Source organism: Salvia miltiorrhiza, chromosome 3 (genome assembly GCF_028751815.1).
Source record: "Salvia miltiorrhiza cultivar Shanhuang (shh) chromosome 3, IMPLAD_Smil_shh, whole genome shotgun sequence".
Lineage (NCBI taxonomy): Eukaryota > Viridiplantae > Streptophyta > Magnoliopsida > Lamiales > Lamiaceae > Salvia > Salvia miltiorrhiza.
Genome location: NC_080389.1, coordinates 28,453,292 through 28,525,380, shown reverse-complemented (window position 1 = coordinate 28,525,380; position 72,089 = coordinate 28,453,292). Strand labels below are relative to the sequence as shown.

Sequence of the window (72,089 nt, the reverse complement as noted above, 5' to 3'; positions counted from 1 at the left end):
ATTATTGTTATTATATAAACTAACGAACACAGGTCTAACTGAAGAGACTTGCTAACAAATGAGTACAAAGAGTCAATCAGCCTTGACCCAAGTACAGAGCTGCTCAGCCAGACCAGAGCAGCGCGGACCAGAACAGCGCAGCATAGCTGCGCAGCCGGAGCACGGCACCGCGGCACGGCACCGCAACACGGCACCGTAGCACGGCACCGCAGCACAGCACCGCAGCACAGGAGCACGGCACCGCAGCACGGGAGCGCAGCACAGCATCGCAGCACAACAGCGTAGAACAGCAGCACAGCCAGAGCGCAGAGCTGGTCTTACTGGAGCCGGAGTTACCCGCTTCACCAACAAAGGACAGTGTAGATGGGTCAAATCAAGATCATTAAAGGGCCTAAATCCAACTATTAGAGTTCATGGGCCTAAGGCCTTTAGGGTTCATTCTCACAACTATAAATAGGAGCTTTAGCATTAGCATGGGGGATCAACTCTTTTCCAGCAACACACTTGTAAAATGTAAACTTTCTTAAGCTATAGTGGAAACCAACGAAGAACTCCCGTGGATGTAGGTCTAAACGACCGAACCACGTAAATCCGTGTGTCGTTTACTGCTTTTTAGTTTTTAGTTTAGGTGTTGGTGATTCAGTGCTTCACCACCTTCGATCAGAACAGCCTCTAGGGCGATTTTCCATTATTTTCCATTGTTTTTTAGAGTTCTAAACTTTTACTTTCGCTTTTGGATTCATCGGATCGCTTGTGATTCCAACTATCATTTCATCGGATTATTTTTCATCGGATTGCTACGTTGTGTAAGAACTCATTTATTTTTCTCAGTAATTTGAATCCTTTGGTTTATTTGAATTCCTTAGTTTACGCTTTGATGAATGTGATAATGATGAATGTGATGTTTTAAGATTGTTGACATTGATCTTAATGAATTGTGTGAATCGTTGGATTGTTATTGTTGCTTTCGGATTTATCTTATTGGTGAATGTTTTAATAATCTCTTTAATAGTCTTTGAAGTTTTCTCGAGTTGAATTGATGTTTAATTAGTTTCATGCCTAGGTAATTATTAATCATTGTTGGTTCATAAGTTGGTGATCGTTTGGTTGGAGTGCTCGATTGAAACCCTATGTTGATAGTCTTCATGTTTAATACTTGTGTTCTTAGTTGTTCATGTCTCCTGCATTAGTTAATGTTTTAGTGCTTTTTCTGTTTATGTTGTGGTGATTAGAGTGCGAGATAGTGTCAGACCCAATTACCCGATTAGAGTGTTTAGGTTTTATTTCTGTACTTGTGAGTAGCACAATTGAAGCCCTGCTAAGTCTTCCTTGAGAGACGACTTGAGTCACCTTACCACCCTAGGACGACCTCGTATAAATTCGAGTCCATCCGTTAGGTGTTTTTGGATGAGTCAGTGGCCGATAAGGTGTAGTGGATTTGTGTAGTTTGGCCTCTTTTCCTTCTTCCATCACTCTGTCATTTGGCTAATCTTCCTTCTCTCCTTCCTTTTTATTCTGTTCTGGTCCTTCTTCTTCATAAGGGCTCGTCAGAGTGGAACTTGGCAGAACTGAACCTTGTGTGGCGGAATTCTGCAGAGCTGACTTCGCCAGAGGTGACTTCGGCATCTCTGGACTCGGCAGAGCTGGCTTCGCCAGAGGTGACTTCGGCATCTCTGGAATCGGCAGAGCTGGCATCTCCAGAGGTGACTTCGGCAGCTCTGAATTTCTGGTTTACTCCGGATCCTTCACGTTGTTGTCCACCATTTTGCCGCTGCGAAGAACAGTGACAGCTTGAGCCTGGTGAGTTTGCAGGGGTTGGCCATGAAACTTCCCGGGCTGCTGCTGCTGTTGAATTTGGTTCAAAGTGCCCGACAATTGCCCCACGGTAGTCTCAAGTCTTTTTATTGTGGCGGATTGAGACTCAAAATTTTGCTTAGTCATCTCCATGTTCTGCTTGCTAATCTCCATGAAGGCTTGCAAGGTATCTTCGAGAGATGTTTTCTGTTGTGGCATGGGCTGTGCACTCTGCTGCGGGGCTGCTTGTTGGTGTTGAAATGTCGGTCTATACGGTTGAGAAGAACCTTGTTGCTGAGGGAAGTATTGTGGTTGCTGTTGGTAGCCCACTTGGGGTGGTCGACGGTATTGATTCCCCCCAAAGTTTTGATTTCCCCATCCAGCATTCGGCTGATTTCTCCATCCTCCAATGACATTTTGTTGGGCTTGATTCATGTTCTGCCCCATAGGGCCTGCTTGGCCCTTGATTGTAGCCTTGAAATCTTTGTGCTGCATAAACGTCAGCTTGTCCTTCCGGAGTAAATTCTCCCATTCTATGGCATTCATTGGCTCCATGGCTGAAATCTCCACAGATGCCACAAGGTTCAACGTTCTGCAGAGCTGGGTTCGGCGGAGCTGACATTGGCAGCGCTAGATTCTGCACCGGAGCTGAAGTTTCCATCTTACCCATCTTAAGATGCTCCACCTGTCTCACAAGATCGGCTACTTGTTTCTGCAGCTCAAACTGATTTGTCACCGCGCTGGCTTCAACTCTTCTTCCACGGACGGACTTCTGTTGGGAGCTTTCGGCCAAGGTCTTGAAGATCTCTTTCAGATCTGCCGCAGTCTTCCGAGCTATGTTTCCTCCTGCCGTGCTGTCCACCATAAATTGGGCAGTTTGCACTAACCCATCATAGAAGAACTGCATCAACATAACATTAGTGAATTGATGTTGAGGGCATTGACGGAGGAGTTCTTCATATCTCTCCCAAGCTTCATGCAAAGGCTCATCCGCTCCTTGAGTGAATTCCATTATTTTTGTTCTTAGCTCCTGTGTCTTGTGACTTGGGTAGTATTTCAGCATGAATTTTTCACAAGCATCTCCCCACGTAGTGATAGAGTTGGGCGGCAGAGAGAGCATCCACGTCCTCGCCCGGTCTTTAAGTGCATAGGGGAAGCACTTGAGCTTGAGTTGGTCCTCTGTGAGAGTAAGCAAGGGAATCGTTTGCACTTGAGTGCAAAAATATCGGATGAATTGCAGAGCATCCTCGCTTGGCATCCCGTGGAACACCGGTAGCAAATTCGAGTCATTGGGTTTGAGATTGTAGTTTCTCACAACAGCAGGGAGCACGATTGCCGACGTGTTGGTATCTCCAATCACCGGCCTAGTATAGTCTCCCATGTATTCCATGTTATGTGCCATCTCCTTCTTTTCCTCGTTTAAATTCTGCTTAATGTAAAAATTGGCGGAGCTGGCCTCTTCCTCCTTAGTGTGTTCTGCCGTGGCTGTGGTCTGCTCTGTATCGGTAGAGCTGGTGTCCTCCTTAGTCACATTATGCTCAGTACGGAAATCGACAGAGCTGACCTTTTCCTCCTTTGTCTCTATGGTGTGCTCTGGAATTTCAGAGTCAGATTCAGAACCAGAGTAGAAATCGTCAGTTCTGTCACGTGCGTCTTCGTCCGAGCTGGAGTTAGAACCGTCTGCTCCATCGTCACCGAACACTCCCTTGCAACTATTCTTCCTGAAAATCCCTTCGCTCGTACTATGCAAATGAGACACCAATTTGCCTTTAAGACTACGGCGTCCCTGCATGCACAACACTAAACAAACGGATTAAACGACTCCTCTGACTATCGACTCCTCTGACTAGCGATTTCTCTGGCGCATCGATTTCTCTGGCATAGTGATTGCTCTGACTCCAGAGAAATGGTGATTTCTTTGGCATAGCGATTCCTCTAGCGCGACTTCTCTGGCGCGACTTCTCTGGCGCGACTTCTCTGGCACTTCTACTTCTCTGACTTAGCGATTTCGCTGCTCTGTCTGAGAGGATTTCTCTGCTCTGGTCTGGTCTGGCGTAAAAACGCCATTTTTAACCAAAAATCCCCAAAATTATACTCTTCCACCATTAAAACCTAAATCTCCTGAAAAGCATCAAATACACCATAAAACGCACCAATTTCCAGAAGATTTAACTTACAATGAGCACATTCAAACCCCTAAAATTAGAACAATTAAGCATAAATCAGTGGCGGTGGGGTAAAAAGGTGGCGGCGGCGGTGTTGTTGGAGATGATGGGTTTGAGGGAGGCGGACAGAGAGGCGACATGGCGGAGAAAGACGGAGTAAGTGATGCGGGGGGAGGTGGCAGCGTCGAGAAACCAGCAGCCACCGGTCGCGGCTGCGGCGGCCTCACTCTCGACCACCTCCGCTGCTCGCTGTAGAAGACGCCGGAGGGCTGGAGGATTAATGGTGAAGAGAATTAGGGCTGGAGGATTAATTAGGGCTTTTGATTTTGTCAATTTCTCTCTCTCTCTTATGCCACATGTAACAAAAAATTACATTGTTTTTAATTTTCATGCCACGCGTATTGCCACATAATTAAAAATGCCACGCGTACTGCCACGTCGTTGCCGGTCAACTTTAATTATAGCCGGAATTCTCATCGTGTGCAATTTACGATAAAATCAAAAGCTGATGTATTATGGGGCTATTTTTTAAGGTGATGTGCAAAATGCAAATTCGAGCAAACTTCGTGTATTTTTTGGCTATTAACCCTAAAATATATAATCATTTCAAGCACATAGGTAAACATACCTAATATTCATCAAACTAACTCATTCCAAATTCCGTCCATCACTTCCAATCATCAATCCAATCTATAAATTATCATATTAATCATCTCATAAGCTCATACTCATCATCAATTTATCATTCAAACCATAGACTCAAAAATTCCCAATTTTAGGTAAACTAACCTAAGTAAAAATTTACATCACATGATGACATAGCTTTTCTGTTGGATTTGTATACTGAAAGCAAGAACTTTATGCTTGTATACAATGATTCCTGTTATTCACTATTTTTATCTCCTATCTGATTGTGTTCATGATTGCATATGTATGTTCTTTATCTCTGTATAAGTAGATTATATGGTGTGTTGTAGATCACAGAAGACCATATAATTGGAACAACCTTAAGAGATATAATATGATCACAGCCGAAATAACTCTAGGACAAGTTATTGGTTTAGGCTGCAGTATAGATGGAAGTAGTTTGTCTTGGCTACTTGTCTATACTGGTACGTCATTACGTATTGATAGGACCACAGTTTGAGATGTATTCTTCTATCTGACTTAAGTGAAGAATCAAGATCTCGGTGACTTATAAATCTTAATACTAATAAGTATTCAGATATATATATTAATTCGTATATCACTTTGACTTACTATGGGTGAAAGTTATATACTAACTCGAGTACTCTGTATCTTGGGTGATAGCGGTTAATATATGATATTTGATTATCTGTATTAGTACCCGTATCCGGTATAGGATAATGACATCCCCTTAAGGAGCTCAATAAGGTTTATTACGCTAAACCCTGCAGGTTGATTAAGTTCAGGCGTAATAATAAAGATTGAGTGGTACTGCTTAAGGAATTATTAAGAGATTAATTAATTTAAGCTGTCAGAGCTCTAATTAATTAATGGATGTCGGATATTTTAAATACGGAGATTTAATAAGTCTAAATACAAGCCCCGACTCATCACCGGCAATAAAGGGGTAAGTCAGTATCGGTTCTCTAGTGGAATGAACTGATATTTATAAATTAATTATGGTCTGGGCTGACCATGGATAAATTAATTTATTTGAGGCCCATCTTTATTCCTTGTATCTGGTCCCTGGGCTGGCCCAATGTCTCCAAGCCCAAGAAGACAGTATTTTCGGCCCTCACTAAGAAAGTGGCGCCTCCTCCCCTTTTCTGTATTATTAAATACAGCTGTCAGCTCTCAGGAAAATACACTGATAAAAATTAGGGTTTTGAGAGCAGAGGGAGGCGCAGGAAACGTGTGAGGCCATTCTGTCTTGGGAATTTCCATAACTCGTTGTCCATCCAACGTTGGGAATTGAGCGGGATACAGTCGAGAAGATCAGAGCTGGAGTCAGATTCTTTCGACGCAATCATCAACTGTTTGTGCATCCGATTCTCAACTAAGTTTTTCCTAACACCTGTGTGCAGCTGTTAAATTCATAGGAGCATGTTAGGATTTAATCGTTGTATGATGAATTAATAATAATCCAAGAAACGATCATCGGGCAATCGAGTATTAATTCAATTTAATATTCCTTCATTTTCAACACACATAGCAATCATCTCAAAACACCTTGGTAAGCATAAATCTCATCCCAAATTGAGAAAAGAATAAGAAAATTTTTTTAAGGGGCAAAGGCCCTAAATTTTTGAAAATTTTAAAAAAAAATGAGGGGAAGTTTTCATGCTTCAATCATCCATCTACACACATATATCTCGTTATAAAGTCTAGATTCATGAATTTAAAACACTTACTCAAGTAATTCAAAGAAAATGAAAATCCTCTTTCTATGCTTAAACCCTACAAATATCTTTGAATTCAGGTGTAGAAAGTGTTTAGAACATGATTTAGTGAAGGATTATACCATAGATGTGATTTTGAGAAGCTTTGAAGGTCTCTCTAATCGAGGTTCATGGAGGAAAGAGAGATGAGGGAGAGAGAGAGGGGGAGGGGCGAAATGGAGGGCGAGAGAAGAGATAGAGAGAGATGTTTTGTTTTAATTCCAAACTTGCTCCCTAAGTTAAAAATGCATTAAATGCTCAATTAATGCTTTGTCTACCCACTTGGCCACTTGTTTAAGAACTCATGTGAAATTAATTAAAATAATCAACTGAGAGTGTAGGAATGTGTGGTGAAGATTCAACCATGTATTATGATACACTAATTAACTCAAAACCATACATTATGCACTCATGTGGCCATAAATTAATAATAATACTTATTGCTAGAGCCCACACGTTATTCTCATAAAATAAATTTTGAGAATTTTCGTTAAGAAAGATCGTCTCAATAATGACATCACTATTCATCGTTAATATATATATATAGGGAAGGGCTAAAATAAGAGCATTTCTTAAGATATAAAATAAGAATCATTTTCAGCCTTTAGATCATCAAGATTTACGGTTGATTCGTAATCATGTTGGATGAATTTATGGTTCTGAGTTCGAATCCCAAAGGTAGCAAACATTTATTTTTCACAATTCATACCTTTATACAGCGAATTCATACGTGTTCTACATAAAATTCATACATTAAAAATTGCTCTTATTTCTTATTTTAAGATGTGCTCTTACGGTAGCCCACCCCTATATATATATAGGGTTGGGTTCATGTGGATCTCTATGCTTATAATAGATCCGTAGATCCAAATCTAGACCACACATTTATGACATGTGGCGCATCAAGATGCATAAAGGCATTTCAAGGCAAAATCTGGAGAGGGGTAAAACTGGAATGTAATTTTCGAAATTAAAAAAAAAAATTAGATTTTCTCAAAATAGGTATATTTTAGATGCATAAAGTTTCATACGAGAATGCATGAACTTTCATATAAAAATGCATAAAGTTTCATAAAAAAATGCATAAGATTTCACCCCACCCCAACCCCACCCACCACACCCTAGAACCCCACCCCACCCCCACCCCACCCCCCCAACCACCCACCCCCCCCCCCCAAAAAAAATTATTTTTTTAAAAACTGATTTTCTGACCGCTGACCCACCCCTACCCCCCACCCCCCCATCCACCCCCCCACCAATTTTTTTTTTTTCTCAAAAACTGATTTTCTGACCACTGACCCCCCACCGACCCACCCCCCAAAACTTTTTTTTTTTTGAAAAACTGATTTTTACATGCATAAAAAATTACATGTTTTACATGCATATACTTTCGCACAGAAATGCATATACTTTCACACACAAAAATGCATATACTTTCACACAAAAATGCATTATATTTTTTGAAAAAATATAATTTTTTTGGGTTGGAGGGTCGGTGGGTGGTTAGCGGTCAGAAAATAAGTTTTTAAAAAAATAAAAAAAACAAAAAAAAATTGGGGGGGGGGTGGGTGGGTGGGGGTGCGGGGAGGGGGTGGTGGGTGGGTCAGCGACTCAACAATCAGAAAATCAGTTTTGAAAAAAAAAAATTTGGGGGTGGGTGGGTGGGTGGGGGTCAGTGGTCAGAATATCAGTTTAAAAAAAATTTGGGTGGGGGTGGGGGGTGGGGCAGGGGTGGGGTGGCGAAAATACCAGATTTATTAAAATGAAATGCATTTTTTGTATAATTTAATGCATTTTTATGTAAAATATTTATGCACTTTTGTTTGATTTTATATGCATGTGAAACATGACTATTTTGGGGGGTGGTAATGGGGAGGGTTGGGGGGGTGTGGGGTGGGTTGGGGGGTGGTGCGGGGTGGGGTGGTGAAAATACCAAAACTGTAAAAATCAAATGCATTTTTCTGTTCAAAGTCATGCATTTCATGTGAAAACTTTATGCATCTTCGTGGGAAACTATATACATCTAAAATATATCTATTTTGAAAAAATCTAAAAAAAATATATATTTTTTTTAATTATTAAATCCGAAAATTACATTCCAATTTTACCCCTCTCCAGATTTTGCCTTGAAATGCCTTTATGCATCTTGATGTGCCACATGTCATAAATGTGTAGTCTATGGTGATGCACTGAATCACCAACACCTAAACTAGAAGGTTGATGACAGATAGGAACCTGAGGAAGATAGACGAACGGATGGATATTTCTTTTACTCTTCAATGGAATAGTTCTTTACAAATATCAGAGCATACATGTAAAACTTGGGAGAAAAGATCGGTCCCTTCTAATATTACAGTCATGCTATTTATAAGAGATGAAGAGGAGAGGGTAAGATTGTCTTTTCCTTCATGGCACGTGCTCGGTACGTCCTTGGCGTCGTTGTCACTGGTGATTGTCCTTGCTCCAACGGCCTTGCAGCTTTTGCCTCCTTCAGAAAGTAGTTGGGAACTCTTCGCCCGTGCCGGCATCTCTAGCTGTTGAAGCCTGCGCTACCTTCTCCAAGGAGCGCTGGTGCTGCGCTGCCCTCTCTTAAGATGGCGATGACTGCGCTGCTCCTTCATGGGGTGGGATGCCTGCGCTGCTCCTTCATGGGGTGGAATGACTGCGCTGCTCCTTCATGGGGTGGAATGACTGCGCTGCTCCTTCGTGGGGTGGGATGACTGCGCTGCTCTCTCAAAGGGGCGCTGGGATTTCCGTTCTTTGTCCTGCACTGTTAGTTTTCCTATTTTGTGCGATAATCATTAAGGCAGTAGATGTTTCATCTTGGTAACATATGGAGTACGAGTCGTGTGCTGCGCTGATGAGGACCTTATCACTCATCAGCTACTCCCCCCCTTATTCTACGAAAAGAAGTAGATTTTCACGTGAATTTTCGTAGATGAAAAGTGTTTGCTTTGAGGTATGGAGGAATGGCCGATATCAGAGAGGGCAATGAGTGAGCCTGCGCAGGAGGGCTTCGTATCATCGCCTGCGCTGACTGCTGTGGTACAGGCCTTGTCCCATCGCATTTAATGCGATCTGATGATTTTGAGTACTTTGTGACGTCCTTCCACGCTTCTACTTTTGTGAGGGTGAGATCTCGGTCCTCCATTTTTATCCACCGTTCTTTGGCGAAATCCCAACCTTCCATTTTCCTTTCACATTTCCCAACCCTAATAATTACTTTCCCCCCTTTCCCTCGATTCGAATTGCTTTCTTATAAATATCCCCCCGTCGTCTTCATCCTCTTCTTCTTCCTCTCCTTCTTCTTCTTTGAACTTTCTCTCAGACTTTTCTGGTTTCTCCGACCTCCCTTTGTCCCTGGTTCCTTTGTTAGGCTCCCCTTCCGACTATCACTCCTCTTACCAGGTTAGGCTCTCCCTTCCTCCATTATCCCCCTCGACTCGCCCGTTCTTTCTCGATTGTCTTGTTGCGTTTGTTTGTTTGTTTTTTTTTTTTTTTTTTGTTCGCCATGGCCACCGTGGGTGCCAGACAGCAACAAATAAATGCAGCGGAAGATATGACGTGCCAAGGCTGTCATTTTCCTCGTTCTACCCTCACCGCCGCCCAAATGTCGTCATTACGGGGGTCGTTACGTATTCAGCCGGACGATCCGGAACTGAAACTCCGAATGCAGCGAGAATCCGGCGATATGCCCGATGCGGACGGAAAATGGCGTCAGGACACTATTCCTATCTGGCACGCTCAGGTGAAGGCGGGTCTGCGTTTACCCCCTTCAGGCTTTCTTGTGGAACTGTGTGAACGGTTCAGGATCCCCTTCTTTCAGCTTTCCCCATCTTCTCTCCGTAGGGCCCACATTCTTCATATTCTCTGCGCTGCTAATAATTATCCCCACAGCGTGAAGTTGTTTCGCAAGACCCACATCCTCAAGCGGACCGATTGCCATTATAACTTCACCGCTAAGCCCAAAATGAATTTAAAATTCTTGAGTGACCTTCACTCTATGGATAAAAAATTTCGCGACAAGTATTTTTTTGTACAAGTGCGGAATGGGACTTGGGAGGACTATGCTGGTACTAATGAGGTAGAATGGCATCGGACAAAGCACTCCTCTCCCCCAAATAGGGAACCTCTAGATGCCCTAGAAATTAGCCTCATCGATCTCCTAAACCAAGCCTTTGTTAACAAGGATTTTGATGGTTTACAACTGGTCTCTTCTCCTTCTGTTCTGGCCGGCGCTGGCCTCTTCTCCCGTTATCCCCAAACCTCCATCGGTATAGTCCAAGCGTTTGAATTGCTTAGCGTGTTAGTACTTTTGCATTTCTTAATCATTTCTCTTCCTGCGCAGGTATGTGGAAGTCTAAGGAGCATGGTGCCCTTGATTCCTTCTGTTTCCTCCCCGATCCTGCTGTTGGGGGAGATACTACCCCGCAGTCTGGGTCGGTGCAGCATGTGACCCCTGAGTCTTTTAATCCCGGGCAGCCCCGTCCGGGTTCGTCTGCTGTTGACGCTCAACCTCTCCAACCCCTTAATGAAGGTGATGCGAGTTCTGCTGAGGGTGCTCGTAAGCGTCGCAAGACTCGACAGGTAGTCTCGTCCAAGAGGAGAAAAGTCCCTGCTCCTGATGCCGGAGATAAGGATTCTTTTGAAGCTTTACTCGATGATGCGCCTCATCAGGCTGCGCAGGCAAGGGAGGGGTCTGACTCCGTTGTGGAAATTCCAGGCCCTCGTGCTTTGAAGGATTTGACCGGTCAGGAGTGCCGGTCCCAAATGGAATCGCAGATCGCCTCTGTCGACCTGCGCAGGTACGATGCTATGGACATGGGGGACCTAGCTTTCGACATGTGCCTGGGTGTGGAGCAAGTAAGTTACGTGTATTCTTATTTTTATGACAATTTTTTATGTGTGGATTTTTTGTTTTATGCCGTGAACTGTAATTGTGTCTGTGCAGTTGCGAGTAAAATGTCTGTCTGCCTCCCGCCATATGACCCGGGCTGCCTCTGGTCTCCGTGAGAAGGAGGAAGAGCTCATGGCCTCTTTGGCTGATAACTCCGAGCTACGAGAGAAGCTGCGTCAAGCCCAAGCTGAGCTAGCAAAGGTGAAAGTAGAGAAGGAGTCCATCGACGCTGAGTTGGCTCGTGTAACCAGGGAGAAAGCGAAAGAGCTCGAGGCTGTCAAGCATGAGATGTCGGAGGAATGCCGGGTGAAGTTGAATCAAATGAAAGCGCAGATTGCCGATCAGGAGAGTCAAGCTTTCATGCGAGGGATAAAAGAGTACCGCCAACAGTTCTTCCTCACTGTGCGTGGTCAGTTATTCCTGCGCTACATGTTAGAAGATTCTCTTCAAGCCTTCCGTCGTTCCCCTGACATGCTCCGCTTGATGGGGCCCGCTATGCAGTTCTTGGTGAAGGAAGGCAGTCAACTCGCCCTCGATCAGGTGGAAGTGACGCCTGAACAGCGCAGCAAATTTGACTTTGAGGCTGTGCTAAATCAAGTGGATGACGACAGTTTAAATGGGCTATTGGGCGTCGATCCTTCCTCTCCTTCGACTCCTGGTTGGTGGCTTCCAGTTTTGGATAAAGCCCTTCGGCTCTTTGCTAAAGGTGAAACGAAGGACACCTTACCTGCAGCCCCGGTGATTCGGTCTCCCTATCTGGATGAGCTGCGCAGTCGTATGCGTTCTCCTCGCGGTAATTATCCCGGGGGGACCTTGGTCTACCCTCCTCCAACTTCCTCCCAATCCGTGCCTGTCTCTTCAAGCCGAAAGGGGTCCGCCCCAGAAGTGGCGCAGGCAGGGGTGGAAGCAGTGGTATCAGGGGCTGCGCAGGAAGAGGTTGTGTTTCAGCTGCCAATGGTGTCCGATCCAGTGGTCGAAGAGGTTGCACAGCCTGCTTTTGTTGGGGAGCCCATGGTCGAAGAATTCATCGTGGATCATCCTTCATCCCCCCAACACCTTGACTAGACGAATCCCTTTTATGTATCTTTTGTTTGTACAAGATTGTCTCTTTTTCTTTTTTTTTTTTTTTTTAGGACTTATTCCTGTTGTAAAATTTCCTTTGGACCTATTTTATATAATCGTGTGATTTGATCCTCTTGAATGTTCTGGATGGTGTTCTTTTATTTTTATTGTTATCGTGTAATATTCCCATATTTTATGCTTGTCTACGTGACCTCCTACTTCTCTGTAAAGGGCTCGTTGTTAAAATCTGACTGATTATGAATATGATCGGAATTTTGTTAAGTGCTTATGTGTTGGGAAAACTATATGTAAGCAGCCATGAAGAATTTTGTTCTAAGATTTTAGCTCTCTATCTTTCTGTCATTTGTGCAGCCATTGTGTAGCCCTCTTTTAAGGGTCTGTTGTCCCGTTTTCTGCGCAGTCATATTTTTTACGTCCACTATCCCCTTGGTCTGCGCAGTTATATCTGCGCGTCCACTATCCCCTTGGTCTGGGATTTCGCCTTCTTGATATCCTGGCCTTTCTTCTTTAGTAATAGTGCTATTTTCTTGAATAGTTTCCCTTGAGTAGTTTCCCTCAAGATGATACACCCCTAAGGTGAGACAAAGATGGTACACCCCCGCAGCGCGGCCCTTAAGATGGTACACCCTTAAGATGGAACACAGGTGGTACACCCTCGCAGAGCGGCCCTTAAGATGGTACACCCTTAAGATGGAACACAGATGGTACACCCCCGCAGAGCGGCCCTCAAGATGGTACACCCTTAAGATGGAACACAGATGGTGCACCCCCGCAGAGCGGCCCTCAAGATGGTACACCCTTAAGATGGAACACAGATGGTACACCCCCGCAGAGCGGCCCTCAAGATGGTACACCCTTAAGATGGAACACAGATGGTACACCCCCGCAGAGTGGCCCTCAAGATGGTACACCCTTAAGATGGAACACAGATGGTACACCCCCGCAGAGCGGCCCTCAAGATGGTACACCCTTAAGATGGAACACAGATGGTACACCCCCGCAGAGCGGCCCTTAAGATGGTACACCCTTAAGATGGAACACAAATGCAGTGTGAGTGTGTGTCCAGGTGTTATGCAAGTAAGAGTAGGTTTCCCTAAACCATGAAATCCGTTTTATTAAGATGTCCATGGCCCAAACCTCATTAAAACCCAGTGGGAAAAAGAGTGTTTGGTCTACATGATGGTAACTGAATATAACACTTACACGTAAAATTTCTTGAGGTTACTTATGTTCCATGGCCTGATGAGAGGCCGTCCTTCTTGGTCTGCTAGGTGATAAGCTCCTCCTCCCAAGACTTCCGTGATGACAAAAGGACCTTCCCAGTTAGCTTCAAATTTCCCTACGGGCTTCAAGGCGTCTGCCCGCTTGAGTACCAGGTCTCCCTTCCCAAGTCTGCGCAGCTTTACTTTCTTGTCGTAACCAGCCTTGATAATGCTTTTGTACTTTGCCGCCCTCACTTGTGCTTCCTCTCTCTGTAGCTCAATCAAGTCCAAGTCAAGTCGGCGCAATTCTTCATTCTGTGCAGTATCATAGGTAGTGACCCGATGAGATTCCAACCTTATCTCAGCAGGTACCACAGTGTTCGACCCATATACCAAAGTAAAAGGAGCTTCTCCGGTTGTGGTCTTCGGGCTGGTTCTGAGTGCCCATAATACTATGTCTAACTCCTCAACCCATCGTCCCCTGCTTCATTCAAGCCTCTTCTTGATCCCTTCACATATGGTGCGGTTTGCCAGCTCTACTTGTCCGTTGGCTTGAGGGTGGGCTACTGACACAAATTTCTGTGTGATATCCATCCGGGAACAAAAATCCTCAATCCTCTTGCTTGTGAACTGGGTTCCGTTATCCGAAACCAGAATCCTTGGCACCCCGTATCGACAACAGATGTTTTTCTATATGAACTTCTCCACTGCGTTATCGTCAATTTCGGTGACAGCCTCTGCTTCGATCCATTTAGAGAAGTAGTCTACGGCAACTATGAGAAAGCACTTGCCTCCCGGAGCAGTTGCTAGTTTACCCACAATGTCGATTCCCCATTTGTCGAAAGGATGCGCAGCATGCATGATCCCCATTTCTTCCCAGGTATATTGATTTTGGGAGCGTGTTTCTGACAGGCCTCACATTTTCGCACAAAGGCCTTCGATTCTTTGCTGATTCCGGGCCAGTAAAGTCCTGCTCTGATTATTTTCCTTGTGAGATCCTTGTGTCCACCGTGGTTACCGCAGCACCCTTGATGGATCTCTTTCAAGGCAAACTGTGCTTCTTCAGGGGCCAGACATTTCAAGAATGGGTGTGTGAAGGACCTCTTGTAGAGCTGATCGTCGATGAGGCAGTAATTCTCGTATTTGGCATACCGTGAAGTATCCTCTTCCATTCGTTTACCATTTTTCAGATAGTATATGATGGGTGTTCTCCAATCATCCTTGGTTTCAATGTTGTATACCTGCGCCACCACCGCTCTCTTAGGTTCGAACACCAAGGTAATGTCCTCGCTCCAAGTTTGTTCGACTGCACTGGCTACTCTGGCCAGGAGGTCTGCTCGTTGGTTTTCTTCTCTCGGCACTTGTTGTATTTCAAATTTCTCAAACTTTTTCCCAATCTCCTAGACTTTGTCGAAGTAGTGTTTCATTCTCTCTTCCTTTATCCCGTAACCTCCTGTTAACTGTTGCGCCACCAATTGAGAGTCAGTCTTAATCACTGCATTGTCGGCTCTGAGTTCTCTGAGTATGTGGGCTGCCCTTAACACTGCTTCATATTCGGCTTCGTTATTGGATAGCTTATCTTCAAACTTGATAGCGAATTGATAGACTTCCCCTTCGGGCAAGGTGATGTAGATTCCCACCCCACACCCCTCTTTAGTGACCGACCCATCAACCTGTGCTGCCCACGGTCCCCTCATAGGCCACCTTGTTGCTTCTTGAATAAAGTCCGCCAGTACCTGCGCTCTAATGGTAGTGCGCGGCTCAAACTCGACCTCGTACTCTCCGAGCTCTATGGCCCATCTCACCATCTTCCCCGCTAGATCCGGTCGCCCTAGGATTTGTCTGAATGGTATCATTGTTCTCACAATGACCTTGTGTGATAAGAAATATGGCCTTAACTTTCTGGCCGTGATCATGATTGTGTATGCGGTCTTCTCGACCTCAGTATAGCGTAGCTCTGCACCTTGGATGACCTTTCTTACGAAGTATATCGGTTTTTGCTGCCGGTTCTCTTCTCGGACTAGCACCGAGCTCAGAGATTCAATTCCCACAGAGATATATAAGTACAATGGTTCTCCCGGAGAGGGCTTTGTTAGCACTGGTAGTTTGGTGAGGTAAGCCTTTAGGTCCTCGAAAGCTCTCTGGCACTCACTGCTCCATTCGACTAGACTTCCTTTCCTTAGAACTTTGAAGAACGGGAGACTTCGCTCGGCCGAGCGTGAAATGAACCGACTCAGTGCGGTAATCCGACCATTGAGTGTTTGAATTTCTTTGACATTTCTGGGTGGGGTCATGTTCAGGATGGCTTTGACTTTGTCAACATTGACTTCGATTCCCTCTGGTGTTACCCTGTAACCCAAAAACTTTCCTGATTGCACTCCAAAGGTGCATTTGGCGGGGTTGAGCATTAGTCTATTCTTGCGGACTACTGAAAAGGTTTCCTCCAAATCGGCCACATGGGAGCTGGCTTTGACGCTGCGCACCAGCATGTCATCAACATATACCGAGATATTCCTCCTTAGCTGCATCCTGAAAATTTTGTCCATCATACGCTGGTATGTGGCCCCTGCATTCTTGAGGCCGAAGGGCATGCTTTCCCATCCGAAGACTCATGTGCACACTGCGAAGGCAGTTTTGGCTACATCCCCCGGGTGCATTTACACTTGATGATATCCTTGGTAAGCGTCCATCATGGACAGGAGTTCACACCCTGAAGTGGCGTCCACCAGCTGATCTATTCGAGGGAGTGGGTAACAATCCTTGGGACAAGCCGCGTTAAGATCTCTGTAGTCCACACACATTCTCCACACTTTGGCTTTCTTCTCTACCATGACTGCATTAGATATCCACTCGGGATACTGGATTTCTGTAATATGTCCTGCTTCTAGGAGGGCCTGGACCTGTTCCCGAATTGCGGCGTCCTTCTCCGCGCCGAAGTGTCTTGTTTTCTGTTTGACGGGTTTGACCATCGGGTCCACATTAAGACGATGTTCAGCTAGCTCTCTGTCTATCCCTTTTAAATCAAAAGTGTTGAATGCAAATACATCCGCATTCCTGCGCAGGCATGCGGTGACTTCCCTTTGGAGGGTGGGTGTCATTCCTGCTCCAATCTTGGTAGTGTATCCCTCCTTGTCAGGAAAAAGCTCGATGAACAAGCATGCGTCACTTGTGGAAACAAGGGGTTGTTTATCGACTCCGTCTCTGAGTTCCATGATTTCTCTGCGTTCAGGGTTTGACGCGGTGACTATCCCCACCTTCTCCTTTCTTTGATCATTGGGTTCTCCCGGGGTTTTTGCTTGCTTTCGTTTCTGCTTTCGAGTGTTGGGGTCGTCTCCAATATTATCCTTTTGTTGCCCAGTATGCTGGGTTAAAGTTTGTACATGACATTGCTTCGATGTAGCTTGATCCCCCCAGACTTCCCCAATCCTCCCACCGTCTATCGGAAACTTCATTTTGAGGTAGAATGTGCAAACAACCGCCTTGAAGGTGTTTAGAGCAGGCCGCCCCAAAATGATGTTGTAGGTGGGCTTCAGAGCATCTATGATCAAGAATCTGATTGTTCTGGTTTTATAACCCTGCGATCGTCCCAAAGTGACCGGCAGTTCTACCATTCCGATTGGTACTACTGATTCTCCGGAGAATCCATAGACTGGTGCATTCGTTGGTTCAATACTGACATCCGAGCCAAGGGCCTTCCAGCAGTCCCAGTACACAATATTCACCGCACTGCCCGAGTCTACAAAAACTCGATGGACCAGGCATCCGGCCATGTCTGTTGAGAAGACTAGGGCGTCGTCATGGGGGTACATTAGCGATCTGGCATCCTCCGGGCCAAAGGATATGGTGGGCTCGCTAGCTGCGCTGGTAATAGCCATGACCTTTGAGTTAAAGTGTCCTGTTCTCACAGCCCTGACAAGTTGTTTCTTCGCTCTGTTTGATGTGGGGGTACCATTTTCTCCAACGATCATGTGAATTTCCCTCTGGAAAGGTGGTCGCTCTGGTATTTCATTCCTTAGTTCTCCTTCGCGTCTGTCATCCGCGCCATTCCTCATCTCTCTCTCGTCGCGTTTGTGATTATCATGATTACGGTCGTGCCGTTCTCTGTTCATTTTTTTCGGAGGTCCAGCAACGAATCTGTCCAACCGACCCTGTCTCACCAATATCTCCAACGGGTTCATCAAGTGTCCGCAATTCGCGGTTGTATGTCCATAAGCGTTATGGTATTCGCACAACAAGTCATTTTTCCCTGGTTTGGGATTACCACGGGTGTAGTTCCATGGGGCTCGGAACCACGTTTCATCTTTGACAAGATGGAAGATCTCGTCGGAAGGTCTGTTCAACGGATGGTGTTCCTGTACATCACCGCCCCTGTTGCGTCGATCAGTCTGCGCAGGTCCTGGGGAAGGGGACCTGGTCTCTACTGCCATGGCTGGTATTCTTGGTGGTAGGCCCTTGTATGGTGTTCTCTGAGAGTGTTTACCGCTGGGGTGCATCCCGTCGTCACCTTTCTTCACGCTGAGTTTATCGGCTTCGGCCCTTCGTGCGGCCTTAGCGTCCTCTAACTGCAGGTATCCTGGAAGTATGGCCATGATGTTATCGAATTCCTTGGGTGGTGTTATTTGTAATGCGTCGAAAAGGGGACCTTGCTTCAACCCTCGGACGAATGCGTAACACTTGATTTGTGATTCTGCCTCTGGTGTATCTAGCACGGCCATGTTGAACCTGGCTACGTACTCCCTTAGTGATTCCTGCGGTTCTTGTTTGACATCCATCAGAGATATAGCGGTCTTTCCCATTCTCTTGGAACTAGCAAACTGTCGCATAAACATGAGGTATAAGTCCCCGTAAGAGTAGATGGAGCTGCTTTTCAAGTTGTGGAACCATCTTTGGGCCATGCCTGATAAGGTGGTGGCAAAAATTCGGCATTTAATGCCTTCTCCATACTGGTGTAATGATGCCAAGCCTTCGAACCGTGCCATATGTGCCTCTGGGTCGGTCGTCCCATCATAGTCTAGAGAGACTGGGCGGTAGTTCACGGGTAGGGGTTCCAGTAAGATCTCATCTGAGAATGGACTATTGCTCAATCACGGCACCTGTCGGTGAGGTGTGTTCCTCTTTCTTCCTCCAGATGTGCCCATGGCTCTGCGTTTGTGTGGAATTTCCCTTCGAGGTTCTTCCTCCTGTTCCTCCGATGAAATGCTTCCTCGTCAGAAACTTCATTCCTTACGGTCTCTTGGGGATGTTCCCTTAGTTCTGTTTCTAGGCTCTTCAACTGGCTTTTAAGGAATGATACTCTTTCTTTGAGTCTGGTGTTCTCCCTTTGGGTGCCCCGACTGTGCTGTGGAGTGGTGCCGCTTGTAGAATCGCCTACGTCCTCGATTTGGACACTGTTAGTGACAAACTTTCTCTTGTTCTTCCCTTGTCCTTCCCCGGTATTCCCTATTCCCTTCTGCGTGACTGGTTGTGATACGTTAGGTAATTCGCGCTCCCCGTCCTGGGCTGGCACTGTTGTGGTTTTCTTGTGTGTTATGTGTTCGACCTCTCTCAATGTGGGCGGGGTAGTGAGAGGGGGCTGCACCCCTGCCAGTTGCCGGATTGTGGCATAGTTGAGCATCGCTAGCATTTGCTCAGTGATCGTGACATTGAGGAGCCCTTGTGTGGAAGTAGGCACGGTACCCCCTGGTGCTGAAGTTCCGGTCAGAGACTGTGTTGTTCCCGGAGCAGTCCCAGTAGGCCCCGAGGCCGGGTTGTTGAAAGTGGTGAAACCTGGTGGTGTGAGTTCAGACAAGTTAATCCCTTGGGTCGAAGGGATCCCAGCCTTCCCGGTTCCTGACTCCCCCGCGACTGTGTCAAAATCCTTAGCCAGATTCCTGTACGGGTCATCGGTTCCCATGGTTGGTACCTGAGGAAGATAGAGATGTTAGCATAAGGACATATGAATAATTATCGCTGCGCAGGCGGCCTGCGCAGCCCTGTTTTCGTAACCCCTATAATTATTGACTGCCCTGGTGGGGCCCGTAAAACCCTAGAAAAACCCTGAAAAGATTCAAAGAAGTCCACAAACTTCGGCCCATAAAGCCATTCAGGATCAAATGTACGGATTCCTTAAAGAGAAAAGTTGCGTAGGAAAATCTCCCTCGTAGACGTTCATGAAGAACACCGAGTCTTCTGGGAAATAAACCCAGAAAAGGTATCATTACATCTCATCCCCAGAGTAAAAGAAAACCCCCTATGGCAATAACCCACTACGGCAATAAGGAGCTCAGTTACATAGTGACCATTACCAAAGAAAACAAGCGTTAGTAAGCGTTGATACCAACAAGGAGGTTTAGGCAGCCTTTAATCACACACCAACACTGCTTAACAGAGGTGCTAAACATGTAAACAGAGATAGAAATGAGTGAACAGGGGTTTTTGGACAACAATGTAAGGACAGAGTATACATGTAAGGTTTCTCCCAGATCGCAAACAATGTATCAATTTCAACAAGAATTTCACGCTATCCACGACCAAGAATTTTCTCATGCAAGAAAGAAAAAAATTCGAATGAGGTTCAGATCTGTGCACATGCTGGAGGATCCACAATAAAACCATGTTTACTCACCACAGATCCACGTTGAGAGCAAGCAAGAATCAGACAGATAGAAAAATCAGAACTCTTAAACCAGCTAAAACTCACGCCCTAACTCAGATGTTCCCATATGCATACAAATGATAGGTGAACCTCTACAAACGAAAAAACTCATCTAAGGAACGAACACCACATCTCAAAGCTACGATTTATAACAGACACATTAAGAATCACACGAACTCAGTAGGCATCAAGAAAAATTTTCATGACTTTTTCTAAGATTTTTCATGCATAACACGCAAAGAACTCAGTTCGAAATACACGTTTGAAGATTTACCCCACAACATATTCAAACACCCTGGATCTCCACTTATAACGGGCAAGAATCATGAAAAACAGAACCCCTGAACACACCCAAAAACTCACGCCTTAACTAGCAAATTCCCACAGACGGCGCCAATTGGTGATGCACTGAATCACCAACACCTAAACTAGAAGGTTGATGACAGATAGGAACCTGAGGAAGATAGACGAACGGATGGATATTTCTTTTACTCTTCAATGGAATAGTTCTTTACAAATATCAGAGCATACATGTAAAACTTGGGAGAAAAGATCGGTCCCTTCTAATATTACAGTCATGCTATTTACAGGAGATGAAGAGGAGAGGGTAAGATTGTCTTTTCCTTCATGGCACGTGCTCGGTACGTCCTTGGCGTCGTTGTCACTGGTGATTGTCCTTGCTCCAACGGCCTTGCAGCTTTTGCCTCATTCAGAAAGTAGTTGGGAACTCTTCGCCCGTGCCGGCATCTCTAGCTGTTGAAGCCTGCGCTGCCTTCTCCAAGGAGCGCTGGTGCCGCGCTGCCCTCTCTTAAGGTGGCGATGACTGCGCTGCTCCTTCATGGGGTGGGATGCCTGCGCTGCTCCTTCATGGGGTGGAATGACTGCGCTGCTCCTTCATGGGGTGGAATGACTGCGCTGCTCTCTCAAAGGGGCGCTGGGATTTCCGTTCTTTGTCCTGCACTGTTAGTTTTCCTATTTTGTGCGATAATCATTAAGGCAGTAGATGTTTCATATTGGTAACATATGGAGTACGAGTCGTGTGCTGCGCTGATGAGGACCTTATCCCTCATCAGTCTAGATTTGGATCTACGGATCTATTATAAGCATTGGGATCTATATGATCCCATTTCTATATATATATATATATATATATATATATATATATATATATATATTCATCTCGTTCTTGGAGAGAATTTAATGAAAATCAATCTCACATACTATCATTATCACAAAAGACATAATTACTTAATCATAAGTACACACGTATCAAATAAGTCACGTAATGATAAATCAAATAGTTCACACAAAAGTCACATAAAAACGCACGTCATTCATTGTCAATCCAATCATCTCTCGAAACTAAATCTTCTCTATAGTGACTCTCATTCACTACCTCGACTTTATCTCTAGCATTTCTATCTCAACTCAATTCAATCAGCATCTCCAACTCAATTCTAACCTCTTTCTCAATTCTATCAACATCTCTAATTTTACTCACATTACCATCTATCGATAACTCCCTCTCATCATTGGTAAGCTAGTCCAAAACTCTCAGAGCTCTCAATAGTATCTCGATACTACTAATAGCGAGGTAAAATACGGGGTGTTACATAACTGATTCTTCAGTTGAGAAACTTGTTTAGTCAAATATCAGTGTTTGACTCTGCCTTTAATCGCGAACATTAGTCGAGTTCTTCCGTCTTCAGTCTTTAGTCCTTCATTCTTCATTCTTCTGGTCATCAATCTTCAGTCTTCAGAACACTAACTAAATTAGAAGGAGAACTCCAACACTTGAGTTCGAAAGGTTCTAGTCTATTACAAAGAAAACCTAAGGATTTTGGTATCATCAAAATAAGGGCTAGGATATTTCATTAAGTTCCCAACAATTTACCCTTTTTTATGATGCCACAATCAGTTCTAAGACAAGAAGCGACTGAAAGCAAAAGGCAAGTTACTAAGCAGGGTGAATATTATTCCCCCTTAACAGATTATCCTTAAAAACTTGCACTAAGAGGAAGAACAAAACAGTTAAAGAGCATAATAAGGACAAAACTGAAATAAGTAATCAGAGCCTGGACAAAAAGATATTGTCTTCAGGTTGAGATCAAGAGGGAGATTAATTTTTATTTCAAAATAATTGATGAGAAATCAGTTGAGGTACAGAGCAGAACTGAAACAAAAACAAAGAAGAACATTCAAAGGCTTTTCCTTATACAAACCAAAAAAAGTTTTTCTAATGTCTTTGAAGTTTCGAGGATGATTTCTCTCAGTTACTCCCCAGATTTTGCATAGAGCATTGGCTTCCCTCTTGATGGCCTCTCGGTTGGTAAGATTCCTGATTCTTGGAGGGCTCACGAATTCTTTCAGAGGGTAGCGGATCATCTGAATTCTTGCTTTCTCGGCAGCTTTCTGTAGTCTCTGGATCATTCCTCTTTCACACCAGTTGTTGAGGAAGTGTCTCCAGGCTTATCTTTGACATTCTGGATCCAGGCTAAAATTACCAAAGACAATCCATTTGGTATATATTTCCTTTGTCCATTCCCACCAGTTATTCATATCTTCAGTTACCCACTTGTCAATTCTATCATATTTTGCCAGATGGGATACAAGAAGATCTTCTTTAATGTAGTGCTCCAGCTGTTGGTTTTCTTTGATTTGTAAGAAGAGGCGAGGAGGAGGAGCTGAGTCGCCAAGTTTGAGTGCTTTCTTAGCTTTTGTCTCATGCACACTTGATGCATCGTCCTCTCTGGATCCTTTTTTGTATTCTTTCGATACAGAGGGAGCAGAAGCTTTTGCAGGTTTAGATGGAAGCTGAGGAAGTTCAAGACCCCAATACTCTTGCGAAACTGGTTCAGGACCACAGTATCTTTTCCCCTTTTTGGCATCATCACCAGGGAGAAAGCCAATTTTCACTTGGAGGTCCTGGATGTCAGTGATCATCTTCTGGATTAGAGCATTGTTGGATGACTCACGAACTGCATGGAGCTCACCTTCAAGTTGAGCAATTCTGATGTTGACTGGTCGAAGCTCTTCTGCAATAAGGAGTTTAACGTCGGTTGCAGTCATGAATTTCTTCATGAATTCGATGCGCAGATTGTCGAGACGATGTTGAGTGTCAAGAAGTTATTCTTTTAACTGAAGTTCTGCAACCATTATTTGTGTTTGTAGGTCGTTGAGGCCCTTTTGGAGGCTAGGGATAGTGACCTTGATGGGTATAAGTTCTTCAACATGTGAGAAGTGTTCTTGCTGGATTCTGCGAAACCTGTGATGTCGAACACCTATTCGAACATCGTGTTCTACCATGTCAGCAGTCAGGGTGGACTCCACTTCAAGCAACTTTTTCAAGAACTTGGCGTCGTAGATGTCTTGGCGCTCTTTCTCATGCTTTAATTGCTCGATCTCAAGTTGTTGGTCTGAGATTAAATCCAACAGCATCTGAATTGGATCTTGAGTTCCTTCAGGAATGTCGAAGACAATCTTTTTCGGTTCATTTGTTTTCCAAATAGTGATCCGACCATCTGTCTCGTCATCAGAGTCATAAATCAGATAAGGCTTTCGTGTGATGTCAATGTGCTCCATGGGCAGCTCTGGAGGGATGTGTGGTGCCTTGGATTTCTTCTTGGATGACGGAACTCCTTGAGATGAAGTAGAATGAGCAGCTTCAGTTCAAAGAGGAGGGTTTAGGACCATTGTTCGATAAGGCGAACAGTTCACGAACAACTTTGGAGACATTGATTGGTACTTTTTCTTGCACTTCAAAGTCCATAGAGGTAAAGACATGAACTTTGGTGAAGAGTTCACTGGAGTCGTTATAGTGCAGTTCTTGGTATAATTGTTTAATTGGAGAAGTCAGAAGGTATGGTACTTCTTTGATGACTAAGGAAAGCCATTGGTGCCTTGACGTAATTTCTTCAGCCTCTATGTACCCTGGATTTGATTGGAAGGAGGGTACATCCATTGAATGTTCATACCGCACTTCTTTGTTGCTGCAATCTAGTGATTTCATTGTGTCTGATTTCGCCATATTTGAGATTCTGAAAGAAGAAAAGGTTCGAGCAAAAATTCTCACAGTTGATTGGTATGGAGCGAAGGATTAGTTTGCATGTGAGAGAGAAGAGAGACAAAATGGTAGGTGAGGATTACAGAGAAACTAATGATGGTGTGCGATCGTGGAAGAAGAACAGTTACATAGGGCTTTGAAAAGACACCGGAGGTTTGAAATCTGCGCGCCAAGGTGTATTTAATGAAATTTGATCCGCATTAAATGCCCGTTAGTAAAATTTCTTAAAAATAAGAGATTTATGAGAAAAAGAATATTTTGTTTAGTCTCTAAGATGGAAAGAACTGAATAAGCTCAATCAAGGGCGGAACAAATTAAAATATTTTTAAAATAATTTAAAAGGTTTGTCCAGCAAGAAAGTTTGAGTCTCAGTTCCCAACAATCAGTTAAGGCAATTAATATAACTTATCAGTTACATAAATGATTTTCAAAAAGTGAAAGTTCATAACAGGTTTAACTAATGTACTCTTATACAGTGCTTAAATGAGTTACTCACTGGTCGACTGATCATTGTAGTCAGTCAATTCCACGTCTTCATTGAACAGATGAGTTTAGTTCCCCCTCAAAGATATAACCTTACATTTCTCGTGACAAACACAGCAAGGTAACAGTAGCAAACATTAAACATGATAGAGACAATGAGAGTTTATCTTTTGACAAAGAAATTCAATTCATTTAAGGAAGAAAAACTATAACTAATAAGACATCAGTTATCAAACATAACTAGTTAAAAACGTGATAGCAAACACATGAAATTACAAACTTCTTCAAAACAACAAAATCCTTTCACCTATCTTGCCATACAAAAATGTGATAGCAAACACATGAAATTACAAACTCTCTCTCCCTCATACACTTTTCTCTTTATCTTACCATACCACCTGGATTAGTCAGTGCGAGGTCTTTTGGTAGATCTTTCTTCAAAATTTTTTGCAGTTGTTTCTTCACTCTCCTTCCTTTCAGTCTTTGTCTCCTCCTTTTCTTTCCCTTTCTTCTTTCTGCTTTCCTCATGATGCCCTTAAGGTTCATTTGCAGCTGCATCCTTTGCTTGATATCTACTTTGATGCTGAAGACTTATTACAGCCGACTCAAGATGGGCAAATTTGGCCTTAAGATCAATTATCTCCATCTCTTGAGCTTGAAGTCTCTTCTTCAGAGATTGAATTTTCTACATCAGTTGATTGAATTATGGCAGCTGGTATATCTTCTGTCCTTTAGGTTCTCATGCCATCATTTGTCGGAGGGGATTTAGGTGTTTATGTGGGAGATTCCTCATTGTTGATAGGATCTTCTACGTTTTGAGGAATGTTGAGCAATCCTCTGGCAAGCAAGAATTGCTTGAAGTTAGGCACCTAGTCATGGATGGCATCCCACAGATTTGTGACGTTGAATTTCTCAAAAATATTAGCTTTGATAGAGTCCATCTCCGAGGCAGACATCATTTCGTCAATCCCTTGACATTGGGATTTGGGAGCAGTTTTGACGAAGGTGTAGAAGTGATATCTGACAAGATCCTGATACACCTCTGGATATCTTTTCGCCACGACTGAAGGCAGTGAGATATTGACGCTATGTTGGGCTAGTTTTAGGAAGTGGTTCCTCAGCTCTGTTGTTGGTGTAGCAGTAGAAGAGGAAAGTGCATCTGGGTCGGTGAAGATGACCCTTTCTTGGAAAGTTTCAACGCAATGTTTAAAATATCCTACAAGATGAGGGAGAGATTCCTCATTTGGATCTTTCTATGCAAGATTGACTGGTGACTCATCAGGAGCTTATTTTTCTTTATTCGGTGGAGGCAAATCTGGCGACAGTGATGGTTGTTGAAATGATTCAGCAAGTGGAACAGGTGAACCAACATGAGATTTCTCGGGATTTATATTGGGTAAAACTCCGATTGGAGAGCTTGGAGTGACAAGGTCAATTTCAATTGGACCTTTAACGCTGACTATAGTCTTTCTTAATGAGTTTCGTGTTCAGCTGTGAACACCAGTTGCTGGATCAGGGGTTTCACTGATCACAATAAGAGAAGCTTTGATTGAACTCTTCTGATCTTCGAACAGGTAGTTGGTTGAAGGAACTTCAGTCGTATCCTTCCAGAAGCATTGAATTTGACTGGTACTATGAAGGATGATCGTCGACACTCTAGTTCCTTGCCGAAGGTGCTTGGTGGAATGAATTTCACCTTTCTCTTCTGCTAATACTCGTAGATATGCTTGTTCCCAATTGTAGGGGCCTTCTTGCATAAGTGCAATTAGTATAATCTTTTGGGGTCTCGACATGTGATCCGGTGACCCTCGAATGCCAAACCAACATTTCTTGATTATCTTGGCAATTGGTCTAAGATGAGAGTGGAGTAGTGACATGCTCAATACATTTTTTATACTTAACCCTAAGGGGGCCACGTCTTTCAGGGCATTCACCATGAGTCTAGTTGCTTCTTCGTCAGAGAATGTTGGAGCTGGACCATCGAAATGGAGATAAAATATTTCCATTACCACTCGAGAGACATTTATGGTATGTTTCTCTAAGGTTGAGAAATCTTCAGTCGTGAAGATGTTGATCTCAGCGGTGTATTCTCCAGTGGCTTCGTTCAGAGCAACGGAGTCGTAAACTCCTTGATAGTCTGATCATCAAGTAGGAAGATTGGCACAGAATGTATGAAGTTGAGCCAGCCATGTCGACTCAGAATCTCGTTGATCTTATCGTGTTCAATAAGATTTAGAAGTGCTTCGGTAGTGATACATACTTCAAAGCACACTGATTTCAGATTGATGGATTTTGATGATTTTGCCATAGTGTGGAGAGTTTTGGGTTCTTCTGCAAAACTTAGAATTCTTCTCACATATGAAAAACTGTGGACTTTAAGATTAATCAAAGAGAAGAGGTTTTGGAGGAGAGAGTTTGTGGTACGATTTGAAAAGTTAGATGCTGAGGGATTGAGCGTATCCTTGCAGAAGATGAAACATTGTGAAGAAAAAAAATGGAAAAACGTGTCCAATGCGGTTTCAATGATCTTTTCAAATCTGGACAAATAGGAAATCACCACGTGTCATGGACTCCGCTTGTTAGTAAAAAGAGCGGGATCGTGAGATCGTGGAGATAACTGCTTAAAATAGAATCTAAGAAGATTTTCATTAAGCCATAAAAACATAACATAAGTAAAGCAGATATCGGAAGATATTCCCATTAAAATGCCAAAGAGTTCCAATCAACGTTTCTTAGAAATAAGAAGGATGCTTACGATTCAACTGATTAATTAAATCAGTTGATTTCAGATGACGATTGAATTGAGGTTTAGTCCATCTATAGTCATTGACTGATGGCGTCAGTCATGAATCTTCAGTTGATGAAGTTCCCCCTTGACTGATGTCTTTTGCGGAAACTTCATTAGTACCTTCATTACTTTGACTGATCTTCAGATGCAGAAACTCTTCTGATTCTTCATCTTCAATCTCCTCTTCAATCTCTTTCATTATGAGATAATCTTCTCATGAGATGGATGGAAAGAGCTTTACTTTGTCTTCCTTTATGCCGAATTCAACCCATTGATCTTTCTTGACTTTTGCATTTGACACTTTGATCAGAACCTCGGCAAGATCTCTTCTCGTCTGAATGAGATTTGCATCTACGTCTCTTAGAAGATGAATGAGTTGGTCTCTCTCATTCTGACTCGTTTGCTTCAAGTCTTCCAATCTGGCGTACTCGGTAGCCAGTTCTTCTTCATCTTCATCTTCAATGGGGATTAGGGAGATTTCTTTCATTCTTGAGGTAGTCTTAGCGATGACCATTTACAGTCTTTGTTTCTTCAGAAGGACATTCTCAAGAATCATCCTTTGATCACCGTATCCAATTAAAGCTTGATCAACTTCTTTAACTTCAAGAAGATCTAGTTCTGAAGTGGTGGATTCTGATGATGAACTTGAGTCTTCAGATCCTTACACGCAAATAATCTATATAAATAGGGAGACAATGAAGTGCAGCTTAGTTGGTAAGATATTTTCCCTCTAATCAATAGGTCGAGGAATCGAGTCACTACAAGAAAAATGTGGAACCATTATTAATTCTCTTATTTTAAGTAAAAAAAGAAGAAAAAAGAGTTAGGATACACACCCCTTTTAAAATTGGGTAAATATCATCTTCAACCTTGAACGATTCCCGCTTTATCAATAATACCCTGGAAGTATCGAAATGCCCTCTAAACCCTCAAAGTATCAGGGTTTTATCAAATATATCCCACATCTATTATTCGGTCCCCAGAAATGTGACATGGCTCGTCGGATGCCACGGTGTAATTTATATATTTATATATTTTTTAATCCATGTCATTTTATATTCTACTTTCTAATCCATGTCATTTAAAAAATAAAAATCTCACCCTTCGCATTAAAAATCCACCCTTCCCAGTAATAAGCTCGATTGGCGCCGCTGGCTGCTGGCGGCGCGAATTTTTTATCGGAGATGAAATTGATAGCTATTCCCCCCGATTGTGGCACCTGCAACTATCTCATTCTCTCGCTCTACAAAATCGATCAATTTGCGGAAGCGATTGAGGTTTTACGAGGGATGGGGAGAGCTGGCTGCGCTTCCGATTCTGACAACTTCGGCGGTTTGATCTGAACTGAGCGAGGCGAGGATGGTGGATGCGGCGGTTGAGGTGATAGCGGAGATGGTGCGAATAGGGGGGCGCGGTGGGCAATGGGGGTGGTGGAGAATCTAGAGGCGGAGGGGGTTTGGGTGGGGTTTGAGGCGTATGAGGCGGCGCTGGAGGGGTGCTTGGATGAGAAGCGGTTTGTGTTGGCTGGGAAGTTTGTGGTGGCGATGAGTGAGAGAGGGCTTATACCGTATCTAAGGGTGAGGCGGAGGTTGCGGCCGCTTGAGGGGTTGATGGCCATTGGTGAGGCAGAGCATGCCTCTGTTGTGAGGCGGAGATTTGCAGAGATGGGTTCCTAATTGGAACCACCCGTGGAATAGATTTAATGGTGGATTTTTATTTTTAAAATAATATGGATTAAAAAAAATAGAATATAAAATAATATGTTTTAAAAAAAATAAAATATAAATTACACCGTGGCATCCGACGAGCCACGTCACATTTCTGGTGACGGAAAAAATAGATGTAGGATATATAAATTTTATGGTTATAATTTTCAAAATAAATTTTTTTGCTTCCTATGAGATTCGTATCTACAATCAAATACATCCAATGATAACAAATTCACTATAGATTTTTATTATTAAGGATTTAAAACTGATAGTGCAGTGATCACAAATTCACTATAGATTTTTATTATTTAAGAATTAAAAACTGATACTGATTACTAATTTATATTTAATTTTTTTATAATAATCCAATCATTATATATACGTTAGTGTGTCCATGAATATAGTAGAAATTCCCCTCAATAACTGAAAATCAATATGCACGGTTGTTCTTTACTAAATGAATGCCCATAACTAATTTTCACACGGGTTGATTATTCTTTTAAGGTGCGTTCTCTTTGGTTGTAAATTTATCATGTGAAAAGGAATGATACATAAAATTTCACCCTTTAAATCCTTCCTTTCTTTTCCCACATTTTCTACTTGACCCTTACTTATTCCTCATTTACACTACAAAGGAGGGATAATATTATCCCTTCAAAAATGGTGTGATAAAATTATCCCTCCTCTGTAGTGTAAATGAGGAATTAATAAGGGTCAAGTAGGAAATGTGGAAAAGGAAATGAAGGATTTAAAGGGTGAAATTTTGTTTATCCTTCTTTTTCTCATGATAAATTTACAACCAAAGAGAACTCACCCTTAGTGCATATTTAGTATTCATGTTTAGATATAATTTAATTAATAAAGGGCAAAGGTGCAGATTGCCCCCTGAACTACACCCCCTAGAGCTTTTAGCCCCCAATACTCAGTCAAAGCGCGTTGACCTCCATGAAGTCCCAGAATAAGGGTGCAATTAAGTCCACGTGTTAAATGGCTGTTTAACGCCGTTTCACTTTAATTTTTTTTCTTTTTTAATTTGCGGTGGGCCCTACTCCTCTCTCTTTCTCTCCAATGGATTTTCTCACTCTCTTCTCCACCGCCGCCATCTTCCTCGCCGGTGGCCTCTACTGGGCTATGTGTATGTATTGGCTGCAGGTGTTCTTCCTAAACACACCTTGAATTGCATCTGGAAATAAAATCAAATTAAAATACAGCTTCTCCCTCTCTATCTCGCAACAAAAATGGCGAAATACAATGCAGATGAGAAATCTGAATTCTACTGCGCTCAGCGTTATCATCTAGTCGGCGAATCCATCTCAATTCGACGCCCGTGCCTTAATTTTTATTTCGATTTCGACGAATCCAGAATCACTCGCGCCGTCGTACTGCAGAGATCCGACCTCTGTATTATTTTATTGATCTCCAAAAAATTGATTGCGAAATCACCATGAGAACTATCCCATTCCCTTTGAATTATCTCCATTTGATGATTCGGACAGTGTATGGCCTTGATGTGTTTGTCTCTGGTTTTGAGCTTTTGAGATAAATATTGTAGGACTAGACTACTTTCGCCAGATTTATTTGAAGTAGTGGACCGAAAGGCCAAGCTAGCAGTTGGGGAGAAGCCAGATGAACTTCATGTTCCCGCCAAAGGTATGTGTCTGGCGATTTTCATCCTCTATCGCGTTGTATATGGTTCATCGAAATTGTTGACCTAATTGATGGATATTGTGTGCAAATACACTTCGATAGTCCAGCTCCAAATTTGTTTACTCCAAAACTAGTTTTTTAGCCTTTCTTGCATCTATCAGACAATATATCCGTTTCTGAGCCTTTCTTGCATCTATCAAGGCTAATTGACCCCTTATGAGGGGGAATTCACACTTACAACATCTCCTGCGACACCTCCGCCACATGGCTCCTCTCCGGCGCCGCATTCCCCTCTCTGCAGCACCTATCAAGGGAATTAGTCATTTGTTTGGGCTCAATGAATTTGGGCTCAAATGGGTTTGATTTGTGGGCTGAATGGGCTTACACCTTCAATATTAATTATATGTAAAATATTTCACATACTCATATTTAATCTAATATGCAATGCACAAGAATTTAAATAGCTTGAATGCTTAATTAAATAAATATGCAATACATATAAATTTAATAACTAAATTTCCAAATGCTTTTGTAAATCATTTTTGTTGGAATTAAAATAAATTCTTTTTCTCAATCCGGCGTGAATCATCTTAAATCTAAGTTCAACATTATTCTAAACTTAGCTTGAGGAAACGGGGTATTACAACTGTGAGCCATCTTTCAGTCGGCCGGTCATGGTGTTGAGAAGAAGGCCAACTTCTCTTCACCCGATGTTTATTATTCTTTTACCGCATGAAGGTACATACATACTATTTGTCTGCAAACTAGTATTACTGTTGATTAGTTTTTGACGTTTATATTGATTGTGCATGCACAGGCTCTTTATAAGCTAAATATCTCCTGTGTTTGCATATTAACGGGGCAAGTTCAACATATAGCTCTAAGAGCACGCTTTCATTTATTTTTGGCTTATGTCCACTGAGTACTTTGTGCTCAGCCCTGCATATATTTCTAAATGTGCAGGATAAGCGAGGAAAGAGAATGGTCTGGTGTTGGCGAGGATTTTGTTTCAGATGTTTATGTTGTACCGTATTTCAATTTCATACGGTAGCATTTTGATGTTGGAGTTTATATTTTTGGACTTAGTCAAGAAGTATACTCTCGGCTATATGTCTTCATACATATAGTCTGTTCACGTTTTGCTGCGAGACTCTGTAAATTATGAACCTTTGTGAATATTTAACTATGTCCGCTTTGTAAACTTTGTCGAGAATCTAAATACTTTTCAACTTATCAAGCTGGTAATAGTTACGTCTTTGAGATGATGATATTGTTATTTGCCTTTGCAAGTATTGTTGTGAGCTTCCGCTTGAAAATCAATTTGAATTCTCTATCTTTAACTTTATTCTTTTATTTAGTCGTATCGATACCCGGTCTACGCTATCACTGGCTAGATGCCGGGCTGCGACACCGATCATACAAGTTTGATGTTGCAAATTGATATTTAATTGAGACAGATTCTTATGCATTTGCCCACATGGTGCGGATAGTGCAACACTGAGACTGGGGTTGTAAACAAACCATGACGTTCACAAATTATTTGGAGCTCGACTCGAAAAAGGTTCATTCAAGTTCATTTAGAGATGTTAGATAGATAAACAAATCAAACTAGAGCTTAATAGTATTCGGCTCGTTAGCTCGTGAACAAGTTCGTTAAATGATACAACTTGAAAAATATAAATTATTAGTAGGTACAACTTATATATATTTATGATAATAATTGTATTAAATCCCTAATTAACTTTGTATGTTATAAGAAAATAATTAATATATTTGTTATTTTGAATGAAATAATTTATTTAAAAAAATCAATATTTTGAATATAAATATAATTAAAAGTTTTTATAGGCTCGATTAAGATCGTGAGCATCAAAGTATTTGATAAACATAGTTCAGGATTGAATTGGATACTAAACAAACCACTCTTGAGTACACTACTATTTGATCGACTACACTCCTAGTTGAGATCCACTTATTTATTTATATTTAATTAAATTAATCAAAGAATTTAGAGTTAATATATTCCTAATTATGATTACTGAATCCTTAATAGGTGGCAAATGGCAAAACGGACAGCCCAACCTGACCCACCACGTTTTTGCCATTTTACGAAAGGGTAATTCTATTCATAGCCTCTATTTTACTTACTATAGCCCCCAATTTATGATAATAATAATAAATAATTGTGAATTTACTATTTAACCTTATGATTCATAGCCCCAATCGTGCTTGAGAGCAGACTCTTGTGTGAAGGGATCGAAAATACTATAGCCTCTGATCTGTTCTTATATATCAATTTTATAAGAATTGATGTAGTTGGTTAACTTGTGTGAAGGGATCGAAAATACAAAAACTCGATGAAGATGAGTGGTGACCGGAATTGTGAGCAACTGCCTGGCGGAGATCCTGGCCCCGACGACGCTCCTGGAATGGGGATCACCCCATCAACTACATGAAAGCGAAGCTATCCCCTCTCACCATTGGACTAACAAATCCAACGAGAAGAAGAATTATGAAGCTAATGGTAAAATATTAAAAAATATGGTGAATGTAGTAATCTGATCTAAAGCATATATATGTGTTGATTGGTAGGAAGGATTATGTTGGTCCATTTGAGTCTTAATTTATGAATGATTCAAACTCGATTGGATTGCCCGAATTTCTACTATACCCAATAAGACATTCTATTTGTGCATCTGCCGAGGGTTATATAGCATCATGATTTTACTTGTGTTTATGCAACTATCTGTAACCAATTTTAGAGAAAGATAATGATGATACATACTCATATCACTCTTTCTTTCTGTGTGTTTTGTTTCTTCTCGTGATCAAGAACAACATCGCCTGCTATGTGAATGTTTCTATTGGAAAAAGGTTTTCTGAAGTGGTTCAACGTCTATAAATCTGTGGAAGAATAAAGTTTATTTGATTTTGGGGGGATATGGGCTATAGGGTATTTAATTTGGGGGTTATGGATCATAAGGTTAAATAGTAAATTTACAATTATTTATTATTATTATTTTAAATTAGGGGCTACATAGAGTAAATCGGGGGCTATGAATAGAATCACCCTTTACGAAATTGGGCGAAAATTAATTGAAGTAAAATTTTAGAGCCTAGAGTTCAGCCCCATTCGGGCCACCAGACTATCAAGCAAAATTATCTCATTGTTTTTCTTTGAGTTAATTACGTCAAAAACCATGAACTTTGGTCGGATTTTCAAACTTGCCATGAACTTTTTTTTTTATCAAAAATTCTCTGAACTTAAGGGATTGAACAATTTTTCCATGATTTTCGAAAATCCCCAAATTGAGTGCTGACATGGCATTTTTGAGTGACCTGAAAAATGATATGACACCGCCGGACGGGAACCAAAACGACGTCGTTTAGTTGGGCGTAAAATGATGTCATTTTACCTCAAATTCTATCCCCCGTCTTCTCCTCTCTGAACTCCGGCGAAGAGCCGCCCACCAGACCGCCCCTGCCCTTATTTTTGCATAGCCCTAGTTTCCCAAATCTCTCATTCCTTAATCTCGCCAAAGCGATGAAAGGCGGCGCGAGGTCGGGTGGTGGCGTCATATGAAAGGGGGCGCAACCCTAGGCGGCGCGAGGTCGGGTGGTGGCGTTGCGCGAAAGGGGGCGCAAACCCTAGTGAGGTGTGAGGTCGGCGGCACGAGATCTGGGGAAGAAGAAGATTTTTTGAGGGAGAAGAAGTCGACGACGACGATGAATGTTTGGGGAAGAAGAAGAAGAACGGCGCGAGGTTTGTGGTGGACGGCGGCGGTGGAGGTATGGGGAGAAGAAGAATTTCTGGAATGATGCGAGGTCTGCGGTGGACGGCGGCGGTGAAGGTCTGACAAGACCGCCAGAGTAGATTTCCATCGCCAGAGCTTACAAAACCGACAGAGCTCTGGCGGCCTTGCGAGTGTTATCAGCTCTGGCAATGGAGTGGAATATTTGCTCTAGCAATGAAATATCAGCTCTGGCAATGAAGCGACGTCGTTTGACGTGAATTATCAGCTCTGGAGTGAAATATCAGCTCTGGCAATGAAGCGACGTCGTTTGACGTGAATTATCAGCTCTTCGATTATCGGAGCTGCTTCTGCGTGAATTTGGTGTTGATGGAATTCAGTGATGATGGTGGTGGATTTGGTGATGATGGTGGTGGAGGGCGGTGGAAAGAGAGAGGCGGTTGAGTGATGGATCTGCGTGGGTGGTTGGCGGCGGCGGATCTGGTGATGGTGATGGTGGAGGGCGGTGGAGACAGAGAAGGCGGTAGAGGGGGTTCGATGCGGCGAAAGAGGAAGGCTACTGATCTGGTGATTGTGGGAGGTGGCGTGAGGTCTGGAACGACGCGAGAAGGAGGAAGGCGGAGGTGGTATTCCACAGGAGGAAGGTAGCGGCGGTCCTTTGGCAACGGTCCACCGGCCGACTTGGAGAAGGGGGAGGGAAAATAATGAATTCTTTTATTTTTTTTGTTTATTGTTTTTCCAAATATGTGCCACATCAGCTCGGTATTACCACGTAGGCGACAGGTCAGCTTGGTATTACCACGTAAGCGACACGTCAGCTCGGAGCTTCACCGGAGCAAAAAAGCATGGAAAAATTGTTCAACCCCTTAAGTTCAGGAAATCTATATATTATATAAAACAGCAGTTTAACGGATACTTTTTCCCGGCAAAATTTAATGATACGGTTTCTCACACACGTTCTCTTCTTCTTCCTCACGTTCTCCCCCAATCTCTCTGAAGCAATTATTATCCTGCACCAAATTTGGCAGTTTATTTCAAAAAATCGTGTGATATAGTGATCAGTTATTTTAAGAAGAATCATTTATATCTTCTTCATATAAAAGTTTCTGCGACGAGGCTCATCCCGTTCTTCTGAAGAGAAAGACTCTAGGTTTTCTGCAGCAACAACAGGTGATCTCTCAATTTCTATTTTCAATTAAAATTTTGATTCGATAACAGAGAAATCTAGGGTTTCTTCAACAACAACACAACAATAGCGATCTCTCAATTTCTACTCTTAATTAAAATATTGATTAGATCTATTTCTGTTGCAATATTATTACGAGGCAATATGTTTATAGCAATATGTTTGTGCGTTTGTTTTCAGGGAATGGGAACCGAGAGTACACTAACTATGTAGTTTTTACCGCTCCATTCATTCTCTTTTCTCCATAATTTTATCAGTACGTGATTTTCTTCTTCTTCTTCTGGATTCAATCCATTACAAAAAAAAAGTGTGAGTAAAATTGTGGATTATAATCCGGCCCAGCCGATGCAAATTTCTCATGAGTTATCTACTATAATTGCGGCCAAAACCTTTGGTCATAAACACGTCAATCCTTTTACCGATAAATTCCTCGCCAATCGCCACATGTTTCAATTTTATGATTTTAGGATTTGAAGTTTTGTTTGGCCTTTTCATTTGTTAAAGGCCAATTGATTATTTGCGAAATTGAATTTGATGAAATCTTTTATGGAATTATATAGCGGAAACTTTATGGAAATTGGTTTAAATAAATGTTGCAACTATTTTATTGTTAAAAATTTCGAAGTCTCTTTTAGCATTTATCTTGAATGAGTTTTGCACGAAGGAGCAGTGTATGTGTGCTTATGTATTGTTTTGATTGATTGGTAAAAGTTTGCTGCTTAAATATTGATGGCATTGCTTATTGACTTTGTTGTGCGCGGATTTATTGATGTTTTTGGTTCTCAAATTAGATCACGCATCTATGGTGATAAAATAAAAATGTCTTTTTAGTTGCAATCTATTGTTGAATGCTTGAATAGTTGACTAGCAGGAGCCTTTGTTTATGAGTATTAGTATGAGAAAGGCGGTAATACTTAACATAAGTAGTTGAAAATTAATGTGTACAATGATGAAGAACAATAGCTCCAACATTGTAACTTAGGACTGTAATTTTGGTAACTGTCGCGCTCGCAAATACTCTATTCTTTGTGATGCTAGCTTGATGAAATTAAGATTATGTAGCTGTATTTTGCAGCCTTGTGTATGACTCAGAAAAGGCGGCGTCATTGGAGATGGACAAAGTTCATGATTCTTCTAACTCATTATGTGTGTGTGTGTGTGTCTGTCTGTGTGTGTGTGTGTTCGTTTTTTGTCAGTTGTTTAGGATATACTGCCATTATAAGTTCTCTGATAAACATTTCAATTTTGTTTTTGCTGGGGATGTGAGGCGAATAAGTAATCTTGAATCTCTTTTCTTTCATGATAAACCTATTCCTGAGGAAATAATTGAGAAGCGTATTGGGCTTGCCTTGGGTGAGAAAAATGTTGGAGTAAATCCTCTATGCCTTGTCTGCAACTAAGTTCTTTTTTTTATTTGTTATTATTTCTGTTGATGAATAGAGCAGCTACTGTTGCAATGGGTGAAGGGATGGCAATTCGTGAAGGTCTCTTGGTGGTGAAGAATAAAGGATTCTAAGGCTTGGTGGTTGAGACTGACTGCAGGAGCTTATTTTCAAAATTCAAACTTCAACTTCTGGATTTCTCACCCCTTGAATTTTTGTTGGAAGATATTAGCTAGAGAGCTTGCGATAGAAGTAGATGTTCGTGGGAGTTAGGTTAGGCGGTCCTATATCTCTTTAGCAGATCAGCTTACAAAGTTTGCTCTCTCTAGCTGTTCTGATTTTTATTTCTCTGGTGTCCTGCCAGAATTTGTGAATTGTTCCCATTAGAAATGAATTTTTCATTGATCTCAAAAAAAAAAAAAAAAAATACTAATAATCTCAAGGGTGGTTACTAAGGCATCTTGGCTATAGGATTGTATTCTTCTGCTTTATGGATTTTCCTTTTTCCGTGACTCGTGCTCTTTTTTGCTTATGTGATGGACAACGATGCCAAACAACTCAATATCAATTTTGGCCTAAATGACACGTGTCTTATTGTTCTTGCTGTAAATTTATGAGGATATTGGTTAAGTCAAAATCCATTGCATCTTTATGCTATCTTTGTTATCCTTTTCTATATTAATTTTATTATGTTTCTTATATTTTTGTTAAACATCTATTTTTATATTTTTAATTTATATACTTATTAATTATAATAGTTATTAATTATTAAAGCAACTAATAAGAATGAAATTACATTCATTTATTTTTGGACTCTCTATTCTTGAAAATAAAATTTTAAAAAGTAGAATTTGTATTAATGTTAATATAAATTTGTAGATGAATAATTAGTTATAAATCTAAAGAATACAATTTAATTTATTTAATTTGTAGTTATGTTTTTCTATATAATATTTATTTATTTAAATAAATATATTTACTATTATGTTTTTATATAAATTTAATTTTAGATTGATATTTATATATAAAATGAAATATGATTTACATTTACTGTTTAGTTTTAAAATTTCCAGCAACGTGTTAAATTTTGATATATGGTTGAAATAATTACGTGATATAATAATTATTTCACAGTTAGTTACATACTCCCTCCATCCCAATTAAATAGGTCACATATTATTTCACAATTAGTTACATAATCCATTCATCCCAATTAAATAGGTCACAAGGCCATGGACACTGATGTTAAGAAACGAATATTTTGTAGTATAATATGAGAAAAAAAAAATAACTTTTTGTGTTTTTATATTTGTCAAAAAAAATAGGAGAGCGAAACAAAAATATTATTTTTAAGTGAAAAGAGAGTTAATTATTTATGGACAATAATGACATTTAATGTCAATAATGAGTTATATATATGAGGGTATTTGTTATGAATTGATTTTTTATTTTATGAAATAGCCTATAAAAATCATACGTCCAAATAGGAAAATGTGGTATATTGAATTGGGACGTGGGGAGTATAAATGGACTGTCTACTATTAAAACTGTGTTTGTATATGCAATAATTGGTTTATATATATATAAAAAAAACTCAAATTGTGTTACTATTATTATGATTATATTTTTTTTTACGTTATAATTTAATTATTAGTATAAGATACTCATTAAATTTAATATTATATTTATTGAGTTGATAATAGTAGTATTATTATTATTATACAATAATTTAAATAAAATAATTTAAATGTATATCAATCGATTGAAGTCATAAATAATGATATTTTTATACAATTTAATTTTTTAAAAATATAAAATATATCATGATCCGTGCAACGCACGGGAGGGCATACTAGTTTTTCATAAAAAGAAAGTTCATGGCAAATTTAGAAATTGGCCCAAAGTTCATGATTTTTGGCGTAATTAACCCTTTTTCTTTCTTCCTTTTACAGATGAAAATAATGAAATAGAATCACTTTATAAGTAAACTTAGTCATCATAAATGAAATGATAAATCATATAAATTGACAGCATAAATCATTTGATTATTTATAAGATCACACACGTATTTCCAATTCAACAAAAATATATGTAATTGTATTTATATTAAATAGAATTTTATTAAAAAAGAGAAGAAAAAAAAACCTAAACCCTTGAAAGCACAGAGAGCAGACTAAGGGCCGAGCCTCGTTAAAACCTCAACGAGAGGAAAAAGAGTACTCGTCTAAAAGAAAAGAAAAAAGTGTTTAGAAGCTGAGTTGGGAAAATCTCAGAAGCTCCGGCCGTACCATCGCTTCTAGAAAATCCCGGCTTCATAACACAAACGAGAACAAAACTAGAAAAAGAAAACTCAAGGTAAAACAGAACCGAACTAACAAAATCGACGTCTGTCATAGAAGGATCTTCGACCAGCGAAACGCCGTCGTCAAGACCCTCCTCCAGCCATCGAGCGAACAAAGAAAAGATGCCAAACTCACAAACCAACAGGAAAAAAGCCTTCACCGAAGCCATTTCCGAGCCAACAATCAAGCAACGAAAAACGCCAATGAAACTATATACAGCCAAGGAAAGAGCCCCGGCCGGTGAGACTCCGTCGCCGAGGCCTTTCTTCAACCAGCTGAAAAAAATATCAAGAATCCCCCTTCCCTGTAACGTCCAACCATCACCGCAGCTTCGAGCATCCCAGCGCAACCCAACAAAAACTCTGAAGTCCTCAACGCGCTCAACATAGCAGCAAGATCTATTTCCATCCCACCAATCTGGACGCCCACCATGTGTTCGACGAAAGTCAGGAGTCAAACCCGCAGCCATCCAACAAGAGCCAACCACCTGAAAAGCCCTCCACCAAACCAGCTTACTTAACACCGCCCAGCTCTTCTCCGAAAGACGAACTGGGATGTGCCTCAAATCTATGACCTGAACCCGCATAATCCAATGAATTGCAGAGAGTGGCAGCTGCGCTAACCTCCGGCAATGCCACGATAAAGTAGGAAAATGCTCATCAAAGAGCAGAGAGCAGCGCTTCAACGACCAATGCATGCTGTCCCAAAATCTCGAGGTCGATAAGAAAAGCTTCTTACCACCGAGCTGCCAAAGGGGCCCGACCGTTTTAACCCCAGTTTTGAGCGCACCCAAAGACTGAAAAAAGGTTAAAATGACGCCCCAAACCTCAAGCAAAACATCCTTCCGACCGAGACAAACCGGCTGTCTCAGGAAACTCCAACACCTACTTGCGTATGGTTCGCACATGGCTATGTGAAGACATATCACGGGCAGCCGCGACTTTAATATTATCAATGGCAAAGGGCCACCAACCTTCGACCCGGTCATTGCTAGCCATAATATCCGCCGGTTGATTGCCCTCTCTATAGATGTGAGAAACAATCAGCTTGAACTTTTGAAGAAGTCTCAAAGCATTTTTCCAAGACCCAAAAAAACGCCAAGGGACATCTATGGATCTGGAATTAAGAAGATGTACCACATACATGGAATCAGCCTCGATCCACAAATTAAGCCAATTCCTGTCATGGGCAATATTGATAGCGGTGATGACCGCAAGAAGCTCGGCCTCAAAAGCAAACCCAGTGCCACCTTTAATGTGAAAACAACCCCGAACAACCGCGTGGTGATCCCTGAAAACACCACCCGCAGCGATGATCCCTGGTGCACCTAAAGCAGAGCCGTCCGTGTTAACTTTAATTCAGGGGGAAGTAGGCGGCCACCAATGAACCTCAACCATACTTGGCGGAGGAGCCGACCGACTACTAACACCAATGGCACGCGTAATCAAATACTCAGACCAAGTGTTATTAATAGTACCGATATTCTTCGTATTAAGATCCAGTTCTTTAAAGAAAGACTTGACAAAGGCCAAAATCCTGCGATGGTCAAAAGAAACATTATCAAAGATCACGGAATTTCTCGAGTCCCAAATCTTCCATAGCGTACTGATCACACCAGCTTTCCAGAAAGAGAGGAGTTGAGAACTAAAATTTGTCGTCCAAGCCTGAACCAAAAAAGAGTGAATGTCCAAACAGTCTCCAAGCATATCTTTGTCAAACCACGAGAGAAGCTCCTTCCAAATAGGCTTTACTTTCGAGCAATTCCAGAAAACATGAGAAATAGATTCCTCACAATCATAGCAAATGGCACATCCATTAGTGATGCAGTTCAGAGTAGAGGCCTGGATGCAGAGCAGAGCCGAATTTCAGAGGCGGCACAGAGTGAAGATCCGGTGCACGTGCCCGTTGGTCCAGTGACGAGAGCTAGGGCCAGGACGTTCAAGGCTAATTTAATGACATTGGTGGAGGAAATCTGGAGGCAAGAGCTGAAAAGGCCAATTGGAGAAGGACCGACGGATCAGAGCTCAAAGGTGGTAAACCTTATTGCTTACCAAGTTGAACCACCAGAGAAGTCTCGATTCATCTGGCTTTGCCAGAACAGCGGAATCATGCCGCCCAGAAGACTCGATTCCTCTGGCCTTGCCAGAGCAGCGGAATCGTTATCCCCGGGAAGAATCGACTGGGCAGAGAATTCACGTCGAGTCTGCCCGAGCAGAGAATTCACGGCGAGTCTGCCCGAGCAGAGAAATCAAGTGGAGTCTGCCCGAGCAGAGAAATCAGCAGAGAAATCAAGAGGAGTCTGCCCGAGTAGAGCAGAGAGTTCAAGTGGAGTCTGCCCGAGCAGATTCAACCCGCCAGAGAAGACTTGATTCCTCTGGTTTTGCCAGAGCAGACTTGATTCTCTGCGTCTTTCAGAGGATCTCTCGCTAGGGTTTTTGACTTGCTGAACAAGTTCCGTTATTTCTTTAATTTCTGTTTATTTCCTTTTTACGTAGGGTTTTCCGTTCCCTATAAATAGGGTTGTTATGTGTTGAACAAAGTGAGACAATTTTGATAAAAATATAACAGTGAGTTTAATTCTCTCTCAAGTTTCGAATTCTTCTTGATAAACAAGGATTCACCTATCGACGAATCGACGAGTTTCTTCATCCCTCGCCGTGTGTCATTCAGCGTCTCCGAGTTCCTGCGTCAAATGCACGTTGGGGTTTAGGGAATTATTCGCCTAGATCATTTCGTGGTTTAGACTCAGGGGTTTTGAGGCAATCCATCTTTATCTGTTCTTTTCTGTTTGTTCCGTTCAATTTCAGTCTTCCGAGTACAAATCAATTAGATCGGAGTTTTCCTTATCTGTTACGTTATTACTGTGTTTTCCGGTGAAATCCATATCTGTTACGTTATTACTGTGTTTTCCGGTGAAATCCATAATCACCGGCGAAGTTTATATCAATTAGGTCCAACCATTCCTTGTCTAATGAGAATATCAAGAGTGGGAAGTCGCCCATGAATAATCCGCCAGCAAATAATCGAGCGTCTCACAGGAATGAAAGGCTCCCAGATCCATTTTCCCCAATTGACCTCTGGAAAAATATTCCCTTTACGCGAAAAGGCCAACGCAGCAGGCACATCTCCACTGATAGAATGTTTCCAGAATCGAGCATCCTTGCCGCCATTCATGGGGACAAGAATGATATCCGCCACCACCTTAGGGAAACTATTCACGAAGGAGGTAGAAAAGTGCCAAGTATTATCATAAAAATAATCCTGCACCGAGAAGTTAAGAAACTCATGCATGTAAGTAGGAATCTTCAATTTGTCAACGAGCTTGTAACCAAGCTAATCATCCCTCCAAAAGTAAGTGCAATCACCGCTATCAATGCAAGCATAAGAATCATCAACCAATTGATTCACCTCCTCCTTCAAACCAAGCCAGACAGAAGAATTAACAATGTTATTCTTGGCGTAACTAAAGGTAGTAAGATATCTAGACCGCATGATTTGGTGAGCCCAATCATCGCCTTTAATCATTTTCCAAGCCAGCTTCATCAAAAAGGAATGGTTCGTAAGCGTAAAAGAACGAATCCCCAAACCACCTTCTAGCTGAGGCGAGCAGCTGCGACCCCAACTAACCGGACAGCTGGGCCGTTGATTGATACTACCAGTCCATACGAAATTCCTGCAATATCTATCCAAAGAATGAAGCAGTGATGTAGGCCACTTGTAGACCATCATGGAGTGCACAATCGAGCTTTGAATAACCGACTTCACAAGGCAAAGACGACCAGCCATGGAGAGTTGAAGACCTTTCCATTTTGCAAATTTCTGGACAATCTTATCAAAAATCTGCATGAAATAGGAGGCACGAGGACGGCCAGTGAAAATAGGAACTCCCAAATAGGTCATAGGAAGACATCCCACGGAGAAACCAAGAATCCTATGGATAGCACGTCGTCTGTCAGTATTGACATGTTTAGAGAAAAAAAGATTGGATTTCTCCTGACTGCAATGTTGTCCAGAAATTGAACCATAATATTGGAGAATATCAAGGATTTTCTTTGCATTTCGAATCGTGGCCCTGCAAAAGAGGATGACGTCGTCCGCATAAAGAAGATGAGTGGGGAAATTCGAAGACCTGGAAAAACTCATGGGAGTGAGATGCCGAGAATCCACGCAGCTACTACTTAAACGGCTCAACACGTCTTCAGCAATTCCAAATAAAATAGGAGAAAGAGGGTCCCCTTGCCTAACTCCACGGGAACACGCGAAATAACTAGTGAGACGACCATTGTAGAGGATGGAAAGTCTGGCAGAGCTGAAAATAATAGAAATCCAGTGAATAAAATTCTCATGATAACCATTCGCTCAAAGAACCTGGAAAATGAAGCCCCATCGCAAAGTATCAAAAGCTTTCCTGATATCAATTTTGCAGGCCATATTAATTCCCCGATTAGTGCGTTGCATACAATTGAAACCTTCCGAGCTAAGCATAATACAATCATGTATGTTCTGCCCATTGATAAAGCCAAATTGGTTAGGAGCGACATGAGAATTAGCCATGACACTAAGTCTGGAAGCGAGCACCTTAGAAATAATTTTGAAGAGGAAATTTGAGAGAATAATGGGGCGAAGATCCGCCACCGTAGAAACAACCTCTTTTTTGGGGATGAGAATCATGGTACTAGCATTGCAACCACTAGGCAAATAAGAGTGGGTAAAGAAACGTTGAACCGCCAGAATGATGTCATCTTTAATCGTCGACCAACAAGTATGGAAAAACATGCCAGAGAAGCCATCAGGGCCCGGCGCGCTGTTAGCATCCATACTCAACACCGCAGCAGCAATCTCGCCATCATCAGGAATACGGATAAGCATGTTGTTCTGATTTTCGGAAATAGACGGTTGTATGAGAGCCTCAATTTCCAATTGATCAGCAAGCACTCCCCCGTCATCAGTAAAAAGCTCGGAGAAATAACTAACAATGTGCTGCTCAATAAGACCAGGATTGTAGATATCAACACCATTGATGTTCAATCTCGTGAGGGTATTATTACGCTTTTTAAACTTGGTGAGCCTGTGAAAGAAAGCAGTGTTTCTATCACCGTCCGACAGCCAATTCGCGCGACTTTTTTGCTGTAACATGTTGCTTTTCCGAGAAAGAGTCACATTGAGCTCAGCCTGAAGACGCACCTCTTCATTAAACAGATCGTCCGTGTAACCGGTGTCAGCAATCTGTTTCTGCGTCGCCATTAACTGTTGCTGCCATTGACTCAAAGCAATGTCGACATTCCCAAAAACCTCCCTGTTCCAGATCCTAATATCATCCCGAAGTCTTTTAAGTTTCAGCATAACCCGCACAATAGGGCAAAGAGCATCAACATGCTTCATCCAGGAAGAACCGACCATCCCTCCAAAGGAAGGATGCGTCACCCACATGTTGAGGAAACGGAACTGCCTCTTACCAGACAGCGTAGCTCGGCGGCACTGCATGACCAAGGGAGAGTGGTCAGAAGTTAGACGGGGAAGAGCAGTGGTGATAATCGAGTCCCAGAAGTCCGCAAACCCTTGAGAGAACAAAGCTCTATCCAACCTCGATTCCACATGGTGAGGTAAAAAGCGACGACCCGACCAAGTAAAACGAAGACCATCAGTCGGAGACTCAATAAATTGAGTATCCTCAAGAAACGAACAGAAATCCACACAAGAACCACGATGAGGAGATAAAAAACTAATACGTTCATGTGCACCCTTAACTGCATTGAAATCACCAATAAAAATAGTGTTTCCCGAACTAAATCTGAGGAGATCATGCCAAAGAGAACGACGAGAAATCTGATCATTCGCACCATGAACGAAAGCCACCCTGAAATTCATCGACTGCCAAGAACAATCAACAACCACCACCTGGTCAGACGAAAATACCGTATTCGAGACCACCGAAGGATGAGAAAGAACCCAAATATTGGAGCATCTATGTCCACGATAGTTTTGATGAACCGGAATAAGATTAAGCGAAGACCAGAAAGAGTGCCGAACTTTGTGGAAGGCCTTTTTAGGCTCAAGAAGACCCAAAAGGATGGGAGAAAAGGAACTACAGTGTTCCTTGAGAAGCCTCTTGGATTCATCCGTCATCCCACGGATGTTCCAGGCGAGAATATTCATGAAGAACGATTCAGATGAGCGGAAGAAGCCTCGCTTCGTTCCACTTCAGCAGCCCAGCTTTCTTTAAGAACATTATCCATAGCAATAATGCAATTTTTAGGACTATCGTCAATGACGAAGTTGTGAGATTTCTGTCCCGTATCGTTAGCATGTCTCAATCTGCTCTTAATACTGTCCTGAGCCTGCTTAGTGATCTGTTGGGCAGCCTTAACCGCTTGCTCCTGTTTAGTGGGTCGTCCACATTTTTTGACAGGCGGATTTTCAGGCTGAATAGGAGCTTTGGCTATGGCGAGAATTTGCTCCAGACGCTGAGCTTTCAAAGCATTTTCCAAGGCAATAGAATCCCTCGTTTCCATTCCGCAATCAGTATTACCAGGAACGCACTCCTCCATAATGATCTCCTCATCAACTGGTTCCTCATCATCAGAGACCTCTGGTGAATCAAGGTCAGAGATTTGCACCGTTCTGCGATCCGGCCCAGTCAAGCTTCCGACATCCTGTCCATTTTCGCTGATGTCCTGCAGCATATTAAAGCGGTTCTCGCTGTTAGATGGCGAGCTTCGGCTGTTCTCAATCCGTCCAACGGCCTCCTTTATTCCAACAGTCCTCCCCGGGCTGATAGAATTCCGCTGCATCGTCCCCGGGCTGATAGCATTCCGCGGCATCGTCCCCGGGCTGATAGCAGCAAACTGTTCTCTCTCCGGGCTGATAGCAGCAATCTGTTCTCCATCATTCTTCTGTGTAGTTTGCGGATTTGAGTTTTGCTGTAGCAACGCCTCATTGCTTTTATCCACATTCCTATCCTCGTTACCAGTATTCTTAGGGAAAGGCATTTCTTTCTCAGAAACTTGCTGCCAATGTTTACTATCAGCGGCTTTCGGTGACGTGTTCCCATCTTTCCGCGAGGATTCACCCGTCAAAGTTTTTCCTTTCCGACACCTCTCTATAGTATGCCCTGTTGTTCTGCATCTGGAACAGAAAAGAGGCAAATATTCATAAGTAAATTGAACATGAAAGGATACCTCATCACCATCAACAAGAAGAGTATTGGGTAGGGGTTTGGACATATCTATCTCGATGAGAATGCGAGCAAATTGTCCAAAGTCTCTCTGAGCTGAGGTTCCATCGACCCTCAACGGATGTCCCACGAATCTTGCTATGCCAGTAAGAACTTCAACATTCCAGTATTCGATGGGCAGATAGTGAATTCTCACCCAGACGTTAGCCAATGAAGAATGCTCTTTAAAAGGATCGAAGTTCTTCGTCCATTCTCTGATCCTCATATGCCCACCATTTACTTCCCAAACTGCCTGAGATTTAGCTTTCAGTTTATCTTCAGCAGTATTAAAAATCATCGTGTAGTATCCTTTGCCTAAAGGAATGAGCTTCCAAGAAGTTTCAATATTCCATAGGTCTTGTAAATCCTTTTTCACCATCATTGCGGTTTTAGGTTTTTCTCCCTTTTTAAGCAGAAGCCTTCCGGTTAACGCATGAGCAAATTGCGCAATCTCTTTACGCAGCAGGTCCTTCGGAATTTTGAAAGAGAACTGGTCGCCTTCTTTAGTCGGACGTAGGGCATGAAAACGGTGAGCAGGTAAATCCGGCCTTTTTGGACCGATTAGTAGTAATATCAGCGTATGATCGTCCGTTCTGAATGTCATCAAGAGTGGAGCCATCCACAATTTGTTTCCCGCGAGAAATGCGAGTAGAACGTTCATCCTCCTTGTGCGAAACAGGAACAACATCCTTGTCAATTATAGCAGCGGTATGAACAGGATTTGGTGTCGTAACAGCCGTATTCAATGAAGTTTCCATAGTGTGTTTCGAAAGAGGAGAGAAATTGTTAGTGAGCGAGGGGAGATTTAGACCGCCAGTGCCTGAAGGTCGAAACGGACTGCCGGCGTTGAGCACCATCGGACCGACGGAGGCAAATCAACGGCGTGAAGATTGGGGTGGGGTTGGGGCTAGGGTTAGGGTTTTCATGGTCGGTATTCAACATCTATTTATAATATTTAAACTTGATAGAAAAAATAACTATAGTCCAGTTTTGTTAGCTCTAATTCATAATTGAACTTAATTAATATTTAATAATTTTAATTTCCTGAACAATCTTTGCAGAAAATCAGACGCTGAAAAATAATTTAATCATTAATATGAAAAATAAGACGCTGAAAAGTAATGAATTGTAACTCCATTTTCAAAATAAATTACCAAATTTTTCTGCTAAGATAAGGTACGAGTGAGAAAAACTTTGAACTTGATCCTATCTATATTGATAGCACTCGCGAATATCTCTTGAGATGCCAGCAATAATTACGTGTGAGTGTGCGCCTGCCTTACGGGCTACAGCTACAGTGTACAGAATAATTAACTACTTCCATAATAAGTATTGAACGATAGTCAACTCTCCATTTCAATGATTGAACTTCTAGTCAAAGCCTACCACATATGCTACCATATGTCTCATGTATGAATGGTGGAATATTTTACTACTTCATTTTCCATTTATTGGTGTTGGAATGGCCAGACCCCACAGCCACAACACTAACTTTCGGCCATGTCCTCCTATGCCTGTGGGCTGTGGTAGAGAATATATAATGTATATCCTTGATGCTTTTCATTTTTCTCTTTATTTTTAGTGATATCTTTGACGAACAATTTCCTCATTTTATACGAGGAATAATATTTTAAACTACTCGACTTTCCTCCTGCCATCAATTATATATTTTATTCCCAAATTAATATGCTATACGTGTAATTCTTTTCTATATTTCCCTCTACAAAAACATGAATCATGAGACTGAAAACCAAATATGAAAAACAAAAAGGCTTACCAACAAAAGACAAAAGACTATAGATTTTAGTATCGACGTCAACTTACTGCACTACAAGAAAACACGTGTATAACGATTGAAATTTTCGATCGTTAATTTAGCGGCCCTAACGATCGTTTCACAATTAATTTTTTTATTCTTTTTAATTTTTTTAACGATTGAAATTAGGATCGTTAATTATTTTTTCATTAATTTATTATTTTATTTTCTTCAACGACCGAAAATTTGATTGCTAATATATTTTTTTTTGAACTAATTTTTTTTTATTTTTTTAAAGACCGAATTTTTCGGTCGTTAATATTATTTTTTATTTTATTTATTTTTTAACAACCAAAAATTTGTTCGTTAATATTATTTTTTATTATTTCATTTTTTTTTATTTTTTTATTTTTGAGTTAAGTATCAAATTCTCCCATATCGATGACGTCCCTATCGCGTACAGGACCCTATAATCAGGGTTAGAGTTGTTTACTACCTCAACGTGAGAAAATCGCACCAAATTCCCCCCGCCACTTAACGGACGATAATGCCATCCTTTTTTTAATTAATATGAAAATCGGACGCTAGAAACGGGACCAAATACCTCTTGCGCCGCCGAGCCTCCTCCCCCTTCCCTGTTCGATACAGGGCGCACGGACACACTCTGTCTCTGTCCCAGCGGACGTCGCTGGTTCTCTCCCCCTTTGGCACAGCGAGGCTGACTTCTGTCCTTCCCCCTCACTTCTTCTCTTCTTCCCTTCCCCTAAATCAAAATACATCTAGGGTTTCTGATTTTTCAATTTCGATTTTCTCTTCTTCACACCTTCCACTCCATCACCATAAATATGCTGTCCGGTATAATGGCGGAGCTCCGCTACCAGCTACCACCACTTTCTTAATTCTCTTGTCTTGTAATTTTCCAATCATAGAGGCGCATAATTACGTAGTTTTTTGGTGGCTTCTTTTTTCTATGGTTGTGATCTTGTCTCGTGGTTATGGAGGTGTTGAAGCTGCCATGGAAAAAGGATACAAATATCTGAAAATGCTGGTGTCGATGTGGGCTTGACGACTGGTGGATATGATAAAGGTCGAGGTTTTGGGCTTGGAAGGGGTTGGGGTGGAGGCCATGGCGGCGGTGACGGGTTTAGCGGCGATTAGGTGGTGGAGGTGGGTTTCGCGGTGAAGGTGGAAGTGGGTATGATTTTGGGGGGGGGGTAGTGGCGGATGGCGGGATAGCGGTGGTGGTGGAGGCTCTGGCATGGGCCAAGGTGGTGCTGGATATGTGATTTATGCCTAATTGTTCTAATTTTAAGGGCTTGCATGTGCATATTTTAAGTTAAATCTTCTGGAAATTGGTGCGTTTTATGGTGTATTTTATGCTTTGCAGGAGATTTAGATTTTATAGATGAAGAGTCCAAATTTTGGAGAGTTTGGGCTAAGAATCGTGTTTATGTGCATACTCTGGCGTGCCAGAGCAGAGAAAGCCCCGCACTGCAGAGAAATCAAAGCCCAGAGCAGAGGAATCAAAGCTCAGAGCAGCGAAATGGGAAGCCAGGGAAATGCGCCAGAGCCAGAGCAGCGAAGTGAATCTCCAAATCCAGAGAAGTCATTCGCCAGAGCAGCGAAATCACAAGTCAGAGGGCAGCGAAGTCATCGCAGCGAAGTCAGAGCAGCGAAATCATAAAGCAGAGGAATGAAAATCTCGCCAGAGGAATCAATAGTCAGCGCAGAGGAATGTAAAGTCAGAGGAATCAACAGCCAGAGCGGAAGCCGTTTCTCTGGCGAGAGCCGCGATTTCCGCCAGAGTGGAGATTACTTGCTGAGTACGCCAGCTGGACTTACCTAAGTATTACACGATTCTATTTCCTTTAAGAGTCCAGCTTTGCATGGCAACTTCCATGGTGATCCTGAGAGATTTGAAGTCTATAAATAGGGCCATACTTTTCATTGTAAAAATATCCCTTGCCCTAGTTTTAGACGCCATCTTTGAGATCTGTTGGCATCCGAAGCTTAGGAATTTTATTGCTTTCATAGTTCTAGTTTCGATTTCTGTTCTTAGTTAGTTTAATATAGTTCTTTTAAATTCATGTGTTAGATTAGTTTTCCGTTTAGAGTTGTAATTACGTGACAGATTACTTCTCGAGACGATTTACGGTATTTCTTTTATTAAGTTTATTTATTTGCTTTTACCTGCGTTTCCTTTAAATTCTGCAATTTAAATTATGCACTTTAAATCATGCAATTGAGTTTCTGCCTTGTTAGATTAGATTAGAAGTTTTAATTAAATTTATTTAAATTTGATTTGCCTAGTTAATTCTTTACTTTAAGTTCATTTAATTCTTGCCTAGGGTTTAATAGTTTCACGCCTAGATAATTTTAAGATTAAGTTTTCAGTTAAGGTTAAATTATAAGTATTAGTTAATAATTCCTTTTTGCCTAGTTAAGTTTAAATTCATGTTAATTTACTTTCCATGTTTTAGTTTAAAAATCTTAAGTTTACAGCTTTCTTATGACATAATTAAAAGCCCTTAAAGATCTTCCTTGAGAGACGACATTGGGTTAGCTTATCACTGTTAGGATGTCCTTGTTCTATTGCAAGTCAATCTAGAGGTGTTTCTAGTTGAGTCAAATTTTGGCGCCGTTGCCGGGGAAGGTTTTAGGCGTTTAGTTGTGTCAATTTCTTTTCTATTTTAATTGCTTTCTTTACTTTACGTTTTGTTTTTACTTTTCTTTTCCTCCTACCCGGTGCGTTTAATCCGTGTGTTAAGTGTTGTGTATGCAGGGACGCCGTAGTCTGAAAAGAAAACTAACTTCCCCGCTGGATAACACTCGCACTCATACCAGAGCAGACGTGTTATACTCTGACTCTGATTCTGAGGCGCACTCTGAAGCCAGCTCTGACCGAGTAGAGCAGAACACAAACAAAGAAGAGATGGCTCAGAACGTGGAGTACATGGGAGATTTCACCCGGCCCGTCATCGGAGACACCAACACTTCGGCTATTGTGCTTCCCACCGCCGTCAGAAATTACAATCTAAAGCCGAATGATTCAAGTCTTTTACCTCTGTTCCATGGGATGCCGAGTGAAGATGCCCTACAATTCATCCTTGATTTTTGCACACAAGTTCAAACTATTCCATTGCTGAATCTCACGGAGGACCAACTTAAGCTCAAGTGCTTCCCCTATGCACTGAAAGATCGGGCGAGAACATGGATGCTAACTCTGCCGCCCAACTCTATCACCACTTGGGGAGAAGCTTGTGAGAAATTCATGCTAAAATACTATCCCAGCCACAAGACTCAGGAGCTAAGGTCGCAAATCGTAGATTTCATCCAAGGACCAGACGAGCCTTTACACGAAGCTTGGGAAAGATTTCAAGAACTACTCCGTCAATGCCCGCAACATCAACTAACGAACGTGATGTTAATGCAATACTTTTATGATGGGTTAGTGCAAACTGCCCAATTCATGGTGGACAACACTACAGGAGGTAACGTAGCTCGGAAGACTGCAGCAGAGCTGAAGGAGATATTTAAAACATTAGCGGAGAGCTCTCAACAAAAGTCGGTCCGTGGAAAGAGAGTTGAGGTCAGCGCTGTGACGAACCAGTTTGAGATGCAGAAACAATTGGCCTCAATCATGCGCGAAGTACAGCAGCTCAAGATGAGCCATACGGAAGCTGCACCTGTCCCTGCGCAGAGCATAAATTATAATCAAAGCAATGGTGGATGGAGAGGTCAGCACTAAGGGAATTTTCAGCGCAATCAATTCCAGAGTGCACAACAAATTCCAACACAAAAACAATCTCTGGAGGATACGTTACAGGCGTTTATGGAGGTTAGCAAGCAGAGCATGGAGTCTCAGGCTGCCACTATTAAATGCCTTAAGACCACCGTAGGGCAACTGTCGGGCGCGCTGGACCAACTACAGCAGCAGCAGAGCCAAACTCATCAAGTGCTAGCTCTGGCTTGGCAGCCAGAGCAGAGGAGGCAGCCTGCTCTGGCATGGCAGCCAGAGCAGAGGAGGCAACCAGCTCTAGCATGGCAGCCAGAGCAGAGGAGAGAGCCAGCTCTGGCTCGGCAGCCAGAGCAGAGGACAAGGATGACAGAGCAGAGGAGAGCGCCAGAGTTGATAAGGCCAGAGCAAAAACTTCACAAATCAAGTACGCCATATCAACCACCGAAGCCCAACCCGCCTCTGCCACCATGATATGTTGATCCAACCCAACCATTGCCAAAGAAAGAATATCCAGGGAGTTTCATTATTGGTATTGGATTGGGTCGAGCTGGAGAATTCGCGGGTATGTTAGACTTGGGTGCGGCAGTCAATTTAATGCCGTATGCTATTTTTCAGAAATTGGGCAGGAAGGAGGAGGAGCTTAAAAGCACGAAAACAAGACTTCACCTAGCTAATGGAGCAAATTGTAACACTCGTGGTATTTTAAAAGATGTTGAAGTCATGGTGAGAGGAATCACGGTGCTAGCCGATTTTGTTGTGCTCGAGGCAGGGCAAGGCATTATAGGAAAGAATGGGCAACTTGTTCTACTTGGTCGGCCTCTTATGGCTACTACCCAGACTCGCATAGATGTGGGTTCTGGAACTTTGAGCATGGCCGGGTCTGGTAGATCGGTAACATTCTCTGTTTTTAATAAAAAGCCTATTATTTCTAACTTCTCAATGCATATCTGTTCTCTTGTTGAGATTGCTGACCATGAGGAAGAAGTAGAAATTTTCAGAGCTAACTGTCTTTCGCCAGCTCTGCCAAGTGCTCCAGCCCTGACTCTTCCGCCAGCTCTGCCCATTCCGCCAGCGCTGACTACTCTAGCTATACCCATTCCGCCAGCGCTGACTAATCCAGCTCTGCCGCTGGAGGACAGAGCAGAAATTTTACCGCCAGCGCTGACGAGCTCAGCTCTGAGCAGTACGCCAACTATGAACAGCACGCGCCAGAATGTTGCTAAGGAGAAACTGATGTGCACCAGCCCGAAAGAGGACATAATTATACAGGATTTTCTTGATAATTTGCAAGATGAGGAAGCCATGTAAGATCAGTTTTTGGCCAAGCTTCCAATCGACGTTAATGCCGTTCATGAGGTGCCAACTACCGTGAAAGAGAATGCCACCGTTAATGAAGAACGGGCTGATGTGCTGCCATGCAAGGATGATACCGTGCTAAGAGTGCAGAGTGCACCACCTTTGGAAGAGAAGAAAGAGGAGAGATCTCGACATAGCTCTTGGTTCGAGAGAATGATGGACACAATGAGCTCTGCTTGCTCATTAAGAGGACCCGCAGCTGAACTGGAGGATGATGTGCTTTCACGAGGACTAATTCAGCTGACATTTCATAGTGATTTTGGTTAAGGGATCCTCTACGTCGGGCTGGCGACTCTAAAACTAGCGCTTGGTGGGAGGCAACCCACCGTGGTTTGGTTTTTGTTTTTTGTTTTTCTTGTTCTTTGTTTTCCGTTTTTGTTTTGTCTTTCCTAAGTTTTGGCTGCTTGCGCGGATACTTTGATGTGGTGTTCATGTTTTGACTTCAGCGCTGCAGTTCTAACTCTGCCACAGACCGCGAATTCCCCTCTTCACCACCTCGCACGATGCTTCAGTTTCTCAAGGCCGATAATCAGGGACGTTTTCTCAACTCTTCTTATTTCTTTTGTACCCTGAGGAAATGGCATGCTTTAAGTGTGGGGGGGGTGTTTTATTGTGCTTATGCTATCAATTGGGCGAGATTAGTCTTTCTATGCTTAGTTTTTGGTCTCGAATCTTGCTAATTTTTATGAATTTGTGGAAGAGTAGATGGTTTTCGATGCGCGTTTCGGGTTTGTGTTTGTTTGGTGGTTATTCTTGTTTTACTGTTGATATATGTTTCTTGATTGTGCAAAGAATTTGAGTTTTGTTGCAACACTTTTGTAAGTAAGTAAAACGTGATTTGTCCGGTAGATGCTAGAAGGAGTGTTGTCATTGTGATTGCCTACGATCGTATCTTATCTGTGAAAATGTTGGACGAATTGCCAACTTTAAAATTGCCAGCTCCGAAACATCTGGCCTGTTCTGAAACGTGACAACTCTGAGTCTCTGCTCCTCTAGTCTAACTATGAGCATGGGAAACCACGTGAAAAGACTTTGGAGTACATCCAAATGGTTTTTATTTCACGAATTATGGCTCAACTGTCGAAATCTCAAGCACACAAAGTGTGAAAAATGGTGATATTGATTATAAAGGCGATCACATTAGGGAATTCACTTCTAGCGGAGAATTGGGTCTGATCGAATTGCTTACATTACTCTTTTGTTGCTTCTTAAACTTTGAGTTACTTGCATGATCGACAGATGTGTGTTGATTGTAAAATTTTGAACTGACTTTGAGAAAGTTTGGATGGAAATTAGCATTGTTGAAATCAATCTCTTCCTAGGATTCATACGGATTTTGCTTGAGCACAAGCAAAAGGCTAAGTGTGGGGGGGTTGATTTATGCCTAATTGTTCTAAATTTAGGGGCTTGCATGTGCATATTTTAAGTTAAATCTTCTGGAAATTGGTGCGTTTTATGGTGTATTTTATGCTTTGCAGGAGATTTAGATTTTATAGATGAAGAGTCCAAATTTTGGAGAGTTTGGGCTAAGAATCGTGTTTATGTGCATACTCTGGAGTGCCAGAGCAGAGAAAGCCCCGCACTGCAGAGAAATGAAAGCCCAGAGCAGAGGAATCAAAGCTCAGAGCAGCGAAATGGGAAGCCAGGGAAATGCGCCAGAGCCAGAGCAGCGAAGTGAATCTCCAGATCCAGAGAAGTCATTCGCCAGAGCAGCGAAATCACAAGTCAGAGGGCAGCGAAGTCATCGCAGCGAAGTCAGAGCAGCGAAGTCATCGCAGCGAAGTCAGAGCAGCGAAATCACAAAGCAGTGGAATGAAAATCTCGCCAGAGGAATCAATAGTCAGCGCAGAGGAATGAAAAGTCAAAGGAATCAACAGCCAGAGCGGAAGCCGTTTCTCTGGCGAGAGCCGCGATTTCCGCCAGAGTGGAGATTACTTGCTGAGTACGCCAGCTGGACTTACCTAAGTATTACACGATTCTTTTTCCTTTAAGAGTCCAGCTTTGCATGGCAAATTCCATGGTGATCCTGAGGGATTTGAAGTCTATAAATAGGGCCATACTTTTCATTGTAAAAATATCCCTTGCCCTAGTTTTAGACGCCATCTTTGAGATCTGTTGGCATCCGAAGCTTAGGAATTTTATTGCTTTCATAGTTCTAGTTTCGATTTCTGTTCTTAGTTAGTTTAATATAGTTATTTTAAATTCATGTGTTATATTAGTTTTCCATTTAGAGTTGTAATTACGTGACAGATTACTTCTCGAGATGATTTACGGTATTTCTTTTATTAAGTTTATTTATTTGCTTTTACCTGCGTTTCCTTTAAATTCTGCAATTTAAATTATGCACTTTAAATCATGCAATTGAGTTTCTGCCTAGTTAGATTAGATTAGAAGTTTTAATTAAATTTATTTAAATTTGATTTGCCTAGTTAATTCTTTACTTTAAGTTCATTTAATTCTTGCCTAGGGTTTAATAGTTTCACACCTAGATAATTTTAAGATTAAGTTTTCAGTTAAGTTTAAATTACAAGTATTAGTTAATAATTCCTTTTTGCCTAGTTAAGTTTAAATTCATGTTAATTTACTTTCCATGTTTTAGTTTAAAAATCTTAAGTTTACAGCTTTCTTGTGACATAATTAAAAACCCTTAAAGATCTTCCTTGAGAGACGACATTGGGTTAGCTTATCACTGCTAGGATGTCCTTGTTCTATTGCAAGTCAATCTAGAGGTGTTTCTAGTTGAGTCAATATGGTTCGAGCTGCGGATACAGAGGCGGCGGTGGTTTTAGTTTCGGGATGGGAGATGAAACGAAGGATCTATTTAGAGAGAGAATTTCATTTCTAACGGTGTTAAGCTCCGTTAAGTGGCGGGGGAGAATTTGGTGTGATTTTGCCACGTTGAGGTAGTAAACAACTCTAACCATGACTATAGGGTCCTATACGCGATAGGGACGCCATCGACAAGGGGGAATTTAGTACTTAACCCTTTACTTTTTAGCGACCGAAAATTTGGTTGTTAATATTTTATTTTTGTTTCCCATTTTTTTGTTTATATATATATATATATTTAATTATTTTTAAATTATTTTTAATTAATATACTATTTTATTCTTGTTTTTAAATTATTGAGAATGTTTTAAAATTGATTGTTATTTTTCATAATATTTTCTTTTTCTAAAAAAAAATTACTATAATATTAATTTTTTTATTATTTTAAATTTGATCATATATTTACCGTCACTCTTTCGCCGGATCGCAAGTCTTAAATATCATCTCGACATATTCTAAGGTTACGAATGAATCATATTAAATATTGAAATAGATTTTAAATGATTTAATAAGTGTTAGTTATATCAATAATATGCGTGTACTGTACTAGTGACTACTCGAAAGGAACTTCAAGATTAATCATGCTTGACCTAGAGCACTACTACGATGGGTGACCCATTGGAAAGTTCGTCAAATCGTATGCAATTAAGGTGAAAATACATTAGAAATACCAAAATACTTATGGATACAAAGATAAATACCAAAATATTATTATTTTTTTCTTATTTTTAACAACCGAAAATTCGGTCGTTAAAAATAAAAAATTCGGTCATTAATTAAAAAAACTAAAAAAAATCGATTTCTTTTTCGACCGAAAATTCGGTCATTAAAAATAAAAATTTAATGATAAAAAAAATGGTCGTTGAGACCCGAAACGACGATGTAGACAGCGACCACCGAAAACGGTCGTTAACACGATTAACGACCTTTTTTGAGGTTTTAACGACCGAAATCGTTAGAGTCGTGTTTTCTTGTAGTGATGTTTTGCTATTATTTTATGTGTATGCATGATGATTTTGTGTTATGGTTCTGTTAAAAGTATTGGTACTTTCGAGTATGTTTTCATGCATTTGCAGGACTGACGTGGAAGAGATCATAGGTGGTTGATGTGGCTAAAGTAGGAGGATATTGACTAGGAAGAACGAGCACTGAAGGCCCTGAAGTACGGCGGCCGCAGTGCACCAGCGCCCGTAGAGAGGCTACGCTCGCCGATTCCTCTGCACCTGCAGTCTTAAAACCCGTCCAGCCTGGCATTGCGGCCGTAGTCGATGCCAGTTATGCACTTTTAATTAAAAGAGGCGTGATGGGAAAAGAAAGGCTGTTCGCACTTGATAGAATAGGAGTTAGTTCCATAATTTTTCTCTAGTTTTGTCTTAGGACTTGTGTGATTGGACTAGTAGAAGAATTATTAGATTGGATTTGATAATGGTTGATTTGTATTTGCTTTCTAGTTTGATTTAGTTTCGAGAACTTGCTAGTATTTTTCCCTTTCCCCGTGAACGTGAATTTAAAGGAACCATATTTTGATATATGATTCACGTACCCGTGACCAATTCCGAATACCAAACTAATACATACAAAAATCATTTGTGCCTATTACAAGTGAACGAGTCTTACCTGCAAATCCGGCGATGAGTGACTCCAGTGTTGATCTTCCAACTTATTCCAACGGCAAGACTTGACGTTGGATGGCAACAATCTTCAAGTCCTTTCCACCTCTAGGATCAACGTTTCTCTCTCCTTCTGCTCTCACATAACTCTCTCTTTTCTGGCTTCACGTTAATGCTCAAGTAAATAGATTTAGGGCTTTCTTATTATTTATACTAGGTATTAGTCATACCTAAATAATAAGCTCATAACTTAATTAAACCAAATAAAGCCCAAGAGAGAATAATTGAGAAAGTGACGTTCCCATGGAATTACGCCTTTAATGGGCCAAGCGGGGATCTACTAGCTTGAATAAAGTTTGGTCTCCCAGTGCTCGATTTTCTTATTCAGCCCAGAATAAAATCAAAACACAAGTATTAATGTATTCCACTAGAAAATTAATACTGAATTACCTCTTTATTCTTTAGGTGAGTCGGGGCTAGCATTAGACTTAATTAATCTTCGTGTTTAAGATATCCAATATCCATTAATTAATTAATTCCTCTGACGATCAATTAATTAATTAATTAGTCGTTTAATTATAAACGACATCTCGAGTGCTACCACTTAAACTTCTTACCGTATCGAAACTAATTCCACCTGCAGGGTTTAATACGATAAACTTATTAAGTTCTTCGAGAGGATATTATCATCCTGTTATTAGCAGGACACGGATCCTTATTGCAATATAATCGCATGTCAAATAATAATTGTTATCACCCAAAGTATCGAGTATATTGAGCTTCAAGAGAACTCTCACCCATGATAAATCAAAGCAATAGTCAATGATGAGGACTAGAATACTCATCAGCGCTGTGCTTGGCAAATACAAGAACATCTTACTTGATTACTATTATTGTTATTATTACTCTTATTGAACGAAGCCAACCAGCGCAGATTTAATTGAAGACCTCAGATAATAAAGGGACTTGGCAGCGCAGACGAAGGGACTTGGCAGCGCAGACGAAGGAACTTCTCGGCGCAGACTACCTAAGTTACTTGGCAGCACAGACTCGCCTGCGCAGCTCAAGGGAACTACTCAACACGGGCAACGAAGGACATCGTAGATGGCTCAAATCAAGACTAAGGTGTATTAAGGCATTAAAGGGCCTAAATCCAATTATTAGAGTTCATGGGCCTAAGGCCTTTAGGGCTCACTCTCACATCTATAAATAGAAGGATTAGCATTAGCATTAGGGGATCATGATTTATTTATAAGCACCACTTGTAAAATGTAATTATCTCAAAATATAGTGGAAGAACTCGAAGATCTCCCGTGGACGTAGGTCTTAACGACCGAACCACGTAAATCCTGTCTCGATTATTGCTTTTTAGATTAGGCGTTGATTTCATGCTTCACCAACTGGCGCCGTCTGTGGGAATCTGAGCTTAAGGCGTGAGTTTCGATCTGACATTCTTCTCGATTTCCAGAATTTCCAGATTTAGATTACTGTTCATCGAGGGGGGTTACTGTTCATCAGAGGGGTTTACTGTTCATCGAGGGGGTTACTGTTCATAGAAGCTAGATCACTGTTCATTGAAGAAGGAGAAAATGGGGGTTATCGGGTGGGTTCTTCCCCGATTTGAAAACTCACTGTAAAACTCATATTATCTCCCGTCCTGGAATCAAGGGCCGGGATTATCTCTCTCTATCGTCCAGTTTGTCACCGAGAGGTCCGCCGCCGCGATTCCAAGATCCGGCGAAATTCCACCATGCCGAGAAGAAGAAGAAAAAAAAGGGGGGTTCCAGATCGGGATTTCTGGGGACCACGCTTATCGCCGGAGACGCTAGCGTTTTTTAGCATTATCCTCTTCAAATCTGCGATTGCCGTCGTGCCCAGGTTCTGGAAAACACCTGCCGCCGGTTAAAGATCCGAATTACCGGAAAATGTATCCTCGAAGCACCATAAATATTGACTCTGCTCTCAATTTCAAGTCGAGAATCCTAAATCTCTCACCGTAAATCGACGATTACCAGCATCATTTCCTGAGTTTTGTCGATTCGATCGACAACAAAAATCCCAAATTAGGGATCGATAAACACCTGCGATTTTGGGCGGAATCTCTCGATTTGTTTGGAAGAGGGGAAAATCCCCAATTTTCTTACTCATACGTATTCTTCAACAATTTCATACAAATCTTGATAAAGCCTGATATTTCTTTATATTTCTTTGTATTTCAAAGCAGATCTCTGGTAATTTTCTGCAATCGAAGTCCGGCGAGCATCGCCGCCGTTCTTGAGTTTCCATCACAAGAAATTTCAAATTCCTCCTATCGGAATCCAGCATAGAAGCTCGGCACCGCAGCCAGCGCCGCCTCTCTCCCTTGTTGCTGCTCGGCAGCGCAGCCAGCTCTGTCCGTCTCTCTCCCTTGTTGCTGCTCGGCAGCGCAGTCAGCTCTGGCCGTCTCTCTCCTTTGTTGCTGTTCAGCAGCACAGCCAGCGCTGCCTCCCCCCTTGTTGTTGCTCGGCAGCGCAGCCAGCTCTGGCCGCCTCTTTCCTTTCTTGTTGTTTAGCAGTGCAGCCAGCTCTGGACGCCTCTCTCCTTTGTTGCTGTTCAGCAGCGCAGCCAGCGCCGCCTCTCTTTCTTGTTGCTGTTCAGCAGCGCAGCCAATTCTGGCTGTCTCTCTCCTCTATTGTTATTCAGTTGCGCAGCCATCTGGCTCTTCCTTATCTTCGTCTACTTGCTTTGGTTATAATTTTTGGGTTCGAATCTATTTTTGAACTAATTTTGCTCTATTTTTACTTTATGCTTTACAAGGGTTATCAAGATAGGTATTTCCACACTTATATTTATTCACGAGAACTCTCGAATTAGTGGGCAGTACGCGACAGCGTTGACCGGGATTTCTGGGGATTGCCAGCTCTGCATTTATCCATGAGATGGGAGGGGACGTTGAGCAGCCCCGAAGTCAAGTTAATGGCAGCCCAGCATATCGCTCCTGCAGGCACACAACAAGATAGCTCTATACTCTGGGAATCTCGCTTCGCACTCACGCATTAACTGTTGACGGCGATGCTTCGACATGGGCATTGAGGGGATTTATTATGTTTAAATCTGAATATATATATTCTTCCAGACCTTAGAATTTCAAGATTTTCTGACTATCAGAATAGTGTTGATTTGTTTATTGGGTTCTCTGATTTGCTTGTCGGGTTTCATTTTTTTTTTATGATTTATCAATCAGGTCTTCCATCATATATCTTCTATAATAATGAGTTCACAGCCCTATCTTAAGGGGCACTCATATTTTGCTAATGTCTGTGCCTAAGAATCTTTACAGCACAGGACAAACATATTTTGAGGAAAACACTTGAACAAGTATGGTAATCACCATAACATGAAAAGATAATCAACTAACAAGTGGCGATCCAGGTACTTAGTTTTTGGGCATAAGCATGACTTATATTATCTATGCTGGGATTTATGCAATAATAACTATGTCTTGGAAGCTGCACAACTTCTGCATATGTGCCTAGACTTGAAATATAAATTGACTAAGTACATGATGCTGTATACTTTCTGCATATATGCTAGGGCTTGAAACATAATTTGAATAACTTACTTCGGGACTATAGTCATGTCAGCGCCGCCACTAGCATCACAAGTAAGGACAACAAGCACAAGTATACACATAAAATGTTTAGTTGACTCAGGCACATGTTACTAAGGAGGGGAGTGGAGTATATACCACCATGTGTGTTTTCTCGAAAAACTTAGCAGGATAATTGAGCCTTAACGGCCACTCAGTCGCGCAGCGGATATTAAAACCTTAAATGGTAACTTAGCCACGATCCAGAACTGTAAGCCTCAGAATGTATCTGAGCTTTCTCAGCACAGTCAGGACGAGCTATCTCAGCCTGCGTAGCTATCAGCCTCAGAATGTATCTGAGCTTTCTCAGCGCAGTCAGGACAGGTTATCTCAGCCTGTGCAGCTATCAGCCTCAGAATGTATCTGAGCTTTCTCAGCGTAGTCAGGACAGGCTATCTCAGCCTGCCCAGCTATCTCCAATATTTCAGTTATCTCAGCCTGCGCAGCCATCTCGGTTATTTCAGTTATCTTGGCTGGTGGAACTATCTTAGTTATCTCAGTACAATCAGCGCTCAAATTATCAACATAACTATCTTAGTCATCTCAGCGCAACCAGTGTGGCTATCTCAGCGCAGTCAGTGCCGTTGTATCAGCGCAGCCAGTGTGGCTATCCCAGCGCAGTCAGGGCGATTGTATCAGCGCAGCTAGTGTGGCTATCTCAGCGCAGTCAGTACGATTATCTCAGCGCAGTCAGTACGATTATCTCAGCGCAGTCAGTACGATTATATCAGCGCAGCCAGTGCGGCTATCTCAGTGCAGTCAGTGTGATTATCTCGTTTAAGCTACCATAGATTACCTACGTCATCTTCGGTGTAGATCGTCTAAAGTTATCTTAACTAAGGCATTAATTGCACGACGAGGGCATGAATTGCAAAAACTAAGACATTAATTGCACGACGAGGGCATGAATTGTACAAACTAAAGCATTAATTGCACGACGAGGGCATGAATTGCACAAACTAAGGCATTAATTGCACGACGAAGGCATTAATTGCAAAATCTAGCCCTTTGTGGCATCGCATGCATTAATTGCAAAACATAGGCCTTCATGGCAGCGCAGGCCTCAATGTCTATGCTCCACGCAGAAACATCGTAAGCCACGAAAGTTAGACTGGGGATGAACCTTAAGTGGCAACTCAGCCGCTCTGCGGATATTTGAGCCTTAAGTTAGTCATCATTGATGACATCCAAATAACCCAAAGGAAAAACTACTCTCTTTTATCTTAGTTCATTTGCAGTGCTGAAATACTTTATCTTTACTATTTTTACAAAGATTGACAAGTTCTTATCTAACAAGTGCAGGGAATCATGTATGCTTAATTGACACGGGAGAGCAGCACAGCGCTGACTCTATATCACACACCACTGGTTGAACAACGAGAAGACACGGTTCAACCAGACTAGGGGGAGTAGCTGATGAGGACTAGAATACTCATCAGCGCTGTGCTTGGCAAATACAAGACCATCTTACTTGATTACTATTATTGTTATTATTATTCTTATTGAACGAAGCCAACCAGCGCAGGTTTAATTGAAGACCTGATAATAAAGGGACTTGGCAGCGCAGACGAAGGGACTTGGCGGCGCAGACTACCTAAGTTACTTGGCAGCACAGACTCGCCTGCACAGCTCAAGGGAACTACTCAACACGGGCAACAAAGGACAGCGCAGATGGGTCAAATCAAGACTAAGGTGTATTAAGGCATTAAAGGGCCTAAATCCAATTATTAGAGTTCATGGGCCTAAGGCCTTTAGGGCTCACTCTCACATCTATAAATAGAAGGTTTAGCATTAGCATTAGGGGATCATGATTTATTTATAAGCACCACTTGTAAAATGTAATTATCTCGAAATATAGTGGAAGAACTCGAAGATATCCCCTGGATGTAGGTCTTAACGACCGAACCACGTAAATTCTGTCTCGATTATTGCTTTTTAGATTAGGCGTTGATTTCATGCTTCACCAGTCAATATATTATTCACACCGATTAATCCAACTAAGGTTAAGACTATTTAAGTCACCGAGATCTTGATTCTTAATTAGTCAGAATATAAGAATTCATCTCACTGTGATCATATTCAATACACGAAGGTACTAGCATAAATAAATAGCCAAGACAAACTATTTATCCATTTATGTTACAATCTAAACCAGCAACTCGTCCATAGTTGCCTCGATTGTGAACTCAATTTATATCTCAACTTTTTCCAATTATATGATCTTCTGTGATCTACAACACACCATATAATCTATAGTATGAGATAAATTGGACTATAATAGGATTATGCAATAACATTATTTCAGATAGAAGAATCATAGTGAACTTAGGAATCAATGTATGCAAGCATAAAGTTTTGCTTTCAGTATACAACTATTGGGAACTTAATGTAATATCCTAATCCTTGTTTCGATGATACCAAAATCCATAGACCTTAATTGTAATAGACTAGAACTGTTCGAACTCAAGCGTTAGAGTTCTTTTCTAGTTTAGTTAGCTGTTCTGAAGACTGAAGACTGAAGGACGAATGACTGAAGACTGAAGACTGATGTTGCCAACTGAAGTATCAGTTGAAGAATCAGTCTTGAACTGATTACTTAATGCGTGCCACGTGGATTCAGCAGACTGATACTAAAGTCAAGTATCAGTTAAACATTCTTCCTCGGAATTGAACCTCCAACGTTCAAAAGAAGTCACGTACTCCAAAAGTACAGCCGCATTAAATGCAGAGATCTCAGGATCATCCTTCTCTGCAGAGGTCATTCCTATTTGGTAGCTACTTTATCAGAGACATCGCATCTCCTGCTGTTCAACATAGCCGTTCTCACCAAACAAGGAACCTCGAAGATTGAAGCCTCAGCCCAAATTCAAAAAGCTCTCCAACGGAAGAAATCTTGAAGACGTTCTCCACCAATGGATCTATTTAAGACCTCTCCTATAAATAGCGCTTGAGGATCACTTCAATCTTCACCGATTCAACAACATAAGCTGAAACTATGCCAAAATTGTTTCTCAGCCAAAGCTTAACCTCCCCAAAGCTTGAATCGAAGAAGAGAATACCAAAGCCAAAAATCGGTCACTGCTGATTACATACATTCTCTTAGACCTTAGGCAAACCCCTGTTTATCCAGAGCCTAGGTCAAAACTAACTCCAAAGAACTTGTTCTTTGAAGTTTAGTTGGCAAGATTTCAAACCTCCCTTCGACCGATAGAATCGAGTGTTTGAGTTGAAAAGAAGTTCAGGAAGGTACTCTGACTCTGTGAGATCCTAGTGTCAGTTCGTGCTAGGAGTGAGAAATCCAACGCGAGTGAAGTGTTGGTACTGAAGATTGGATCTTCAGTTGATTCGGTTGTGTGCACCCGGCTAAGCACACAGATTCGGTTTGCAGTGCACCCGTAAGCACTTGCAGAGTAAAGTTGTTGGTCTAATCAACCGACCGTGGATGTAGGAAGTGTTTTCCGAACCACGTAAAAATCTTTGTATTATTTATAGCTTTCAGTTTTACTTTGCTACTTGTATTCTTATTTTTGATGAACTGAATACTGATTAAATACAAAGAGAAACCTAAGACTAGCAACGTGCTCAACAAAGGTTATTACAAAACAAAAGTATTTCCGCTGCGTATGTTATCAGTCTGACTGATCTATCATCTGATAGTCAGGCAGATTTATTACATCTCTGCTTTCGCAAACTCGACTGAAGCCTTAACGTGCATCTATTAAGTTCCAGTGACTTAACTGATAACTCATTACTGAAGAGTATTTCAGTATCAGTCGTCAACCCTGTTTGGTCAAAACTCTTTTCAGTAAACAGGCGTCTTAGTTTGTGTGTAATGTTTTGTTTTGATCTCTATCTTGAGATCCCTCTGATTTGTGAAAAATAGCCTATATGTGTATTCCCCCCCCATACACCTATTCGCGACCCTCCGGACCTAACAATTGAACAAAACAATCCCCCACCAGCACCAGACCATTCTAGCTCCTTGCTTATCCTGCACATTTAGAAATTCATGCAGGGCGTGAGTACATAATACTCAGTGGGCATACGCTGAAAAACAATAAAAGCTGCTCTTAGAGCTATAGATTTGAACTTGCCACAACATATCAATACACAAGGATTAAGCGTAAAAGAACCTGTGCAAGCAGATTAAAATCGCAAACATCATAAATAAACATCATTATGCATTTTCACAATTTAAAGACTTCACCAGATTCACTCCAGAACTCTACTGGGATCGAAACTCATACCATTTGAAACCTCTTTGAGTCTAATTTCATTTAAAAAAAAGTAGGATGAAAAACTCCAAGTAGTTTAGAAGATATGGCTGTTTTCCTACAGTCTACCATATTCGGCAGTTTTGATCAATCTCACATTTCGATTTTTGAAAAATAGTAAACGTTTCCGAAAAGGTTTAAAATTTGGTGGGTAGTTAGATGACGCACTAATGTCTTCAGCAGAATGTGGCAGTTGGGGTTTTACATTTTATAAAAATAGTAACCAAAGTCCAAATGACTTGAACTTTTACCAGTATGCTCACGGCTCTCATATATACTTATCATAAAAGTTTCATAGTATTTGGGTAACAATAACCTCACGAAACAGTAGGTGCAAAAGGGTTACAGAATGACTCCACACTCAACATACAAGCAAACATGCTCAAACTCCATACTTCTTTAATGAAAACTCTTCAAAACTCAAATTAAACTCTTATAACACTCAAGAACATCAATGCATGATCATTTGACTCATGACAACTCAAACTCGACTTTCCTCTTTCACATCATACTCAAATCTCAAACGAAAGTTTCAAAGAACGAAACATTTCATCTCTCATTACATATTCATGCTCAATTATACTCATTTAGTTATATATAATATCATGTATGACATAACTCATCACATTAGCATAGATTCCTTTTTATCATGCAAACTAAACTCGGAGCAAACTCACGTATCAACGTAGACTCTCAATTAACGCATGACAAAAACTTACATAATAACCAAAAAGCATATAAATATCTTTAAACCAATCATTGACTTCATAATCTAGGAATACCCAAAACTTATGTAAACTAAACTCAATCAAAATCTCATATAGGTAACATTTGATCAATTAAATCTTTCTTAGCCACTATTAGCATGCTCAATTACATTTATCTTAAGTCAATTCACATAGATAACACATAGGCATGGAAGTCCTAATTTTTTGTTAAACTAAACTTTTTGAAATTTCACAAATGCACATCAATCATTAATCTATCCTTAGATTTATCAAATTAAACCATTTAATTACTCATATAAACCATCAATTTACAATTTAGGACATAGATACACATATCCCTAATTTTCATCAAACTAACTCACATCAACGTCATCAATTAACATCACACCCACAATCTACTCTATCAATCATCATCTTAGACAGCTCATAATCTCATACTCATCATCATTTCCTCATTTAAGACATAAACTCAAAAATTCCAAATTTTTAGGCTACTAACCTAAGCAAAAATTTGCATCACAAGACCAAGCTTTGCAATACACACATCAATCATCTCAAAACACCTCATTAAACATATTTCTCATCCCAATTTAAGAAAAGAAAAAGAAAATTTTTTGAAGGGGAAAGACTCCCTTTTTTCAAAAATTAGGGAAAAAAATGGCAGGGGGTGTTTTCATGCTTCAATCATGCATATACACACATATCAACCTCAAATATGATTAGATCTATAAATATTCAACACTTACTCAAGAACTTTAAGAAAAGTAGAATTTCTTCTCTCTAAACTTCAAGCTCAAAACTCTACTAATCTCTTTGAATCAAGTATAGAAAGTGTTTAGGGCTTGATTTAGTGAAGGATTTTTGCACATATGTGATTTTAGGAAAGCTTGGAAGGTCTCTCCAATGGAGATCAATGGAGGAAAGTGAGAGGTGAGGGAGAGAGAGAGAGAGAGGGGGGCGAAAGTGAGGTGAGAGAGAGGTGAGAGGATTTTCTTTGATTTGCTAAAATACACTTTGATCTTAAGAATATTTAGCAATTAAAGGCCTAAACTATAAGTTGAATCACAAATATGTCATAAGCTATTGATAATATCAATCACATACTCGAACTATCAAGTTTACATTAAATATGACCTGAGTTATGCTTTTTGTTATATACAGATTACGTGTATTTTTCATTTTTTAATGCTGATTGGGCAAAATGGTAGCATTTTGTCCAATTTTTCTGCTAAGAATTTGGCTTACACTGTTAAAAGAAAGTCTCAGGCACGTAAGATTCCCAGATTTCGCTCACACACATCAAATATTTTTAATAAACAATTTTATTTTATTTTTGTAATATTTGAATTATGTTTCTAACTTATTTTAGGTTAGACAATGAATTGGATTGCTTCTATGTGATTCTAAGAAGTTATATGTGAGGTGTATGCTTGGACACTCTATTGTTACATTTGATCTTTTTGTACAAGTGTGTGAGCGAAAACCTGAGCATATGATGTGCTTCGGTCTATCTTTCATGTATATGAGTGAAAATCTTAGCATCTGAGCATTAAAAAAAAATGAAAATTACACGTCATCTTTCTATGATGGAAAACATAAGTCTAGTCATATCTGATACAAATTTGATAATTTAGATCTTTGATTGATATTATTAATAGTTCAGGACATATTTATAACTCAACTTATAGTTTAGAACTTTGATTGATATTATCAATACTTTATCACACTTTTGTGACTCAACCCATAATTTAGGTATTTGATTGATATTTACCCTTTTATATATATATATCATATTAACGATTTTTTAATAATCTATTTTTATATATAACAATCTGGTGAAGCATGATATCAACGCCTAATCTAAAAAGCAATAATCGAGACATGACTTACGTGGTTCGGTCGTTAAGACCTACGTCCACGGGACATCTTCGAGTTCTTCCACTATACTTCGAGATAATTATACATTTTACAAGTGCGTTGCTCCCAAAATAAAACATTCTCCTAATGCTAATGCTTACCTTCTATTTATAGATGTGAGAGTGAACCCTAAAGGCCTTAGGCCCATGAACTCTAATAATTGGATTTAGGCCCTTTAATGCCTTAAAACACCTTAGTCTTGATTTGACCCATCTACGCTGTCCTTCGTTGGTGAAGCGGGTAACTCCGGCCTAGCAAGGCCAGCTCTGCGCTCTGGCTGTGCTGCTACGCTAATGCTCTGTGTTGCTCTGTTGCGCTGCTGCTCTACGCTGCTGTGCTGTGCAGCTCTGGTCTGCGCTATTCTCCTCTGGCTGCGCAGCGCAGTTGCACTGCTCTGGTCTGCGCTGTTCTGCTCTGGCTGCGCAGCGCTACTGCGCTGCTCTGGTCTGCGCTGGTGGTGGTGTTGCACTTTAGCAAGGCGATATTTCTGCACTTTGGTCAAGGCTGATTGACTCTTCATATTCATTTGTTAGCAAGTCTTTTTAGTTAGACCTGCGCTCATTAGTTCCTGTGATAATAATAATAACAATAATCAGGTAAAGTAGACTTAAACTACTAAGCACAGCGCTGATGAGTATTTTAGTCTTCATCAGCTACTCCCCCTAGTCTGGTTGAACTGTGTCATTTTTGTGTTCAACCAGTGGTGCATGATATAGAGTCAGCGCTGTGCTGCTCTCTCGTGTCAATTAGGCATACATGATTCCCTGCACTTGTAAGATAAGAACTTGTCAATCTTTGTAAAAATAGTAAAGACAAAGTATTTTAGCGCTGCAAATGAACTAAGATAAAAGAGAGTAGTTTTTCCTTTGGGTTATTTGGATGTCATCAATGATGACTAACTTAAGGCTCAAATATCCGCAGAGCGGCTGAGTTGCCACTTAAGGCTCATCCCTAGTCTAACTTTCACGGCTTACGATGTTTCTGCGCGGAGCATAGACATTGAGCGGCTGAGTTGCCACTTAGGTTTTGCAATTAATGCCTGCGATGCCACAAAGGGCTAGATTTTGCAATTAATGCCCTCGTCGTGCAATTAATGCCTTAGTTTTTGCAATTAATGCCCTCGTCGTGCAATTAATGCCTTAGTTTTTGCAATTAATGCCCTCGTCGTGCAATTAATGCCTTAGATGGTGCAATTCATGCCTTAGATCGTGCAATTCATACCTTAGATCGTGCAATTAATGCCTTAGTTAAGATAACTTTAGACGATCTGCGCCGAAGCTGACTTAGGTAATCTGTGGTAGCTTAAACGAGACAATCACACTGACTGCACTGAGATATCCGCACTGGCTGCGCTGATATAATCGTACTGACTGCGCTGAGACAATCGTACTGACTGCGCTGAGATAGCCACACTAGCTGCGCTGATACAATCGCCCTGACTGCGCTGAGATAGCCACATTGACTGCGCTGATACAATGGCACTGACTGCGCTGGGATAGCCACACTGGCTGCGCTGATACAATGGTGTCACGGCCGCGCCCGCTAAGGATAGCGAACTCGGGGAACCCGCGACGAGGGGAGGGAATTTAGGAGCGGGGTTAGAAACGGGGCATGTTTGACTTCTTGATGACTCGACTATATATATATAGGAAACAAACGAAATGACTAGTTATTAATCAAGGGCCGAAAGGGGGCCGTACATAATTATCCAAGAGGATACTCGAAGAGTTCGAACACATTGTTGTATAGTACATATTGTTTGACAAAAGACATCACATCTTAGCAACATCAGTGTACGCAGCGGAAAAACATCAACTCGAGTATATGTATGAAGACATATACTCCTGCTCTGAGGTTCTCATCCTAGCTTGACAAAAGCTCTGCTTGCACACCACATCCCTGATCACAGCTCAACCTGCACATTTAGAAATATATGCAGGGCTAAGTACGGAAGTACTTAGTGGACACTTGCCGAAATATACATACATACATAACATTTTATTGTCAAGCCTTGCATAGGTAGTAAGATACGAGGGTTTTCCTTTAAAGACTCGTATTTACTACAAAAATAATATCATTTCTTTCATAAATATCTCGAGCTGGCATTTTAATATCATTAATCACCATATCAGTAACTCGTGCCGAGAGGTAGGCCTCCCTCTACGGACACTATGATCGGCCAACCCGGTAGATGACTCACGATCACAAGGGTGTACACTAATTCCGAAGGGATTTGCGGTCCCATCCAGAATCCGAATTCGATTAGCATCAGATAGGTAATTAATAATAAAACATAAAGCATTTAGGCATTGACAATATCATTCAAAATCATGAGCATAAAGTTGTAACAATTCTATAATATGGTTTTAGTTTTCATAAGAAAGCCGACCTGGTAGTGGTGTCTCACGGCTAAGCCTTAGACTCTTGCGTTCAACCTTGATTCGGAAAAGAAGTAGCGTTGTGTCTTAGTCCGCGGAAATTCTAACATAAATGTGGATGCGTGATGCAATTATGCATGGCTCATATTCCTTTTTATTAACCAATTAACCCAACTAGGTTCCGTCCCATGAAGTCAAGTGATTAACTACGTTGATTCGTTCTCATTAGGGCGTTCTAACTGTTAGTGAAGCATAATAATCCCTCTTTGTGTAAGCAAGGGAAGAAAATAACAAAGATTTGAAACACCCTAGGTTCCCTTCTCTCTCTCGCGGTCAGCTCTGCTTCTTCGCTCTCTGCTCGGGAGGTAAGCCCTGGCCTCTAAGTCAGCTCTGGCTGAGTTAGCTCTGCGGCGAAGTGATTCCTCGGGGCGGAACGATTCCTCTGATGAAAGTGATTTCTCTGGCGAGGAACGATTCCTCTGGTGAAGTGATTCCTCTGGCGAGGTGATCCCTCTTGCGGTGTGATTCCTCTGGCGAAGCGATTCCTCTGGCGAGGCGATTTCTCTGGCGAAGTGATTCCTCTGGCGACGCGATTCCTCTGGCGAATCAATTTCTCTGTCGAAGCGATTCTTCTAGCGAGGTGATTTCTCTGGCGAAGCGATTCCTCTGGCGACGCGATTCCTCTGGCGAAGCGATTCCTTTGGCGACGCGATTCCTCTGGCGACGTCCCCTCTGGTCTTGTCCTCGCTGGACTCGTCCCCGCTGGACTTGTCCTCGCTGGACTCATCCCCGCTGGACTTGTCCTCGCTGGACTCGTCCCCTCTGGACTTGTCCTCGCTGGACTCATCCCTGCTGGACTTGTCCCCTCTGGACTTGTCCTCGCTGGCCTGGGAAGAGCGACGGGGACTCCAGTTTTCAAAACCAGACATCTCTGTCCTTATCTCGTCTCGATTCTCACTCGTATACAAACCTTAAACTCTACCTATGTGAGCATGCTGTGATTTTCTATGTTCGTCTACGTTTAAAGCTAAAGTTCTCGTCGTTCATCAAGGTCTCAAGTTATAGATTCTAACAAGTCGTAACTTAACATGCTTTTGTTCATTCGTTTACAGCCCATAAAACATGATTC

At 41.6% G+C, this 72,089-nt stretch overlaps 2 long non-coding RNA genes across 2 annotated transcripts; one reads left to right on the top strand and one right to left on the bottom strand.

The window, feature by feature from the left end:
- Positions 1–35,554: 35,554 nt before the first annotated feature.
- LOC131014023 (uncharacterized) lies at positions 35,555–37,702 on the top strand. The gene is made up of 2 exons (XR_009097944.1): positions 35,555–35,792; positions 35,989–37,702. It is a non-coding gene; the product is annotated as an uncharacterized LOC131014023 (long non-coding RNA).
- A 26,278-nt stretch (positions 37,703–63,980) lies between these two features.
- Positions 63,981–67,700, bottom strand: LOC131014029 (uncharacterized). The gene is made up of 2 exons (XR_009097949.1): positions 67,412–67,700; positions 63,981–65,654 (listed from the first exon to the last, which is right to left on the bottom strand). It is a non-coding gene; the product is annotated as an uncharacterized LOC131014029 (long non-coding RNA).
- Positions 67,701–72,089: the final 4,389 nt, after the last annotated feature.